A 72,089-nucleotide genomic window follows, 5' to 3' on the forward strand; every position below is an offset into this window, starting at 1 on the left:
GATAGATTGACATTCTGTTTAGTTTACCGGTAAAGCCTGAAAAGATGACTGCAAGTCTCCAACAAATCTAATGAGCTTCTGAAAATACTGTAATTCTGTCCTTTATAACAAATACTGTCATATGCATTTCAGTACCTAAGGCTTATACATTATCTAGTTATGTAAATATTCACTGCATTGCAACAACAAAAAGGCTTGGTCATTTTGTAACAGTATGCTTATTAAAGCTTACTTGCATCTTACAATCTCTGACAAGCTTACCTGATGGTCATTAAAACATTGCTACTTAAATGCAGAGCAACAGGGCACTGCGACAGCATGCATTTTCTGAATAAGAAGAAGTATAAATTAACAGTATAAAAATATGACAGAAAACCAGAACATTCTGCAAAATCAAGGACAGATGAAAAGCCACGGTCATACTTGTGTCTACCTTGGATGAGGGAATACTCTGCACACTTACACTGTATAACTGCACATTGCCTTGCTTGGACACATCCAGAGTCACTACATGAGGGAGTGGGGTGCGAAACGTATGTCACAATTTGATACGTCTCTGGCTGATGGTAATGGCTCTGACATTCATACCTCTCAACCTCAGAGCAAGAAATCTGGACAAAGCCATACATAGAAGTGGGACAAAGGCCCAAAAATAAGAACAATTGTTAAATATTGCTCTTATAAACCTAGAAAGATAATAGAATACTAGTAAGTCTTACATTAGTATGATTTTTTTGAAGGGTATGAAATCTGAAACTCAAATGTCTGTCATTATTTTCTAACGTCAATCTGTAATGATTTGCCACTAATTTGCCAGAAAAACACAATTTTATGAAAAACAGACCAAAAATGTAATGCAAAAATATAAAAGTGCCACACAAAACAGCTGGGAACCTGTCAAAGAAGGGATACCTTTTTAATATTAGCACTGTTAACTTGAGCAGCTGACAAAATAAGAGAATCTACATGCTTTTCTGAAATAAAAGTAATCTATAACTCTGATCATTACAGTTATTTATAATTGTAAACCCTCCACGTTTTCTTCCAAAATTGCCATTTTGCAGAGGGATTATTAGGGGGAGAGCAACATCTTGAGCCAACATTGGTGACAGTTGAGAGGTTTGAATATTCCTAAGTCTATAAAGCAATTTATTTGCATGCACCTCTCAACTCTTAATGCAGGAAATCTGGACAAGGCCAAATATATTGGGGAACATAGAAACAGTACTAAAAATTGCTCTTGTATAAACTTAGTTGATAGAATAACAGGTCTTGCTTTAGCATGCATTTTTCTGAAGGTTATGATGGCTGAAACTCAATGTCTGTCATTATTTAGTGACTTTATTCCTAAACGATTTGCCAGAAAAACACAAATTTTATGAGGAACAAACGAAAAATAAGCAAAATGTTCATAGGTTAGTACTAAGCTAATTGCCCTTGTGAGCCATTTTAAGCCTAGCCAGTTATCCCTTGTGAGACTCAAACCCTGTACCTTGTGTTTGTAAGGCAAACACCTTAACCATTAGGCCACCCACCCAACCCTTTATTCATTCTGCAAAAATCTGGACAGTTGAGAGGTATAGTTCAACTGGGGCTGTCTTTAAGTTTGTTGCCCTTACCCCCTCACAAAATCATGGTCAAATGGAGCCTCCCCCATGCAGCCATTCCAATGTCCCATTCCTTGGTCATTTCACCACATTTACCATAAACACTGTAATGTGCTTACTACTTTACTTCTGCGATTATTTGGATTTCATTTGAAAGTTTTGTTTTGTATTTTACAGCACAGACACTAATAGATATCTGCTAAACAAAGCAATACAGTCTCACAATAAAAATAGACTTAGCATTAAGACTTCTCTGCCCTTGAAACTCACCTTCATTGAAACAGCATTGAAACCCACATTCAAAGAAAATACATTTTGCCAGTGGCAGATAAAGATTAACTTCGGGCTGTTTTCAAATCACAGGCCCCTTGCAGACAAAACATACACATGCTCTTTGATAACTTTCCTGATTGTATTAAATTATATTCCTTGTACAATATAGTACAGTTTTAGAGGGCATTTTAAATGTATTGTTTTGAACATTTTCCAGTAAACAATGAAACAAAATGCATGCACCAATAATGACAAAACTGCCCAATTCAGAACATTTCCATCATAAAAGTCTACTCACACTTTTACTGTCCACCAGTATCAGTAAATATGCACAATCTCTGAAGAAGTAAAAATCATCTAAATAATTCTACATTAAAGAGATCTGTAACTAATGAAGAAGCTGCTGTTAGCAAACAACTTTATATTTTATTGTTTCATCTACAAATAAATTGCCTGTTGCCCTTGAGGAATAAATTGCCTATGTTACATTAAAAAAATGATAAGCTAGTAATATTGCAATAGGGAATGGATGGCAAACTGATAACAAGTTCATAGCTACTAGGTATCTTTGCCAAAAGGACTGCAGCATCCACCCCCTTTGCAACACAGTAGAGTATCAGCAATGCATCGACCTAGTGTGGGAGTAGAACCCACAGCCTTCTGCATCAAAAGGAAGTACACTACCTGTTGTGCTATTAACAATGCAATCAGACTCTGCATAAGCAGCACTAAACTTTTGTTCCACTGCAGCTCTCAGCTCCTTGTAAAATATACTCGACACTCAGCTATATCTCTGAACTTTGCAGCACAAGAAATCTTATTGGGGGGGACAAAAGCCCAAAATCCAGGGACATATTTTAAACATTGCTTGGATAATGTTGGAAAGTTTCTAGAATAAAATGCTGTTATTGCCATACATTTCATTGCCAAGTCTTGAACCCAGGACCCTGTGCAAACTGTCAGAGCAACACACCACTATGCCAAATCAGCTGTTTTGTCGAAGAGAGAAAGACTGAAACTTAAATGGTAACCATTTAGTGAATTCAATTCTCACCATAGCTGTCAACCTCTTAGTACAAAACACCTGAACAAAGCCAATAATGGGGGAAAACAGCCCCCAGACATTTTCAGTGAATTCAGTTCTCACCATAGCTGTCAACCTCTTAGCAAAAAACACTGGGCAAAGCCAGTAATGAGGGAATACATCCCCCAAACATATTCAGTGAATTCAGTCCTCACCATAGCTCTCAACCTTAGCACAAAAAACCTGAACAAAGCCAATAATGGGGGAATACAGTCCCAAAAATAGGGACAAATTTCAAATATCCATCTTATAAACTTAGAAAATTGCTAGAATAAAATGTTTTGTGTTACCATGTACTTTCTGAAAAATATGAAGTCTGAAATTCAAATGCCTGTCACTTTTCTTTATTTAACATTTGTTAACCAGAAAAGTCTGACTTGGAACAAAAGCCAATTTTCAGCAGAGGCTCAGGGAGAAACACTCCAGACACGTCTTTGTAAGATGGGAGGACACCAGAGCACCCAGAGGAAACCCACACAAATACAGGGAGGACATGCAGACTCCACACAGAAGGCACCCCAGCCAAGAATCAAACCAGAGAACCTGTAGCTGTCAGGCAACAATGCTACCACTGCACTGCTGACTGTGTAACAAAACAAAAATACAGAAACCACAGATTTTATGAGGAACAGAACAGAACAAATATGAGGCAAAAACCTACAATTTTTTTACAAATGGTGCCGGGTAGGGAATTCAGGCTCTTGCCATCTGGGCCCAAGGTACAGGGTTCAAGCCTGCAGTATTCTCTACCCACCACCATGTATCCTGAGTTCTCTAGCCACCAGTATATAGCAAGTGGGGCATTTCTCTCTCTCTCTCACACACACACACACACACACACACACACACACACACACACACACACACACACACACACACACAAAAGTACCTGGTCCAGAGTCCATCTGCAGCACCTGAATTTGGTGTTCTCAGTTCCTGAGTCCATCCGCAGCTGCACCGTATCCTCAGTCCCATCCCGTGCAAGCTAACTGTCATCCCAGCTGGTTTCCTCATGAGAGTAGGCTCCAGCCTGCAGATGATGCAGTCCAGAGTTGTTCTGTTCTATCCTCCTGGCTGGTTTCCCCACAAGAGTAGGCTCCAGCCTGCAGATGATGCGTTCCGTTCTATGTGGTCATCACCGCATAGACTTCTGGGCATCTGGAGGGCAGCGATACCTTTCCCCCTATCTGGACTGCTGACACAGCAGTCTGGAGTTCTTTGAGTTCAAGGAACTCCAAGCACGCATGTGCGGAGTTCCGGGACTCGCAATTGTTTTATTTTATTTTTCTTTTTTCCACAGCTGGGGGGCTGCAGTCCTGCAGTCCTATAGCATGAGCCACGCCTGTGAATCAAAGGCGTGTTATGACTATTCTTATGTATCTTAGGAAGTACTTGAAATATCAGAAACACAGGAAATTCTATATAACAAAACTTGTATATAATCCATAATTTCTCTCACCAAAACTTCTTCAAAGATGGTGTTTTGGACATTTCCTGCTGTTTCATCCTGTACTTCCACCCTCTGTAGTTGGAGCGACCTGTCTCTGCTTTCCTCTTGTCTCCTTGATTAGCAATACACAGGTTTTTTTGAACCTGCCATTACCTATAAGAGATAAGAGGACGGTCTTCTCTGAAGTAACATCCTCCCATTCACATCTAACATTCTGGTGAAAATGATGGATTAATTTGCAGCATTTCCACCAGAATTTTAGATGTGAATGAGACAATGTTACTTCAGAGAGGACTGTCATTTATTCCAGTGAGCAGCAGTGAACTTGGAGAAGTTTCTATGGACATCAGAATGTTTGCATGCCACGTTATGCTAAAGTTACTGTTTCTGGACCAAATAACTGTAAGTAATCTTAAAAAAACAAGTATATTTAATTGTGTTCTTAATTCTACACTAGAGGTTTCTTGCAATACATGTGAGAGTGAATTGAACAGGGTTTTGAATAAGAGTGTAGACAAGACTGGTAAAAAGGTTTTATAATTTAAATGAAGCCGAGATACAAGCACTGAAGAAATTACTTTCGGATAAAACTATCTCTATACGGCCCACTGATAAAGGGGATGGTGTAATAATAATGGACAATGAGTTATACAATAATACCATCCATGAACATTTAAAAGATGTTTATACTTATGAAGAAATAACTTTGGATGTTGTCAACGATATCATTAGAAATGTGCATATTATACTGTATGATTGTCTGCAGAGTGAAATTATACCTGTTGATATATACAAGATAATAAATTTGTGCATCCTATAACTGGTAAAGTATACAAATGTAATATTTTTGCTACCTGCAGAACCAAAAGTTTAGTATATTTAGCACATTGTGTAATATGCAGCATATTTTATGTAGGTAAAACCAATTGTTCATTGATGGAAATAATGAGAGAACACATTAGAGATGTAAGAACACAAAATAATAATAATTCCTTAGCTAAATATATAGCAGATATGAATCTAGATCATATTTTTAAGTTTAAAGTGATAGAAATTGTTAGGGAGAATAGCAGAATGGGTGATGTTCGTAATGATACTGAATATAGGGAATTGTTTTGGATTTGCACTTACAGGCAAACAAGGAAGGGGGTTTAAATGACAAGGTCTCTTTAAGACCTAAGGTAAAGAAAAGGAAGGTTCATTAAATCATGTGTTTTATATACTGCTATTCTATTGTTATATAATAAGTTTGTGTCACTGCATTTTTGTGGTCTGAGGAAGTACAGCATTCTTAGAAAGCACTTACCTATTGTTTTATTTTATTATTAAAGCTGGCCAACTGCCTTTTAGCACATTGTTTTTATTTTATTATTTTTTAATTGTTATATGCTGGTGGTTATTCGTTTGGTTTCTTATACTAGTTATTTATCTTTTACCAGACTACCAAGGCCATAGACTTGGAATTTGATTTTAACCCTGAGACTTCTCGATTACAGTGTAAGACTGATTGTCTAAACAAAGTATTATACACAGGAAGTAATCCTTTATTATTTATGAATTCCATGGAGAGAGAAGTTGGGACAGAAATTACAGGTATGCACTTGGAACAGTTAACACATTATATTAGAGAGACAGAAAACCAATTGTTTAAACTAAAATGTTACCAGTGGCAAAGACTGCATATGGAAGCTTGCTTACATTATAAAGTGATACCTCGGGGCTTACGCATTTTGGTAATGCCCACATATGGCACTTCTCATGCTGAGTTACTGAAGAACTGGCAAAAATTGAACCTAGACACTACTTTAGCTGATATTCAGCTACTTAAAGACTATTTTAAACCATAAAAAGCTTTTTTGATTGATTCTGTGCTGGAAATGCAGCGTTCTTTATTTGACAAGTTTCTAGCGATGTTGGTTAAAACACATTTGGAAGAGGTCACTACTAATGTTTCTGCATATTATTTTTGGTTAAAACAACAAAAAACTCCTAAATAAATAAAAGAGATACATTACTGACTTTAACACAGGGAATGTGTTTTCATGCCAAAAGGCAGGAATAAGGAATGTGAAATGTCAACTAATGTATTTCCAGATAAATCTGAAGCTCAAAAGTCTGCTGAACCATCTCCATCTGATAATCATATAGGCACACCTGTAATGAGTGCTAGTTCACTCTCTATGACCTCTGTTGCACCTGCTATGGACATACACCCAAAAGAGAAGAACACCTTGATTAACAATACACAGGTTTTTTTGAACCTACTGTTACCTATAAGAGACAAGAGGAAGGCGGAGAGAGGTCGCTCAAACAGCAGAGGACCCAAGTGCAGGATGGACCAACAGAAAATGTCCAAAACACCATCTTTCAAGAAGTTTTGGATGAGAGAAATGATGGATTCATTTTCAAAATTTTCACCAGAATGTTAGATGTGAATGAGAGAATGCTACTTCAGAGCCGAATGCTACTTCAGAGAGGAATGTCATTTTTTTCCAGCGAGCACCTCTGAACTTGGGGAAGTTTCTATGGATGACAAAAAGCGAACTAGAGACCAATAAGAGCGGTAGAAACCAGGTTTAATTTAGTGAAAAAAACACAAATAAAAGGCTTTCGTTGTTGGAAAGCTACAAAAATACTTTCAAATGGGTTAATAACAGTGTATTTCTTAGAATTCATAAAGTCTTTTAACCTACTTGTATACAAAAAATTGTATATTGTCATCTTCAAGAAATTAATGTTTATCCATTAAGCACACATAACATCTATTATTTTTCACCTATATCAAGAAATTCAATGTAATATATAAGTGGTATTTAAATTTCATATGTTACAAGTGTTAAATATATTGAATCCATAATGTACTTATAAAAAATAATGATAATAAAATTTAATAGAAGAAAATAAAAATTAAAAATTAAATAATTTAATAAATGATTAATAAATGTAAATTGTAGAAAGTAAATAAATATGTGTTTCTAAACCTATAAGAAATGTAGTTTGAATAACCCATTTGAAAGTCTTTTTGCAGCTTTCCGACAATGAGGTTATCAAAATTGTTATAACTTTTTCTTGCTGCTGGAATTTGTATAAATGGTTATTTAATAGTTTTGTGCTGTTGAAGATTTGTTTGTTTATTATATATATTTGAAAAGGAGACATCAATTTTTAAATATACATTTTTAACAACGTTTTTCATTACAAAATATTTTTGTTTTGTGAATGCTAAGTAATAGATACGCCTTCTTCGGAAGTGACGTCTCTGATTACTTTTTGGCGATACTTTTAAAAGATGTGTAATTCTTTATTTTGTATCTTGTTTTTGCATTCTGATGAAGGTGAAGCACAGTCTTTACCGAAAGCGTTTTATTTGTGTTTTTTATCGCTAAATTAAACCTGGTTTCTACTGCTCTTATTGGTCTCTAGTTCGCTTTTTGTCTTACAAAGTTTGTTCGTGACTATTTGAAGTTTCCATGGATATTAGAATATTCACATGCCACGTTATGCTAAATTTACTATTTCCAAACCAAACAACTGCAGGTTCATACATATGTACTAGGCTAATGGCCTAGAGCCTTTACAAGCCTAGCCCATAGGATTACCCTGGCATCGTGCTACCTGACCTTAGTTCCCAGTGCCTCTGTCGAGTAGAGCCACTGGAGTGATCCCCAGGGTGAATTTTCTATTCCTCATCCACTCATCAAGATTTCTCTTGAAGAGGGCCAGTGAGCTGCTCTGTTTGACATGTATGGGAAGTCTATTCCATAGCATGGGCAGTCTCTGGGTTATGAACCTGTCCCTTCAGCACATTATGTTAATTGTGGTAATGAGGTTGCGGTCTCTGGAACATGTGGTGCAGATGGATTGGGATATTTTAGATGTAGCATTTCTAACAGAGCTGGGTCAGAAATTACTTTGTAGGTCAAGCAGAGATCGCCTCTAAGTAGGCTAAATGAGACAGAGAATAGTTGGAGTTTTTTTAGTCTGTCCATATAAGACAAGTGTTTAAGGCCTAGGATCCTCTTTGTGAGGAACTTTTGTGGTTTCTCAAGTTGTTGCAGGTGTCTAGTGAGGTGCATGCCAAATGGGGCATTGTACTTGATGATTGGCCTAATGAGGGAAGAGTAGAGGGAGACAATGACCTCTTTCTTCATGGATGCAAAACCCTTAGTAATGAGATGTGCCACATAGAAGGACTTTCTGAGCACAGTGGCAATGTGGAGGTCAAAAAGGCGGTTGCTGTCAACTTGTGTTCCCAGATCTCTTATAACAACTTCTGTATTTAGTAGACTACCATTGATGTGGTAATTCATGGGAACCGGGGTTTTCCCAAAGGGGATAAAGACACATTTTTTGGCATTGACCTTAAGGCCATGGTTCTGACACCAGTCGTTGGTCTCACTGAGGCCTTTCTGTAGGATGTCAACATCACTTGGGGAGTTAATAATAGCTCCCAACTTGCAATCATCTGTGAAGTTTGTCAGCCAGAGTCCCTTCATGTTGGCCTGGACTTCAAAAAAGTAGATACCAAACAGGAGGGGGAACCCTGTGGGACTCCACCTATGACTTGTTGGCAGTCTAACTTGGATTCAGCTACTTTCACACTTTGGGTTCTATCTGTGAGTCAGTTTGCAACCCACCTAGTGATATAGGGGTTGATGCCTAGATGCCTACCTTAGTGAGGTTTTCTATGATTCCTGAGTGGGGAATTGCATCAAAGGCCTTGCCCAGATCAAGGTATGCTGTATGAACCACCTTGCCTTCAGCCACAGCTTTGGTGACTGACTCAAAGAAGTCCACCAAGTTGAGCAGGCATGATCTACCCTTCACAAAACCAAACTGTGTGGGAGCCAGAGTTTGGAGATTCCCTATATCCTTGTTTATTAGGTCCATGATGATGTGTTCCATAACTTTGCATATCAGACTTGTCAGGCTAATGGGGCGATAGCTCCCAGGGTCTGTAGTCACTCCTCCTTTGTGGAGAGGCATGACTATAGTAGTGCACCATTCGGTAGGGACAAAGCCTGAGGTGAGGCTGTGATTGAACAGGTCACACAGGTGAGGTGCCAATTCACTCTGTAGTTCATATAGAACACAGCCAGGGATATTGTCAGGTCCCATAGAAGCTGTATTCCTGGCCTTGGAGAGTGCTGTTTTAACCTGTGCAGCATTAATACTGGGTGCCTGGCAATCTACTGATATTGTGATTAGTCCTTGGGAGGACGGGGTAAAGTTGGCACTGAATCTGTTGGCCAGTATATTAGCAATATCTGTTGAAACGGTATAGGAGGTACTATTGTGCAGTAGCTCAGAACAAATCTGGATATTGCCATGGAGATTCTTTACATAACTATATAAGGCCTTGTGATTGTCTTTACTATCTGCTGCAATTCTGTTTTCATAGCTAGCTTTAGAGGATTTGATGAGGGATCTTAACTTTTTGTTGAGGCCGATAAGGGAGTTTTTCCAGTCTTGGGACTTCACCTTATTCTGCATCAGTTTCCTCCTTCTGTTGTAAAGTTTTGTTTATGGCAGGGGACCACCAGATTGGCTTTTTTGTAGGAGAGCGTCTTGGTTCTATTGGGTATGGTGAGAGCCATGCATTTGTGTACGTGTTCGTACAGTGCATTAGTTTATGATTCACCGGTCATGCAACTATTCTCCATTTGCATGGGTGCCATGAAGTTAGCCAGCTCTGTTTTTAGGAGCCCAAAGTTAGCTTAAGAGAAGTTTTTCATGGTGGTTACCTTTGTGTGTGTGTGTGGGGGGGGGGGTCAGAGGGATGTGAATTTCCAAGGTGATTACTTTGTGGTTGGATCTAACCAGGGAAGTAATTTTAAAAAAAAAGTATATTTAATCCTGTTCTTAATTCTACACTAGAAGTTTTTTGTAACACCTGTGAGAATTAATTGAACAGGTTTTTTAATAAGACTGTAGACAAGACTGGTAAAAGGTTTTATAATTTGAATGAGGCCGAGATATAGGCACTTAAAGATTAAGTTTGGATATATATATATATATATATATATATATGTATATATAGTATAGTAATAATGGACACTGAGTTTTACAATAATACCATCCATGAACATTTAAAAGATGTTTATACTTATGAAGAAATACTTTTGGATGTTGTTAATGATATCATTAGAAATGTGCATATGATATTGTATGAGTGTCTGCAGAGTGAAATTTTAGGGCCGTGGTGGTGCAGCGGTTAGCGTTGTTGCTTCACAGCAAGAGCTTCTCATGTTCAATTCTCGGCTGGAGCGCCTTCTGTGTGGAGTCTCCATGTCCTCTCCACAGTCAAGTGAAGTTTAAAGACATGCAGGTAGGTGTGTCTGTGAATGGGTGTGCCTTCTTTGAAGGTTGGGCATTGGGCTAGTAACTTGGCACCGTAAAAATTCACTGCCAATCATTAGCGGACCAGAGTTCCGCTGTGGCGACCCCTAACCGGGAAAAGCCAAAAGACATACTTTTTCTGCAGAGTGAAATTCTACCTGTTGATATATATATATATATATATATATATATATATATATATATATATATATATAAGTTTTGTTATGTAGAATTTCCTGTGGTTCTGATATTTGAAGCACTTCATAAGATACATTGGAATAGTTGTAACCCTCCTTTGAGGCCCATAGTTTCGGGCCAAGGATGGGTAACTGACATGATGTCCATTTATGTAGAGAAGTATTTAAAGGTTATACTGAATGAATATCAAATAATTTTAAGTAATTCAGAACAGTTCCTTACACATTTATATATGCATTTTAAAGGTATTGAAGAGCATGAAAATTATTTATTTGTCACTTTAGACATTTGTTCAATGTTTATGATAATACCAAATTATATTGGTTTAGAATACAAGTCATTTTTGATACATCATAGTTCTTATAGTATACAACAGATAGATGTTATATGTTTATTTAGTGAAACTATTCTTGAAAATAATGTGTTTATGTTTGCTAATCAATATTATAGACAAAATACAGGTATAGCAATGATTACCCGCTGTGCTAACAGTTATGCAAACATGGTGTTAGCACAGTGGGAGAAGCATGTATTTTCTCACATAATAAATTTCATGAGAAAGTTCTTTCGTAATGGAGATTTGTGGATGATGTATTTTTGCTGTGAAAAGGAGATGAGACTGAACTGCGAGGGTTTATAGATTATTTACATAGTACAACAAATTTTCTGAGATTCGCCAGTCAGGCATCCAGGACTGCTATTGATTATTTAGATATAAGATTAGAAAAGGATGAATTGAATAATAGCATTTTTACTAGCTGTCATAGGAAGCAATGTCTTAGAAATCATGTTCTACAGAGAAATAATTAACATCCACCGCACTTATTCAAGAACAGTATTAAAGGGCAAGCAATGCGGATTTCAGGATTAAACAATTCAGAGGATAGATTTGTATCTGAGATCAATATAATGAAGGATGAATTGTTAGATAGGGGATAGAATATCCATGAAGTAGAATCAGGTATTAGCGAAGATGTTACTTTAAGGGACAATTGTGCCTCACCATACTTTTCTGATACATATCAACAAATAACTATGACTGGAGATACACTGGGCATAAGAGCTCCTACCATAAATCTGACCTACTCTAGTGACATCAGAGCAATATGTGATGTTATAAAGAATAATTGGCACATCAGATAGGGAAGTTAATAATGTGATAGGGACTGTGCCTATGTTTACTTTCAGAAATAAAAAATCACTTAAAAGGTTACTATGTTATAGTGATTGCAGGGATATAAGCCATCCTAATGAATTGGGCTTCTTCCCATATGAGAATTGTAATTTTTGCTATTTAATAGACTCAGATAATAAATTTGTGTATCCTCTTACTGGCAAAGTATACACATTTAATATTTTTTCTGGGTCTGTATTATAACATCGACTGTTAAATACAGTGAACACCTTTACCTCTACACAGTTACTATCCGCAGTGGTGGTCCTGCGTTAGAGTTATGACTTCACAGTAAGATGCTGTCTGGTTCGACTCTCAGCTAGAGCGTCTTCTGCATGGAGACATGCATGAATGGGCGTTCCTTCGTTGAAGATTGTGCGTCAGGGCTGGCAACTTGGTACGTAAAAATCAACTGCCAATCATCAGTGGACCGGAGTTCCGCTGTGGCGACCCCTAACCGGAAAAAGCCGAAAGACACAACAACAACAACTAAATCTCAAGTGGCCAGAACAGCGAGTTTTTTTCCCAGGGAAAAAAGTATCTGGGCCATTATTGGAAATTTGCTGTTTCTTTCACTGTAGTACAATCTTGGAGTTTAAATATTTAAGTAGGGGGATGTAGGGGGCAAAGCCCCCCCCCACATGGGGGGTGTAGGGAATGAAGCCCCCCCCCCACATTATTTGTTTGTTGTTTTTTGTTTGTTTGTTTTTCTTTTTAGTTGGCCCAGCAATTTTTTTCCTGGGAAAAAAGTCACTGTTCTGGCCGTTCGAGATTTAGTGTTTCGAGTAAACTGTGTGGAGGTAAGGGACTTCACTATTTTCAACAGTTGATGTTATAATATAGACCATTTTTGCTACCTGCATAACCAAAAAATTTGTATATTTAGCACACTGTGTGATATGTAGTAAGTTTTATGTAGGCAAAAGCAATCGTTCACTGATGGAAAGAATGAGAGAACACATTAGAGACATAAGAACATAAAATAATAATAATTCCTTAGCTAAACATATATCAGATATGAATCTAGATCATATTTTTAAGTTTAAAGTGATAGATATTGTCTGAAAGAATGGTAGAATGGGTGATGTTTGCAATGAGACCAAATATAGGGAATCGTTTTGGATTTTGCACTTACAGGCAGACAAGGAAGGGGGGTTAAATGACAAGGTCTCTTTAAGACCTAAATTAAAGAAAAGGAAGGTTCATTAAATCACTTGTTTTTTATACTGCTATTCTATTGGACATTATGGTTTAAAATTATTACATAAGTTTGTGTCACTGCACTTTTATGGTCTGAGGAAATAGAGCATTCTATGAAAGCACTTGCCTATTGTTTTATTTGATTATTAAAGTTTGCCAACTACCTTTTAGCACATTGTTTTTATTTTATTTTTTTATTTTTTATTTGTATATGCTGGTGGTTCTTCATTTGTTTTTGTATACTAATTTATTTTTTAATGTTGTTCACATTTTTTAAATAATTAATATTTGAGAGGTGAGCAGCTTAGCGTAAATATAGTTTAATGAAGAAATACTTTAAAATGAATGAAAGCTGCTTTTATGATAAGGTCAGCATAAATTAGGGCTGTAAATGAACTGTGTGTGTAAGACACCTGGTAAACACGATAAAGCATACAGCAAATGGAACATATACATCATGGTTCAAGTCCCACATTCATCTTTTAATGCTAAAAACTAATAAGCACTTTTTGCAGTAATACTAAATATTGACTTTTGCCTGTCTTGTTTGCATATTGCTCAGCTCTGCAAAAACACAGCGTAATGCCACAGACAATAAGCAGACATTGTCAGCTTCAAAAAAGATACATTGTTACATATTTTGCCTTCCATCACTCAAATATACTAACCGGTGCTGCGCTGTGGTCAGCATGCATGCACAACACCTGCACTTCCCCAACACCTGCAGCCAATAAGTACACATTGTCAATTTCTAAAAGATATATTGTTACATTTTTTGATTTCCTTCTTGCAAAAATGCTAAATGGCTTTGCGTGGGGGTCAGCATGCATACACAACACCTGCAGACAATAAGCAGACACTGCCAATTTCTAAAATAATACATTGCAACATGTGTGGTCTTCCATCGTGCAAACACACTAAGCTGCTTTGAGCAGAGGTCAGCACTCATACACAGTAATGAGTGTAAAAATTGCATTTGCTGGCAAGCTCTACCTGTGGCAACAGATACAACTTAATGGCTGTGATACAGATAACCCAAGATTCTAATCCAGTAAACTCAAAGCTTTATTTTTGCTTGTCCACTGTAATTTAGATAAAAAATTAACAATAAAAAATAATTATAGATAAAAACAAATAAACTGTCATATGACCGTGTAGCCACAGTGTTAAAGACTTGTAAAAAAAAAACAAACCTAGCAGGTAGAGTGAGCATTCCCAAGATATATATATATATATATATATATATATATATATATATATATATATATATATATATATATATTTTTTTTTTTTATATATATATGTCTAACTGTGGATAGCAGTATAATTATAGTTATACAATTAAAAATTAATTTTCTGAATTCTTTCATATCACACATATACATGGTTAACCAATCAACTGTTCAATGTGTATGTATAACTAATGAGCACATCTGGCAAACAAGTCCTCAATGGAATTGAGCACTCTGGACAGTAATGATTATAAAAATACATCTGTTGCCCAGCCTTTCTATTGCCAAATGACAATGAATGGCTCTTTATGTCCTATGTCATAGTGTGCTTACCTCTGTGCAATGCTGCTTAAACTGACTGCACTCAAGAAACCCACAGTTACTGCAGAGAAAAGGCACTACTTTTAAAAAATTACTCTAGCATTGGTTTAGAAGGCTGAATGTATAAAATGCAAATCCATAAGTGTACTGTTGACATAAATCAATTGACTGATGTTCATTTTATACAGTGCTCCACTGTACTCATTGTTTCTCATATTTACAAAAATTATCACATTTAATTATGTAATGCCATCCTGACAACAGATGCAAAAAGTTAGACTGAGCTGTATTCAAACTCTGTGTCATGTTTCCTCAAAATATGAGTATCCTGCTCTTACACCTGCTGCCACAGGGAAAGCTAGGCAGCAGGCATTTTTCTTACAGTCAATACTGTCCAAAGTGCCGACTGCCACTCATCACTGCTTAACATGTTTGCACAAAAGAAGGTGAACCAATATTAAAATAACTTTTTTCCAAATTATGCAGGTACCCATGCTTGCTCATCACTTAACTCCTCACTAACAGTGAAGTCAATAGCAATAGTACTTAATGTTATAAAAGTTATGACACATTTCCGATATAAACTACAGTATAGACACCATATTATCTGTTAGCTATCTCTGTCATAGACTACATGCATAATTACTTCTCAATTCCAAGTTGTATTCATTAAATGTGAATCTAAAATGCACTTTGCCATCAGTTATGCAAACCAGTTGCTTGGCATTGCGCTATGGTAAGAGCTGATTGGCATGTATTAGCATGTTTAATGCCCAGTTGGTCTTCATTCTATTAAAATGTATGTAAAAACACAAACAGAGGGAAGGCACGTGTTAGAGATTGAACACATATTTACTCAGACTCATGTGTGCTCAGCACCCATGCACTTGAAAATTAATATTGTATTTATTTATTTGCAGTTTGTTAACCGGGAAATTCCATTGGGCCCCAAGATGAGCCCTTTTTCAATGGAGGCCCGGGGAGAAAAGTTCCATGTACATACATACAAAACAAAAATCAACAGGAATTAATACAGAATTAATACAAAATATTACAAAAGCAAAAATCAACAGAAGTTAATATAACATTTTAGACAACTTAAAAATTAATCAAAACAGCTTGATGTAGTGGTAGTAGTAGCAAAAAGATTTGTGCAGTAGTAGCTTCCAAATGTCAACTACACTACAAGAATATATAGCACGACTGCATTGTTACATCATCTAAAGCTTTAGAGTCACAACAGACATTGAGATTGTTTATATATGTCTTAATGTGGACATCAATCCATCACAAATATGAACAGACGTACATACACAGTTGCATCTATGCTGATCACAAAACATGTGTGTGTGTGTGTGTGTGTGTGTGTGTGTGTGTGTGTGTGTGTGTGTGTGTGTGTGTGTGTGTGTGTGTGAGACTGTAAGTGTGTAATGTACACAACGTATTGAGAAACAGGTTCATATGTCTCACTTATGCAGCATGCATTCCTGAAATCTTATTTCATCTAGTTTGAGAAGCTGTCTTTTAAAGTATACCTGCTCATTGGAACCACAATAGCAAATCCAAATTCCACACTTTACACACCACTCTCATAACAAGAAATGTTACCCATATCTTATAATGGTGATGTCATCATCTGTAAAGACCAGTATGACAAGGCAAAAGCATACTTCATGGATGGTGCAATTATAATGTGTTCTGCATATGGGAACAAAACAGTAAGATGTAGGTTAACCTACCACAACAGCCACATTATGTGTGTGTCTGTATGTATGTGTAGGTGTGTGTGCATAGTCAGAAGAGCATGAAACTGCATCCTACTGTCATCAATCCAGTCCCACACAGAACAAATATTTTGACAGTCATACAGGCCTACACAACCATTTCATACAGGCCTCTCAACATCTTCTCCCAAACATACAATGATGATGCCATCCACTATAAGTTGTCTAGCAGCAGTGTAAAAGTCAGACTTTTGCTGTGGTGCTTGCATTAATTATTGAGTTCTCTAGCTTGTGTAACTAGTTAGGTAGGGGGTTTAATCTCACTGCATCCAACTGCTTTGGTTGTGTGTAGTCAGAAGAGTATGAGTCAGTATCTTGCTATGATCATTCCAGTCCCATAGAGAACAAATATTTTAACCATCATACATGCCTACACAGCCAGTTTATACAGGCCTCCCACCATCTTTTCAAAAATATACACGGTTGATGTCATCAGCTATAAAGAGTTGTTTAACACTATGAAATCCAGGCTTATGCTATGACACTTGCATTAATTGCTGCATTCTGTTGATAGTTAGTAGTTCTAGTCTCACTGCAGTCAACTGGTGATGGTGTATGTTTTTGTTAAGTTAATTCACATTCTAGAGACCATTTCAGAACAGCATGTGAGGTACTCCTGCTACCATCTTCTTTGCACCAGACACTGCTGATGTCATCAATTATAAAGTGCTGTCTGAGCTATGAAAGCCAGACTTGTGCAGTGGTGCTTGTGTTAATTACTGTCTTTTGTAGTTAGTTAGGTAGGGGTTCTTGTCTCGCTGTGGTCAACTAGTAGCAGTGTGTGTGTTTGTGTTTGGTTAGTTCACATTCTAAAGACCATTTTTAAACAGCATGTGAGGTCTTTTTCTTACCAGCCACTGCTGAAGTCATCATCTATAACATGCTGTTTAACATTATGAGATCCATACTTGTGCTGTGGCACTTGAGTTAAATACTGTGATCTGTAGATAGTTATTTAGGGGTTCTAATCTCATTGCAGTTATCTGGTGTGTGCATGCATTCAACAATTAGTATTGTAATACTTTTCAAATGGCATTTGTATCAACAGTGATGTCAGACACTCCTCCAGACATCTTCTTGTAACATACACTGATGATGTCATCCTGTATAAAGTGCACTCTGACAATACTCAAGTCAAATTTGTGACAATGTGGCAATAACAGTAAGTACTGTGCTTCCCAGCTTCTGTAGCTAGATATTTAGCAGTTCTAATCTGACAGTAGGCAACTTAAGTGTGTATACATTCAACTACTACTTGTGAGACAATTTTACACTGAGATGTGACTCCACATCCATGTCAGACACTTCTCCCAACATGTTAGTCTCAGCATACAATGATGCTATCATACTCCATCAAGTGAAATGTAACAATGTTAAAGTCAGACCTGTGTGGTTGTGCTAGTGTTACATTGTATGGAATTCAGCTTCTATACCTACACAGGTGTTATATTCAAAGTTGACCCAGTCTATGTGTGTGTGTGTGTGTGTGTGTGTGTGTGTGTGTGTGTGTGTGTGTGTGTGTGTGTGTGTGTGTGTGTGTGTGGTTAGTGGTACAGTACGGTCATTGTATGATCTTTTGAATCACTTTTCATTTCACTAACACTTAGGAGAACCTTTAACCTAGTCCTACACATCAGGTATCCCCTTTTTCCCTCTGGCCACAAGATATCCTTCCTGCCAAAGAGTGGAGAATGTTCTCATGTCAAAGATGCATGCACTCATCATGAAGCAGAATCTTTCCATGAGCCTCTGCAAGCCATCTCCAGACCACTGGATGTGTGATTGCTAATTCTGTCATGGGGTGCTGCATGTTAAATATGGACAGAGGCAATATGTAATGCATTCAAACACATACACATATGCATACAGTCTTAATATCCTTCATCATATAGATATAGGGAGTTGTGTTTAAATGATAAAATAATGGCTAGGATTTTATGTGATATTGGCCATTAGCTTAGCAATATCCTATGACCCTATGGACATTTCATATGTCAGTACTGCTGTTGACATGTGCTATGTTGAGGTGTAGATCTACAGTAGGCCTAAAAGAGGGTATTACAAACTGTGATGTGAGGTAATGTACTGATTGATGCTGCTGCCATTTGATGACATGTTCCTTCCATAACAGCCATAGTAATATGTCTCCTGAGAACTGTTGACATCGGATGATGCTATCCATATTGTTGCATTGGTAAGGCATATGTTTTTGTAATGGAGCAGATCAACATTCTACCCAGTTCTCATTCAAGCATCACAGTGGCACCTGCAGTATGACACATGTGCATGTATATACCTGCCATCATTAAATGCTCTATGACATACATCAATATAAATTCATACTGATTACACAAGCACATAAGTCTTGTTTCATTCATATGTTTTAATGCTGTGATATACAGAAAAATATCACATGTTTTGATTGAGTTGCAACCTTGTGGAATTCATAGTATGCACAATTGTGTTGCTATTTCCAAGGATTATTGAGGTCACTAGTACCATTGTGTGACTATCAGCATTTCTGTCAGTAACTGTTATGCATGAGCCACAGCCAACTCATTTGTGTGTATATATATATATATATATATATATATATATATATATATATATATTTATAGTATTGTCTCAAGTGGGCATTAAAACCTATGTCACCAAGTGGGTGCACAACTGGATCACAGACAGAACACATAATGACAAAATGTGTGAAGTCACCTCTAACTAGAGTCCAATCACCAGGTCTGTACTTTAGGGTTCTGTAGTAGACCCTATCCTGTTCATTATTTAAGTCAAGAAAAACTTACACATCCTTTGTCTAAAGAGCTTTGTGAATGACTGCAAATTGTGGACAATTGATGAATCAAAGAACGCTATTGATATACTGCAGAAAGTGCTAACACACACAAATGATTGTTCCCAGAGTCATAGAGGCACACTAGATGAATCAGAAGCATGATTAGTTCCTTTGTGAAAGCAACTACACAAACTAATTACAATATAGACAGCACACCCCTATGAGCAGACCAAGTGGCACATGGCCTACGTACTCAGGTAGATAGTAAGTGAAACTTCCACCAGCATATGACCACAGTGATGACAAATCCCTTGTATGTAGCACAACTCCTGAGTATGGGCAAGCAATCCACAACAAAGTACATTACAATCCCATTGTTCTCAGCCCTCATCACACAAATAATAGAGTACAATGCTCCCTTTAGCATATACCTCACCACACATCTTCCAGAGATGATTTACTGAAGTGTATCACTTTTTCCACAGTGAGCTTCCACACATCTTTGTTGTTAATACATAAGTATTCTTTGTGGTGTATAACCATTAGGAGTTGACAGTGCAGAGTTCCCTACAAGGTGTTATACAAGATGCATGTTTGATGCATCTTACTGTGATGCACCCAGTAAATACATAGCTCATTGACAACATTGATTGCATGGGTTACATTCATGCAAGTGTGGATTGTGGCACGCATGTGTCATGCAAACCTCTCAACTAGCAAGGATTGCTTGCAATTTAAACTACAGGTGTAACAGTGTCCCTCTTAACATCTCCCAAAAGTGGTCATTTTTGACAAGGTGTGCTTGCTTCACCTTGCAGATTACTGACAAATCTTTACACATGTAGAAGTGTGTTCATGCAGAACATATGTTATAACTCACAATCACATATTTTATGTCAATGACACAGATTAATAGTTGTATTATTCTGATATTGTCCATGATTGTGCATGCTTCTGTCTACTGTTGTCCATTAGCCTGTTGCTATGCATCCCAATTGGTTGAGACCTATGCTGACATTACATTCATATTCAAGCAACTCATTTTGTCCATTTCACAATATGCACATACCCCTATTATATATACTGTCTTTGATAAATGTCCTCTCCAATGATCATGTCAGGGTGCTTATATCATAACCAATGGTCTCCATTGATATGTAACCTTGTGTGACAGTCACATAATATACAATAACTGTGTGATGCTATGACTATACCTACACAGGAGATGTAAACAGCAGTATGTACTCTATTATATACATGTGTGATTACTGTTCTTGCGACAGCTGTCTTGTCTTTGGGGTTTACGTACACTGACATGCCCTTATCTAGTGTACATTACCATGTTTCACTCATCTTCTTCCCCTTTCTTCAATCCACCATTAGTATCTGTGGCCCTTTTCAATAACACACACTTCACCAAACTAGTGTATTTATAATGCAGTCTATATACCCTTGATGATGACCACCAAACCTTTATTTCAGTATGCCAAAAGCATGTTTTACTGTACTTTGCACTGACTACACTTTTCTATAATGTGCTAGTACTGCAGTCATTTTGCCTTTGTTTTAGCCCTGGTAGTCATTGTGGTTGTCCATGCAATCTGACAGAACAAGTCTACCTGTAGGTAAACTTGTCTGCATGTGTGAATGTGTTCATAGTGCTTTACACAGTTTTCTTGCTGGCAACAATGTTGCTGTTCACAAAACCTTGCTTGTATACATGCAAGCAGGATGCGTGGCATACATATGCAATTAACACTGCTGCTCATCATGCAAAAACATGCACCCTATGTAGGTTTTGTGCTAAGCCTACATGGAATTTATTAAATTCCTGTGTAAATGTACACATACACACCTTGTGGTTAACTTAATAAATTAAGCCTTGAGTCTTTCACAAAAATTCTTCAATTCTTCCAAACTGTCTCATGTATATTTTTGCCATATAAATCTATTTTATAATGAAAAATAAAATGCTGATGTTCAAGATTTATTTCCAAGCACTCTTTTATTAATTTGTATAGCAGAAAGTATTCAACTAATATAATCATTTGTTTATGATATATTTAAATTATTTCTGTCCTGTAAATGTATTTTGCAGGCTTTTGATTAAACCAGCCTTATAATGCCATTAGATGAATTTTTACTTATAGAATTTGCTTGTCTAAGCTTCATGGTAAATTATATAACATTCTCTGAGTTTTAAATTTCAACCTATAAAACACTTTAATTTAATGGTATATTCATATATACTACCTAAATATTTGGCTTATTTGATTTCTTAGGAATGCAAACCATGTAATAACAGTGGGAGAAGAAGACTGTACATGACATGTAGAAAGTTATCAGCTTGTAATGACATGTGACAAATTCAAGATCTAATAGGTTGGCACACTAGTCCCAACAACATGGAATCTAATCTGTTAATTTTATTAATGAAACATTAATATGTTTGGCAGTTGGTGCAAATGGATACGATTGTGAGTTACAGTTCCTGTGGTATTGGGTTTGATACCCCCTCAGTCTTCATTTGCCTACTGTGTGACATTGAGCATGTCGCTTACCAAGATATCGCTCCTAGGTGGTGCCCCTGAAAAGAGATGGTGTGTTTAGTGGGTCTACTTATTTATCAGGATGGTATTATTAATAGGTAAACTACAGGGAAAATCCTTTCTAACCAATCCTGTGTATATAATCATGAAATAAATATTCACTTGTTATACAGACAAAAATTAAATCACTAGTATATCTCATATAAAGCAAAGTATTGTTCTTAAAGATGTCCATCTGGTTCATATAAAGGCTTTCAAAAGATTCATGGTTAAAGGAGGTGTTTTCTGTCAAAACTGGATCATTCTCAAATAATATTTTATGTGTTAAAGAAAATGAGAATTACATTTTGTGTAATTTCATGAAACAAAAGAAGCAGTAAAGCCATATTTTGGCTTTCACTTTTTTATTTTATTAATATAGCTGCACAGCATCCTTATTTAAGCTTTTCATCCAATGAAATTCAATGGTCTGAAAATGATTTTAAGATGCAGTTTACTATAAGGGTTGTATATATTCTCTTTCACATTGTGCAGCTGTATCATTCTCTTTGCAGCTAAAAGCATAACTCTGGTCAGCTTATAATATAATATAATATAATATAATATAATATAATATAATATAATATAATATAATATAATATAATATAATATAATATAATATAATATTGCCCAAAATGTAATTAGAAACTGTTTCAGAGATGCAGATTTATTTTGTTAAAGAATTCCAACAGACATTTATGGATATCAATATGTGTAAGGTGACAAAAAGCATTGTGTTCTTTTTCTGCTTGGGATGGCATAGGAAGTATTTTCACTAAAATGAATATAGTACAGGCTCAAAATATACTTGAAAAGAGTTTGCATTACATCTGTAAAAATCAGATATATTTCACCATATGCCACTGCCAAAAATACCAGCACTGACCTGGGTATGATGACTGAGCCATCTTAAACACTGAGACACAAGCAAGCCCGTTAAACCAGAGCAGCATTTTCTAACTCTATATACACTTGAGCATCAATGTATAACTCTGTGTAAGTTTTAATAAACACCATCAAAGGACAACTGACATTATGCCTAATACATCTATGTATCAAATGTTGATTTGCACAAACATTTCACCATCACTGAAAGCTACATTGCATTTTCATTTGGTTTGTAATATGGCTTGTATGATTTCTCTTCAGGATACAATACTCAGCTAAAATATGGCACTACCAAAACTGCCTTACGGAACAAACAAACGTCTTCATTCAGGTGCTTCTTACACTTCTTTAAAGGTAGAATGACAACCTCATCAGCACAATTCAGAAGTAATCAAAGAGTGGAAAGAAGAGTGTACATCAGGAAAACTCCATAGAAAACTAAAATGAACTGTTATGTCACTTACAAGCTCTTTGAACGCTCAGGCCTTGATCAATGTATATGACCATAACACTAAAAAAAATACTTCAGCTAAGACTCAATTCAGCCTCCCTTTCACATTGATCTGGCTGCTCAACCACTAAGCAAATTAATTTGAGTTTAGTTGAAGTATGCTCTTCTTTAGCCAACAAAACATCAATTCCTTATACATCAAATGTACTAATATATATATATATATATATATATATATATATATATATATATATATATATATATATATAATATGCAGGGTACTACAGCTACAGCCCTCAGGACAACAACATTTTATTTTATTTATTTATTTATTTTATTTTACATTTGTTTACTGGGTTAGTCCAACTGGATACATATCCATTTTCAGCAGAGACCCGGGGAGAAAAGCTCCACAGTCAAAACAAGACTTTAAGTTACATACAAGTGATTACATGATAACATGGTAGGAAAAAAACACAACTTGAACATGTCCATTTTCATAATAGATCCGAGGAGAAATGATGTGATGCTCTATCAAAAACATTGTATATACTGACTCTAAAATCACACAACAGAGCAGGTAAGGAAAAACTACTTTGAACATACATAACACTGTTGCCATCTCCAAAAGTACATCACCTACAAAACATCAAAAACCCAACACAGAAGTTGATGAAAATAGCTTTCTGAAATATTGTATTCTTTTCAGCCTTTCATGTCTATCTACTTTTCCCTCATTGAAAACCACAAAATAGAAAAATCATTGTTTTCCCATTGATTTTAATGTAAAAAAATATCATAATAAAAGATTCTTACATAATACATCTCAACTAGTAAAAGTTATTTTTAAAGCTAAGTGATGCTATATCATTAGATGATATTATATATTTAAGACCTGTTTTAAAACAGAGAGTTTAGAAACATTTATTCAATACATGTCTATTAAATACTACTGAATGCTTACATATGCACTGTAGCTTTTAAGATATATTTTCAGATTTTGTTTCTATGATCTCATTGGTCACATGATTGAATTTTGAAATTTTAAAAAGGATTGCATTACTAGTTTTCTATAAATCTGAAGACAATGTTATGAAAATGCATTTGTTTATTTCATTAAAAGTGTGATTGGATTTCTACATAGTGCTCTATCAAGCTTATTTAAGTTTATGCTATTGCAAGGTAACTGCCTGTCATAAAAGGGTAAAACTTAACTTTAAAGCACAGCTGTACAGTTGCATAGCATTCAAGAGTGTTGCAAATCTGCATCAAGTAAAGCTTAGTTGTGTATTACAGATTCTTCTGAGTTTTCTCTCTTTTCTTGGAGGAGAATGATGTGTTAATAAAAATGTCTACAGCTTTTTACAGGTATACACGCTAATCATGTAATTTATTACCATGTCTTTAAAAGATAAAGAATTCCATAATACATTGAGTCTGGTGTGCAAGGGGGAATAGACTTGGAAATATGACATGAAACTGCCTTTCTGTTATGCTGCCATTTTGTAAATTATTGAAGTTGCCCTTTTGCTATAGAAGCTGATATTTACTGGCATTCTTAACATCACTGAACATGTGAACAGCATGACTGGATATCCATACGCATCACAGCAGCTTGCATGACACATGTTGCCTCATAACCTCTCTCTCTTTCTCTCCCTCCCTTCCTTTAAGAACGCTGCTGTAGTCTATTACAGATGCAATCAATATTTGGCATTGACAAATATTTGTTCTTAGCTTATCATATGCAAGCTCCTTATGCCATTTTCTACTCTGACACCCAGATAAGTGTATTATTTTTATTAATTTTCCTAAAGTCTCATAAAACATGTCATGGTGTTCCTGCTAAATATCAGACATGATATCCTCTCCTTTCTCTAGGCATATGTTCCTGTGTTCTCATTCTGATGAATATAGATTCCCAAAATACAGTACTCTTGTTTTCAGCCTTTCATGTCTATCTACTGTTCCCTCATTGAAATCCACAAAAAATTAAAATCATTGTTTTCCCATCAATTTCAGTGTTCAAAAATCCCATAATACAAGAAACGGGTTAGATACTACATTCTTATATAACACATTGTTCACAAAATGTAGAAGTCTGTGATCCCCAATGCAGCTATAGAGTTGTTCAGAATCTGTGTTCACGGTCCAATGAAAATAATGTGTAGAACCCTTATAGTTACAGGAAAAGGTGGTTTCTGACAGTATAAACACAAATAAACACTGATTAATATGAAAGCTTGTTTTCTTTTAACTTGAATAAATCTTTCAGAATCTGAATCACAAAATTCTAATTCAATATTTGCTGTAAATGTTGCTTTCTTAGGATAAGTCAGCATTACTCACCAATCACTATACTGATTTATCCTTCTTAGTATATCAATAAACATATGTGCAAAGCAATAAGTCTAGGCATGCCACTGAGATTGATTCTGAATTGTTGTTAATCAGACAATTTGTCAATAGTGTCCTTCTACCTGAGCTTGCAACAACATCCATTTAATCTGTCTGTCAATGGCAACACAGTTGTGTAAAAGAAAGCATGTCAGAGAACACAGTGTAGCCCTACTGAGAATTATTCTGCTTGATGCAGAACTGGGTAATTAGAAACAGTATCTTGTGCAATTCTGACATATCATGCCATGTTATTTTCTGAAAGCTGTGTCCACCCCAGTTTTGGAAGTTGTAATTTTTACAGTGGATGCCTACGTTTCCGATCTTGAGTCAATGCCCATATCAACAGAAGTAAAATACTATCTCATCTAATCTTATGTCTGTGCTAAATAACCTGAAACTACTCTAACTACAACAAAGCTGCATAAGCAAGGTATGTGAGAATGACAACAGTTGAGTGCATGTTCTGCTACATTTCATATGTAAATGAGAATCCTTAATGAAGATGATTGAGAAAATATCAGATTGATAAAGGTTAGAGGAAACAATCGATTAATTTACAGACTATGTGAAGATAGGAAAAACTGTAAAGTGGGTCAGAGAAATAAATAAAAGGATGTAACTATGCAGCTATCAGTTAACAATAAATCGAATACAACATATACATCAAATAGCACCAGTTATTTTGGAAAACAAATGAAGCAATTACATGATAATTGGTTTACAGCCCAGGTTTGTGGAGATTAAAGGAATAAACCAAGCCATCAGAATGACTGGAACAAAGCTGGAAAAAAACAACAAATAAAAGAATGTCAAATGAACCAAGGTGAATTTTTCTTTCAACGAGGATATTCGGCCATTAAACTAACTGTGACACCAGCAGGCAAACAGGGTTTGTAATTAGGGCAAATGTATCTCAGATTTAGCCAGGAAAGTTCACAGCCAGAATTTAACATTTAAGGATGACTTTAATTAAAGACGTCTAAATAAACTCAGTGCATGTTTAGAAGTGCACAGTCATTCATGCAAAGACCAGAGTGAATCACTGACACAGTTAAGGTTATTCACAGACATTTGTATTCAGCTGCATACAGATTCAAAATATTTCAAACATGCTGCTGCAGAAATTTTCTTTTTATTGGTCTAACAATGTGATTTCAAATGTATAAAAAAAAAAAAAAAAAAAAAAAACTGCCTGAGGTACTGCTTTCTGTAGAAGTATAGTACCATATGTTTGGGCAGGCCTTTGGTTAACTAAGAAGGGGAAATGCTTGGGATGGCAGCAAGGTGGAGGTAGGACCTATATTAGCAATTTCATGGCCCACCAAAAACCTTTAGCTTAGGTCCACCAACAAAACTTTTGCCACTTCCATTTTACCTGAATCAGACCTTTATTTTGCATGCTGCATTCAGATCCATTTGGTGTACACATAGCTCTATGCACAAGCAGCATTCTAAATGAGAAATGGCAGATACCCAGACTGGCTCTTAACTGTAATATGTAACACTGTGCCAAACCTCTGTGCTACTTTAACTTGGCCCAGCACACCAGAGGGCTGCCCATAACCTGATACAACCAGCAGCTGAGGCAAAAAGACAAGTCATATATCTTCAAGAATTGTCATAGACCTCAAACAAAAACATTTTAAGAACAATAATTTTGCAATCTTCAAAAATAAAATGAAAACATCTGCAATTTAAATAATTGTAGCAAATTAGACATAATGTAAAAACATTTAAGAATTGATACAAGGTACATGACAATTGTTTAATATTTAGAGAAATATTAGGCAGTTTGTAGAGAAATTAAAGGTAAGTTAGCCTAATACAAATAAGAACTATAACATGTGGTGAGGAAAAATAGACTTATAGTATATTTAGAGAGGAAGTCAGGGAAGGGAATTAGATAGCAGTAAGGAAATAAGCAAAGAAGGGAGAGTACGGAAGTATAAGGAATGAAAAAGTGCTTGTTCACACTTAGGGGTATAGTTTATCCTGGTTTTGAGCAAGAACAGAGCCAGATTTTAACTAAGAAGACTTTTAGAGTGGTTTTGAAAGATGGGAGAGAGAGGGTATAGACATTATGCATACTGATAAAGAGTTCCAGGCTTTAGCAACCTTGTATGGTACAGACAATGCCCAGCAGATTTGCTAGGTTTGTAGACAGACAGTAGGTTTTTGGTCACTGGATCACAATGACTGACTGAGAACATAGTTGTGTAGAATGCTTTTTGGTGCTGGACAGGCAGATGAATGCTGGATAATTTTATAGGTGATAAGAAGTTGTATATATGTTAGTTGATGTGACAGTTCTAACCAATATAAGCTTTTCAGTGCTATACAGTGGTGGTTTCTGAAAGGGGTATGTGCTGCAAATTTAGCAACTTTGTTATAGCATCGTTCATGTTTTAATTTCTGTGAAGCCTGGAGGTTAGTAAGGATGGGAGTGCTGTAAAGAAGAGTGAGGAGGAGATAAGTAGTGGTTATTGTAGTTTTAGTTGCATCGGATGGTGAGAAAGTTTTTGGCTCTGTAAAGCATCCCTAGTTTTTGATGAGTTTTTCTTATGCAATTTTGTATATGCAGGTCGAATGTAAGATTATCATCTACTATCACCCCTAATAGTTTTTTTTTTTTTTTTTTGTGAAGCGACTTCAATGGTTGTATTATCAAGAGGGAGGACTTTAAAGGTAGGAAAAATAGTAGTAGTTTGGTCTTTTTTTTAAGTTGAACATGAGTTGTGAGTTAAGAAGCCATGTTTCAGTGGCTGTTAAATCTTCCTGAGTAATTTTTTTGATGTGTACCATGTTGTCAGATTTGCATATGACAGCAGAATTATTTGTGTATTGTATTAGGATGGCCTGTTGTGTGGAAGTATAGAGGGTGTTGATGAAATTGTTAAAGAGGAGGGGACCAAAGATAGACCTTGTGGTACACCGGTGGTGACTGAGAGGTAAGGAGAGAGCATGGAGTGCCATTTTACTGACTGACCTATTGTACAGGTAGCTTTTGAACCAAGAAGGGCAGGCTGAGAAAGACCCAGTGAGGATATCCAAAGTAGAAGTTTGCTGTGATAAACGATGTCAAAGGCTTTAGACAAGTCTAGATATAAGGAAAAGACTAGTTTGCTATTATCTCTAGCTTTATTGATAGTATCTATATAGGTTAGAAGGGCAGTGCTAGTGCTATGGGAAGGATGGAAGCCATATTGTTCATAGGTTCATAGGTTCATACTAGGCTATCTGCCCTAGGGCATTTATAAGCCTAGCCAGAGTGTGTTTGGCTTTCGCCACCCATTTTAAATTAACTTTGCTGTGCCCTTTTTCGAGGTTAGTATACTGTGCCTCTATCTAACAGTGACACAGAAGTGATACCCGGGGTAAACCTACGATCTCCCATCCACTCATCAAGATTCCTCTTGAAGAGAGTCAATGAGGGACTCTGCCTAACCTGGACTGGGATTTTATTCCAGAGTGAAGGGGGCCTCTGGGTTATGAATCTGTCCCTCCAGCATGTCCTATTTATTTCAGTGCTGAGGTTCAAGTCTCTCGAGCGCGTAGCTCGATGGGATTGGATTTTCTGAGGTGCAGCATGTCCATTAATTCCGGGTTGGACATGGCTTTATATGTCAGGCACAGATCGCCTCTGAGCAGGCGGTATGCCACTGAGTAGAGCTGGAGTTTCTTTAACCGGGCAGCATAAGGCATCTGTTTGAGCCCTTTGATCCTCTTGGCGAGGTACTTTTGGGGTCTTTCCAGTTGCTGCAGGTGTCTGGTAAGGTACATCCCAAAAGGGGCATTGTACTCAATTATGGGCCTGATGAGGGATGAGTAAAGAGGCACGATGACTTCCCCTGATCTAGATGTGAATCCCTTCATGATTAGGTGGGCTATATAAAATGTTTTTCTAACCACTTTGGCCACGTGGTTGTCAAATGAGAGATTGCCATCAACTTGGGTCCCCAGGTCCCTAATTACTTCTTCTGTACTTAATGGATTACCACCTATGTGGTAATTTGTGGGCACTTTGTTTTTGCCAAAGGGCATGACTATACACTTTTTGGTGTTTAGCTTGAGGCCATGGCTCTGGCACCAGTTGTCTGTTTCTATGAGGCCTTTTTGGAGGATGCTTGTGTCAGCTGGAGAGTCAATTATGGTACCCAGTTTGCAGTCATCTGCAAACTTGGTCAGCCACAGTCCTTCCGTGTTGGCCTGTACCTCCAAGAAATATATACTGAACAAGAGAGGTCACAGGACTGAGCCTTGTAGGATGCCACTTGTAACTGGTTTGGAGTTTGACATGGCTCCAGCAATTCTAACCATGTGGGTTCTGTCCTTGAGCCAGTTTGCAACCCATCTAGTGACATAGGGGTTTATATTTAAACTGGTGAGCTTATCTATAATGCCCGAGTGGGGTATTGTATCGAAGGCTTTTGCGAGGTCCAAGTAGGCTGTGTGGACCACCTTCCCCTCGTCAATGGCCTTGGTGACTGTTTCAAAGAAATCAACCAGGTTTAAGAGCCCTCAACAAAGCCGAACTGGGTAGGATCCAGTGTCTGTAGGTCCCCAATATCTTTATTTATGAGGTCCATGATGATCCTTTCCATAGCTTTGCAGACCAAGCTAGTCAGGCTTATGGGGCTATAGTTTCCAGGATCCATTGAGGCACCACCTTTGTGGAGAGAGACCACTGTTGCTGTACGCCACTCTTTGAGTACATATCCTGTAGTAAGGCTGAGATTGAACAGTAGTTTTATGTTTGGGTTTAGCTCTTCTTGGAGTTCATGTAGGACGCAGCCCGGGACACGGTCTGGTCCCATTGATGCTGTGTTTTTTGCTTTGGAGAGGGCAGCTCTTACCTGAGCATTTGAGATGTCAAGGGGCAGTACTCTGCTGGGATAGATATTTGCCCTTTTGGTGGGGAGGGGGGGAGAAGTTTGCGCTGAACCTGTCAGCTAGGATGTTGGCAATGTCTGTAGGTTCGGTGTATTTTTTGTCATATTGGACTAATTCTGAGCATATCTGTGAATTCCCACCCAGGTTCCTAACATAACTAAAGACAGTCTTGTGATTATCCTTAGTGTCCTGTGCAATTTTTCTCTCGAAGCTGGCCTTAGACAATTTTATGAGTGCCCGTAGTTTTTTGCTAATACTGATCAGAGATGCCTTCCCTTTTTGGGATTTTGTTCTATCATGTAGTAGCTTCCTCCTTCTATTGTATAGTTTGTTTATGGCTGGGGTCCACCAGACAGGACGTCTGCCTTTGGAGGATTGGGTCTTGGTTTTATTTGGGATTACATGATCCATGCATTCCTGAAGGTGTTCATAGAATGCGTTTATAAAGGATTCTGCGGTCTGGGCCGTATTTTCCACAGGCCCGAGGGCTTTGAAGGATTCCACCTCAGTTTTGAGGAGTGTGAAATTTGCTTTAGAGAAGTTTTTCACTGTGGTTTTCAGGGCAGGGGGTGGAGTCAGGATGTGAATATCCAGTGAGATTAGTTTATGGTCTGAGCTTACCAGTGAGGGATACACTTCTGGTCTGGAGCATAGAGTCCCCATGTTGGTGATGATCAGGTCCAGTATGTTTTCCCCTCTTGTGGGAGTGGTAACAAGTTGTTCCATAGCATTTGAGTTTATAAATTCTAGGAACCTTTGGACTAGGGTGTTGGAGCTAGAGTAATGTTCCCAGTTTATGTTTGGGTAGTTGAAGTCGCCCAATATAATGGTGTTTGGAGAGACCTTCATATTTTCCAGTGTTCTCAGGAAAGCCGAGTGGGGTTCCTGGGTTTGGGAGGGTGGTCTGTAGCAGGCTATAAACTGGAAGGCAGTTTTACCCACTGTTAGTTGCACATGGATAGTCTCTGATGCTTCGTGCTGTGCCACCAACCTGGAGGTGTGGGTATCTTTGACGAATATTGATATTCCCCCTCCTTTTGTGGTTCGGCCCAAGTTTTGGGGCGGAAAAGCATGGTATGATGTATAACCTGGTAGTGCTGGGGTGCTCTTGGGAGCCTTGAACCAGGTTTCTGTTATTTCACAGACATCAATGTTCTCCATGCTAAGGAGAGTTTTGAGTGTGTGCATCTTGAGGTTTAGACTTCTGGCATTGAGTAGCATTACTCTTAGTTTCTTATCCCTTGTGATACCTATGGAGGTGGGTTTGTCTTTTGAGCCTTGCCTAGAAAAGGCAGTATGGGGGTAGCAAGAGCCTTTGCCAATATCCGAAAGCCCAGGGGTGACAGGTGCAAGCCGTCCCTAGCGAAGCATCGTGGCTTGTCGAGCATGTCATCCCAGGCTGACAGGCATTGGATCCCCTTTAAATGACACCAATACTTAAGCCAATTGTTGAAATTGATCATCTTGTCTTCATATTGTGGCATCATTCTTGGTGAGGGTAAGATGCTACTCAAGGTCAGGGTCATACCAGCCTGGGCTACATGCTCAGAGAGCTCCTCTATGTCTCTTTTCATGTAGTCCAGAGAGGTACATCTCAGGTCATTCACACCAGTATGGACAATGACTGAGTCATATTTGTACTTGCCTTGGAGTGACCTGAGTGCTTGTGTTATGTGGCGGATCCTAGCACCCGACAGGCAGCTCACCGTGACCTTCCCTTGTTCAGCCTGGTGAGCAGGACGTCAGTGTGCCTGATGATAGAGTCACCTATTACAAGTGTATCAGGTGTGTTGTTTAGCCTTAAGGGCTGTGACTGTTCAGCACACTGGCTTGGTGAGCTATGTTTTGCACGTGTTTTGTTTTGGGGTAGCGGTTGCTTGGGTGTCTGCTTTGGAGGTCTCTGCTGCTTAGGCAGATTTTTATTTAGAGCCTCCGAGTATGTTTTTATGTGTTTATGTGTTTGGTTTGCTGTCGTGGTAGGTCTATGTGAGACTGGAATTGTAGTGAGTGTGGTTTCCTTCTCCTCCTGACTGGTTTCACCAGTACTGAGTTGAGAGAGCTTAGCCTCCAGTATGGCTATATGGTTGCATCTCTCACATGTGTTGGAATTTGTTGGGAAGAGGAGAGGGTTGTCTGTGTGCATAAGGCAGTTGTAACATTGCCTCAAGATTCCCAGATTCACCAGCTGGACCGGAGAGGAGATTGACAACTGACCTTTGGACATGCTAGAATAGTATTGGGAATTCCTTTATAATTAAAAAAAGGGCCAATGGGGAACGAGGTACTCAAGGGAAGTTTGTGAGGGTGTAGTGCTTTTAATATTTTAGTGCTGACTTATATAATTGCTTTAGTAAGCAAGTGCCAGGTAACTTAAATGCAATGTGTTACAGGTAACTTAAATGCAAAAATGACAAACAGTAACTTTCTTTCAAGTGAAACAAGGAAATAAGTACAGTAAGCAATGCAGATATCACTAGGGATCCACAGAAGTGCTGAAAAGCCACGTTTTAGGTGGAATTGGCATTTCAGGGAAATAACAAGCAAACAAACAACAAGCATACAAATAAAGCTAGATTCAACAGGCCTAGATCTAGTCTATGCTACAGCAAACAAGGTGTACCAATTTCAGTAAGAAACAGTTCAAATATGCAGGCACTATAAGCTTTTAACCAGAAATTCCCAGTTCAGAAGGGTAGAGTCCAGCCTCTCCTCCCACAAGAGTGCAGACCACGAACCCTTTTAATGTAAAATAACTGGCCTGAAGCCCAAGTGCTTAAACCAGAATTAATACACTTTTAGAATAACAGACACTGAGCCCTCAATCAGCAGTTCCCAACTTAGAAGGATGTAAGCTACCTGTTCTGCCACTACAGTGCAGACCACAAACCTTCTTAATGTAAAAGAACTGGCCTGAAGCCCAAGTGCTTAAACCAGAATTAATACACTTTTAGAATAACAGACACTGAGCCCTCAATCAGCAGTTCCCAACTTAGAAGGATGTAAGCTACCTGTCCTGCCACCACAGTGCAGGTCACAAACCTTCCTAATGTAAAACAACTGGTCTGAAGCCCAAGTGCTTAATCCAAAAGACTTAGAATGATAGCTACACTTTAATCAAGTTACTACCAAGCAGTAATAAATACAATTGAATACTTTAAAGAATGCCTGGATTAGTGCTCAAGTTATACAATCAAAGCTATATTCAGCAGGCCTGGATCTAGTCTATGCTACAGCAAACAAGGTGTACCAATTTCAGTAAGAAGCAGTTTAAATATGCAGGCACTATAAGCCTTTATAACAAAAACACAGCAAACCAAACATCAAATCTTCAGAAATACACCAAAATGAAGCAGTCAGAGCATGAGGCAAAGAGAAGCAACTTTAATCCATCTGTCCTGGTACCTCGGCAGTTCGCCTTCAATGGAACAAATTTACAGACAAATACATTCTCTTTTATATATTCATCAATTAAATAATTCATCAATTAAATAATTAGTCAATCAATTCATCAGATATTTTAACCCTATCAACGCTATAACATATGCAAACTTTTAAATACTTTTCTTTATCAAAATAGTGAATACTAAATATGATTCCTAATATTACACAATGTAATATAACATAATATAACATAATATAAATGATTCATGTCATTTTAATTTTCACAATTTTTACATATAACATTAATACTAATATGCACACTCAAAAAATATAATTTGATTGAAATACATTCAAATTGCAATGAGATTCAAAATTTGCAAAACACTAGTGAATTGCACGACACTAATAAATTGCACCCACTATCCAAATTCATCCCAACAAGAGATAATATATAATACTCTAAAATCATCCTTTGCTCTAACCTATTCAGTGAAGCTTTGAAATTGCTTATGTGAAAGTGGGGTCTGACAAATACACTAAGTGCAAAACACAAAAACACTCACTATTGCCATTAAACATATTGACAAAGTGAGTAACTACTAGACTCATCATATAACCCCTCCTACTGTCACTCAAAAACTTCAAAAAGTTACAAAAAGTTACAAAACCCTAATGAATTTCACTAACAAATTTCACCCACTATCCAAATTTATCCCAACGGGAAATAATGTATGATACCCCAAAATCATCCTCTGCTCTAACCTATTCAGTGCAGTTTTGAAATTGCTTGTATAAAAATGGGGTCTGGCAAGTACACTAAATACAAAACCCTCACTATTACCATTATGCATGTTAACAAAATGAGTAGCTACTGGGCTCTCCATATTACCCCTCCTAATATCACTCAAGTGCTCCAAGATATGCACCTTAACCTTCCTACTTGTTTGACCAATATACCAAACAGGCGTGCTACAATCACACCCCAAAATATATACTACACCAGATGACAAACAGTCAAACCTTTCAAATGCCAAATATTTCCTTCCATTTATTTTTACTCCATGCATATTCTTGATTTTATCACAAACTGAGCAGTGGCCACAACAATACATCCCAACATTGGTAATGGCTGAAGGTTCCAATTTCCTATTTAATATTTCTTTTAGGTTTGAATACCTTTTGTAGGAAGAGGTAATATGCTTAGGAAAAAGAGAACCAATCACAGAGTCTTTACACACAACATGCCATAATCCTCTGATAATCTTTTCCAAAGTATCAGAAAAAGTAGAATACCTAGATATAAAAAATATCCTGTCCATAGTAGATGTACTCACAGATTGATTACTACCCTGGTATCTATTCCTCCTAATCATGTTGGTCCTGCACAGTCTCTGTTTTATATCTAACAGTTGACTGCGTTCATATCCTCTGGACAAAAGTCTATCCATAGTTTCATCACAGACCTTTTCCCACAAACTTTTATCTGAGGTATTTCTCAAAATCCTTTTAACTTCCCCTTCAGGTAAAGCTCTAATTAAATGAGGAGGATGCATGCTGCTTGCGTGCAAAAAATTGTTAACCGCTGTTGGCTTCCTGAATGGTTTGTATTGAACCAAACCATCTGCCCCTACATAAAATTCCACAGCCAAGAAGGTAATATTGGATGATGACCTATGTGAAACAAATTTTAATCCATGATGATTTTGATTTAAATCCTCCATGAACTGTGTAAACAAAGACACCTCACCCCTACATATAAAAATTAAATCATCAATATAACGTTTGTAAAACATAACATTATTCACAAAGAAAGAAGTTTGAAACATGAATTCTTTCTCAAACTCTCCCATATATATCACTGCATAAGTGGGTGCAAAAGCTGCACCCATTGCAGTTCCTTTTACCTGCAAAAAGAAATCTTTCTTCCACATAAAATAATTATGCGTCAAACTAAACTCTAACAAACTTAGCAAAAACACAGTTCGTGGCCCTTCTCCCATCATCTTCTGCATAGCCTCTAGACCCCATCTAGTATTGATATTAGTATATAATGATGTAACATCAATTGTTACCCAATAATAATCTTCCTTCCATTCTAACCCTCTCAGGGCTGAACACACATCTTGAGTGTTCCTCACATGGGAACAAACTTTTGGAAGAAATTTTTTAAAATGGGAATCCAGAAATACATTAACCCTTTCCACATAGGAGCCAATGCCTGAGATGATGGGTCTACCTGGTGGATCAACGACACTTTTGTGAATCTTTGGAATAATATAGATATATGGATGGCGGGGTTCCCTCACTGATAGTTTTTTCACATCCTTTCCAGTAAAGAAGCCCAGCCTTTCTCCTCTTTCCAATAATTCATTTAATTCTTCAGAAAATAATTGCAAGGGGCTATTATTCAGTTTCACATAGGTATCTTCCACTAACAAACCACTCACAATATTCTCATATTTTTCTGTGTCCATCACAACCCAATTACCCTCTTTATCAGCTGGTCTAATGGTGACTTTATCCAGTTTGGTTCTTAACAATTTCAGGGCCAACCACTCATCTTTACTCAAATTAAAAGCCTTATCCTTCATACAGAAAATCTTGTATGCCTGCTCAAGTTTGGAAAACAAAACATGCTCAAAAGCATTTATAGCCTGTGATTTCTTAGGAGGGATAAAGTTGCTATCACCTGGAAAACAGGGCACATCAATATGCCCATAACCTTCCCCATAAATTTTCTCAATATTACTATGATCTTCTGTAGATGATCCAGTAGCATAAGGACCTTCATCTACATCTGATATTAATCCATCATAGTCATATATACTCAAATTCAGCAAAACATCATCTAACGATGTTTGACTTTCACTGACAAGACATTTTTCTTGCTCAGAAAAATGGACCCTTAAATTTAGTTTGTGAACAAAACTTTTAACATCCATCATTAAGTCTGCCAATGAGGGTAACCTGGTGGGTATAAACTTTGTACCCTTTGACAAAACCTTCAGCATGTTATCAGATATAGATAAATTGGAGAGGTTGAGCACATTCAAACCCATGTCCCCTAGAAAACCATCAGTGTTAACAAAACTTTCAATATTTTGAGTGTCTTCACCAACATTCCCAATAACATGCTCCAAACAAAGTTCAGAACCTGTGTTAACATCAAACATTAACATGGCATCATTATCATTGCTCATATAAACTGCACTGTCAGGTTCCAAAGCGAGGACAATATTTGGAATATATTCAAAAACAATGCCAGTAGCATTTTCAGAACAACCAAGACTGACATTACTGTTGTGCATGGAATTAACATCATTAACATCATTAAAAAAACTTTTTGTAACAGTCCCCATTCCTAAATCAACATCAATACTGTGCTTCACATGATTAAATGAACAAACAGTATTATTTTCAAGAAGAACAGTTCCATCATGTTTTTCCAAAACTGCTCCACAATCAACGCTAAAAGAAACACAAAACTCATCATCTGGTGGCGTCTTGTCTTTCACAACGCCCTGACAGTCTGATTTTAGTTTTTTAAATGACTTAAAGCTGATGCATGACTTGTCTTACCCTGATTCTTTGCAGACCTCGTTTGCACACTAGGAACATTTTTCCGATGGCTCTGCTCACCTCTTCGGTTCTCCGTATTTCCATCTGGACCTTCAGTGGCAATATTTTCAAAAGAAATGCTTTTGTGACTCCCTCCAGTCTCAAGTGAAGAGCATGAAGACACATCCTCACTTCCGGTTGCATGTCTTTTAGCGTTTTGACGAAAACGGCGCCCCCTATGGGGCCAATTATAGATTTCATTCTTATCATAATCCTGGATGTCTCTATTTAACTTAGATTTTTTCCTCGCCATGACATCACTCTGTACTTTTTTCAGTTTATCGTTGATGTTCTTAAAATTTAACTGAAAGACAGCAGTAGAAGCCCTATTGGTGAGATCATGCTGCAAATCATTTATTTTTTTATGTAAACTCTCTATAGTCCTCTGATTTCTTTTGATGAGTATTTTTAACCAATTTAAACAGCAGTCCTGTGCTGCTTGCCTCCACTCAGTTAACAAGTCACTCTCATCATCTCTAAAACCACCAGCTGGCAATTTATCTATGCGCAACCCTCTAGAGGTGATGTTAAGTGTTACATATTTCTCAAGCAACTTTGAATCATAAAAAACAGTCGTTTCCTTGGACATTAATCGTTCTAAGTGTGCAAAACCTTCTGAACATGAATCATTGATGTCCATAGTCCATAAATCAGAGACAGCACATTTGCGCTCTCTCTCCTTCAATAATTCAGCAAAAGAAAGCATCTCACCACTCTGAGCTCCTCCTATAAGCCTTTAACCAGAAATTCTCAGCTAGAAGGGCAGAGTCCAGCCTCTCCTCCCACAAGAGTGCAGTTGTGTAGGGATCAGAGTTCTTCCTGCAAGAGATAGTCTAGCAATTGTTTTTGAATACATTTTTCAAGTATTTTGGTAAGGGGAGATAAGATTGCTATAGGTATAAAGTTATTAATGTCTGTTGAATTTCCTCCTTAGTGCAGAGGGGTAATGTGTGACTTTAAAGAAAGTAAATGTGATGGCTGTGGTGCTTGCAGTCAGCGTAATCATGAGTATCTGTGAGTTAAATCTGTGGTTGGAGTGGAGCTCAGGCTGACATTGTATTTACTCCGTGTATTCTTTTTGTAAGGAACCTTTGTAGACATTCCAATTGCTGTATGTATCTGGTTAGGTATATACTAAAGGGGACATTATGGTGGGTCTGATGAGGGCCAAGCACAGTGGTATGATGACCTCTCAGGACCAAGATGCCATGCCCTTGCTTATAAGTTGAGCAACATAGAAATATGTTCCTACTACCTTTGGACACATTGGCCGAAGGCTAGGTTACTATCTACACGAGTTCCCAGATCCCTGACTAGTGAGTCAAGTTTTAAGGGTGTTTTATTGATGACATAGTTACCCTTGGTGGTAGACTTCCTAAAAGCTACTGTAATGCACTTCTTGGTATTGAGTTTTAAGCCATAGCTTTGGCACCAATCATTTGTCTTTATTAGATTCTCCTGAAGAGTGTTCTTATCTTGGGGGAATTCAATGACTGCTCCCAGTTTGCAGTCATCTGCAAAATTGGTCAGCCAATGACCTTTGACATTCGCTATGACATCCAAGAAGTAGATGCCAAAGACAAGTAGGCCTTGCACAGACCCCTAGGGAATCCACCAGTGACTGACGTTTATGTTGAGGTGGCCTCACCAATTCTAACTTCCTGGGTCCTATCACTGAGCCAGCTAGTTATGCAGCATGTTTTAAAGAGGTGATACATAGCTCCATAGGTTTATTTGGCAATGCCCTAGTGGGGTACTGTGTCAAATGCTTTAGCCAGTTTTAGGTAGGTAGTATGTAGAGTTTACCCCTCATCTATTGCCTTAGTGAACTTTTCAAAGAAGTCCACCAGCTTTACTAAGCATGACCTTCCTTTGACAAAGCCATGCTGGGATGGATCCAGTGTCTGGAGGTCTCCTATGTCTTTGTTGAGAATTTCCATGATAATTCTTTCAATGGCTTTGCAAATAAGACTAGTAAGACTAGTGGGCCTGTAGTTTCCAGGATCTGTTGAAGGTCCTCCCTTATGAAGGGGAATGACTGTTACAGTCTTATAATCATGTGACACAAAGCTGTTTTAAGACTATAGTCAATTAAAGACTCCAGGAGTCCTGATAAGTCATATTTTAAACTGTTTATGAGGCATCCTGGGATGTTACAGGGCCCATTGATGCCATGTTCTTGGGTTTAGTGAATGCAGCCAGTACATGATCCCTAGTTATCGTTGCAGAGGTTATGTTTGAAAGTATTTTTCAAGGAATGGTTGGGGGTGAGAGGGAGGTAAAGTTGGAACTGAATTTGTCTGCTAAGATGTTTATTATGTCACCAGGCTCAGTGAATGTGGCACCAGTAACCACCAGTTCAGCACATTGCTGTGTTCTGCTCTTGAGGTTTCTGACATAGTTGTAGAAGGCATTACGGTTATCTTTCACATGGGAGGCTATCTTAACCTCAGAGTTGGCTTGCTTGACCTAATTAGCCCTCTTACTTGCCTATTTATTTTGATGAAATCTATCTTTATGGGAATTGCCCTTCATGGTTTTTGCCATATTTGTTTTATCCTTTGTTGTATATCCTGTTTAATTTGGGATACCACCAGGGTGGTTTGTTTCTAGGGCTTGTCCTGGGCTTGGACTTACTTCTGGTAGATACAGCAGCCTCGATACAAGCATTGACATTGTTTTACAGAGTTCCTGAAAGCAATTCAGCATAGCCTGCGGTGTCCTCTGGGTTTGCAGTGGCATTGAATTTTGACAATCCATCACTTAATAAATGGTAATTTGCCTTGAAATAGTTCCTAACTGTTACTGGTTTTAATGGGATTACAGAGCTGATTTTGATTTTGAAGAAGGCAACTTTATGGTTGGACCTTTCCAGGGAAAATGAGACATTGGTGGGGGTGCAGAGTTTTCCCATATTTGTAAGCAAGAGGTCCAGTATGTTGGAGCCTGTAGTGAACATATTTACTATTTGGTTAAGGATCTTTATATTTACAAAGTCCAGGAATCTCTGTGCCTGTAGATTTGATGCTGTGTAGGATTTTTTGTCTATAGAGGGGTAATTAAAGACTTCCATAATTATGGTGTTAGGATGGATAGTAAGTGTCTCTAGTAGGTTCAAGTATGCATTGTGAGCTTCTTGGGACATGGAAGGTGGTCTATAGCTGGCTAGGATATGGTACAGGATTTTGTCTGTTATGATCTGCATGTGGAGGAACTACAGTGAGTCATAGTGTTTGACCACCCTGGAGGTATGCTTGTTGTTGATGTATATTGAGACACCTCCACTTTCAGCCCTTGTCTGTGCAGCAACTGGTCTAAACGTGTGGCAGGCATTGAAATCTTGCACTGACAGATAATATCTGCTGTTTTAAACCATGTCCTAATAAGTGCATGGGTGTCTATATTCTTGAGTGTGAAGAGGGCTTGGAGAAAGTGTTGTTTTTTGTTCAGACAACTGACATTGAGCAGTAACATCTTGAAGTTCACTTGAGTTGATTTTGCTATGTCAGTAGGTTTGTCATTTTAGTATTGTCTAAACAAGGCACTAAAGGAGTGGACAAAGTTTAGCTTGTATTCGAAGGCCTTCAGGGGACAGATGCAGATCATCCTTGGCAAAGCAATGGTGTCTGTTACTCATGTCATCCCAAGCTGACAAATATTGGATCTCCTTAGAGTGACACCAGAAAGACATAAATCATTTTTTGTTCATATTGTGGCATCATCCTCAGTCATTGTAATACGCTTCTCAGTGCAAGGCTTGTACCAGCTTGAAACACATAGTTTAAAAGCTCCATCATATCTCTCTTCATACAGTCCAAGGAGGTACATCTCAGGTCACTTACACCTACACGTTCTGTGATGGAATCATACTGGTACGTATGGCATAATGACTTGAATGCATTATCTTCTTCTTGTTCAGTGTGACTAGAGGTACATCAGTATATCTTACAATGGAGTCCCCTGTGATGAGAGTCCTCGGATGTGTGTTTGCTTGCCTTAGGGGATTAGTATTCGTGGCTTCATTGAGAGTAACAGTATGTGTGGTGTTAGTTCTTGTTGTTTTCTGAGTGCCTTTGGGCTTGCTGAGGAATAGCTTTGACAATGGGTGGTCTAAGTGATCTTTGTTGTTTAGGTAGATTATTTTAAGTGCCTCAGCATACATTGGTCTATGTGTGTTGCTTACCATATGAGATGGGTGTTGTGTGTGTGGTTTCAACAACCTGATGTGCACTTGAATGACAACCTGATGTGTACTTGTATACAAGAGTTTAGCCTCTAGTTTCATTGTGCAAGTACACCTGTTGCATGCTGTGTCTGCTTCACTGAGGATTAAGTGGCTGTCAGTAAATGTGAGGCAATTGCTACATTGTCTCAAGATGCACATATCCAACAAGCTGGCTGCAGAGATGTTAGGAAATTGCATAGTCATACTGTCCAGTACTTTGATTTGTGAGCTGCAAGGGCATTAGAAGGCTATTAAGGGGGATTTATTGGAACAGCTTATGCTAAATGGTACTAAATTCTACTAACTTTAATGTTTACACACTACTGAATTCAACTAAATCAGTTGGTTTTGCCACTTGACTCTCAACTTGTTGCTCCAAGCTTGTGATGTAAAAGCTTAGAGCAGCTAGTTGGGAGTCACGTTGCTGCTTTAAGCTTGTCAGAGTACAAGGTATTTGTGCTATAGTTTTGCTTTACAGGGTACAGTTTTCTGAATGGTTCTTTCTAGGTGTTTGTACTGAAAAGGGCACTGCTAAGCAACATTTATAGCAACACAGAAAAAAAACAGAAAACTAGCTAATGAGTCCTATGGCCAATAAAATGACTACACTATGGACTCCTTTGTGTATTTCCCAACTCATGTACCAAACACCTCCTGTCACATGATGAGTAAACCCAGTTCTCCTAATGTAAAAACACAGAGACTCCCACAAGTGTGATGCTACCACAAACCACTTAACTAGCTGAAAATACATTGCTGACAGCAAGAGGAAGAGCTATTGTTTTACAAAAAATATGTAACATGCTTACATAAAAACAGGAAACAGTAGTGATTACTCAAAATAATTTGTGTGATTTAGCAATCAACGTTACTTAACTTTGCCTGGATGGCACTGGATACAAGTCAATCACTTCTGAAATGCAAGCTAGGACTCCAGGCTTTCCTGAACTCCTGGAAAATGAGCAGGAGATAATATGTAATAAAGGATGTTTACTCAAGAGCAATTCTGGTTTGCCGGCTAAGCACTCAGTATCATGGATCCATGGAAAACAATGAGTGGGAAGAGAACATAAATAGCTTATACAACATAGAATAGTAATGAAAGAGGGGAGGGAGGGACTTTGGAGATCAGATTACCATAAGAGGTGGAGGCCAGGGACACAGCCTTCTTATAAAATAACAACAGCAAAAGGTTGGGAGCATTGGAGCTAGAGAGGCATACAATCAAATAAAGACAGTAGTGAAACTCTTTCAGAAACTTTAGTTTACTGTGCTAGTGGGATATGAGCAGACACAGAATGCAACTTTAAGCAGGTAAAAGATAACAAAAATATAAAAGCAATTAAGCACAATCTGGAGCAGAGACAATTCTCTCACTATTGACCATTTGCTACAGTGTAAGGCACCAGATTATGCAGAAATGTACTAGTAACACTGTTTATGGAAATATACATTAATAAATTATTAAGGCTCAAAATCTCACAGGAGCACACATCTCTGCCAAAACTGTGAATTAATCTACAAGACTATGGGCCAGCAGGATTTAAAATACAAATGGCTATCTTTTACAAGTAATTCTACTCTTAAGTGCAGAGTAACACAGAGACACAGTCTTCCCACAACTGCTAATAAAAATACAAGGCTAAGGTCCCCAAACTAACTTAAAAATGCAAACAGATAGACAAGAGCACAAAAGTATAAAGTAGTGTTACCACATAGGTCACTAAATTCAACCCAAATATTTAAGCATAAGTGAAATAATTAAAATAATTTAATTCTCTTTCCTTTTTTATTTTTGAAAAAAAAATAGTTCCTCTCAGTTCCTCTCCAAGTCTTGGATAAAAGAGGAGTAGATATTGTTTTGCAGTACTAACTTGAAAAGAAAGTGAATACTTTCCTGTGACTGGCTACTCTGAATGAAACAGTATATAAATAAATTATTGGCAGCATTATTTTTATTATAATCTGACATCAGAAAGGTACACAGTCAATAGAGTATCTATAATTTCTGAAAGGAAAACATGGGGTGCTATATTGGGATGAAAATGGCTGAGCCTGATGCTGTTAACAGTTTGTGTTGGTATTGCAACCCAAATATGTACTTGTGGGGAGTAAGTTGAAATATTTTAGTGTAGCTGTTGCTTGTGTGAAACATATTTGCAATACATTATTATGGTCATTATTTTCATAGCAGTTAGACATTGAGGTGTACACAATCAAAAACGTGGCTATAACTGCTTTCAGGGGACTATTTGTGGATTAAAACAAACTAACCCTTTTGTTATTCGCTTAGTTTAAACTGTCATTAGTTTGGATTTGTAGGACTAGTCTGCATTTGTGTTAAGTGAGTTGGAATACTAGTGTGTATGTAAAACAAACAAATTATATTACTATGGTCACATTTATTTTTTCTATAGTCAGATATCAAGCAGTTGTTGAGTAAGTAGATGGTCTCTGGGTTACAACAACTGACTCTACTTGATATAATGATAAAGTTAATAAGTTATTAATCTGGCCTTGCACAGCTGGTATGCATTTGTATACTGATTGTTGGAATATTTCACTGTGGCCATTTTCATGACAGTCAGACATATGAGGTACAAGTAGTTTGTAATGTGCTTGTAACTGCTGGGTACAGAAGCATTCTGTGGATTAAAGTAACTTATCCCTACTGATATTTGTTCACTGTTAAATAGTCATTGATCTGACATGGAAGGAGCAGTGTCACATGTCGTATTGTGTTTGCTGAAAGTTGAGTAAAATAGTCACTGATGTGTCTTATGCTTGTATGTGTGTGTGTGTGTGTGTGTGTGTGTGTGTGTGAGGGGGGGTTGCACTGTCTTTAATAGTAACAAGTTGCCATAATTTCATTCACTTTCTGTCACAGTCAAACATAACTTTGTACAGAATAAGTTGTTATCTTTGGTGGTCTATGCAGGATCTGTGTGAAAGTGACTGATTATTAGCACACTGGATCAGTTAGCAGCATTGCCATCTCACAATGTTTGGCTGTACATTAAGATGTTAGCCATGACTCCTTCTATATGCAGCCTTCTTTTTCTCTGTATCTCTATGTATGTTTGATCAAGATGCTCTGATTTCGAAGACCCCATCTAGTCTAAAACAGCCCACTCAAAGGCTCCTCAACGTCTATAATAACATAACCAAATTCTTCAAGAACAATGAAAGGCGGATGTTAAAAAAGTCCAGACCTAGATTAGCTACAAAGTGGTTTGCCACTGTTTCATGATCACTGTAATATAGTTGATCAATGTAGAGTATTGTTGCACTTTATTGTTGTACTGAGGATTTATGTGAAGGAATACTCAGGCATTCCCATGATTTGACTGCTTTTTTCCATTTATTAGATACACTGAAATGCTTTATAACTGTCTTTTTTAATTTCTCCAAGACTTTCGGGTTTCTAATATCATGCCAGGAATGGACCCCATGCCTAGTTCAAAGAGTCCTTCTGCAAATTATACAGAGTTACCGGTATCAGTAACATTTCTAAATATGACTGTAAATTCTTTTTTATGAGACCCATTGCTCCTATTACTATTGGAACTATCTGGGTGTCCTTCTTCCAGATTGCCCTCATTTCTGACTGCAAATCCTAGTGTTTTAGTTGTGTATCTCTGTACGTAAGACACTGCAGTCACTGGGTGTAGCAATTTCAATGATCAATGGTACTTTTGTTTTCTTCTCCTCAACTACTATATCTGTTTTTCTCCCATCTATTTTTTTGAACTGTTGATAATGGTATTTCCCGTGTGATATAAATTTCATAATTTTCTATAATGCTTTGTGGCCCATTTTTGCAATGCTTCTCAGCTACTTCAATATTATAATGTTTGCACAGTCCTCAACGCAACAGTCTTGCTACATTATTATGCCTTTCAGTGTAGAGGCCTTCTGACATTAGGCTATCACACCCAGCAACAAGATGTGCAACTGTTCCCAATTCTGCTTTTCAAAACCAGCAATTGGCAGTTTCTCTGACATGTTCAATGGACTTTGTAAATTAACATGTATGCAGTCCACTGTCTTGGGCTGCCAATATTAACCTTTCATCTTTTGGTTTAAATTCACCTCTCCTTAACAATTCCTGCATTAAATCCTGATTGACATGAGGTTGTTCCAGGAGTTTTCTGTACTTGCAACTATATTTATGTATTTTCCACATTTCTTCTGTTCTCATCTGACCCATCACCTTATATTCTTTGGGGGGGGGGGGGTTGGCACATTCAGTTGCTGCCTGATTTTTATCTACTTCTGGTTTGATTTTCATTCCCACTTAACACAGACATACTTCTGCTAAATTAAGCTGGGAAGACATCTTAGACTTTTTTCCTCATGTTTTAAAGCTATCTCTATGTTTAGACCTTGTGAGGTCAGCAAATCTGTATGCAGATGTACAATTGCAGATCTATAAATGTAATAAATTCCAATGATAGCCTTACCTCCTTCAGAACAGGCAATATATAATCTTGGTAAACACTTATTTTTTTATAAATCATTTGATAAGCAAGAAGCATTTTTCTTGCTTTCCTGTCCAACTGATCCAATACCTTTTGGGGCCAGTCAGTCACCCCAAAACTGTAAGTTAGAACAGGAAGACCAAATTGGTATATAAGCTTGGACTTTATTTTAAGATGTCAGAGCCATTTTTAGTACTAATTTTAGTCTTCTAACATATTCCTTACTAAGGTTTGTTCGCATTTATTGATGTTTTATTGCCAATCCTTCATCAATTCCAAAATATTTATATACTCCCTCTTGCTCAAGTTCTTTTATATCACATTCCAGTCCCACACTGATATCCTCTTGGTGCTACAGCTTTCCTGCTTTAATGGTTGCTTTTGCATATTTATCAAGACCAAATGACATTCTTATGTCATCTGAGAAAGTTTTGACCACTTGCAGCTGTGCTTTCAGTTCCTCATCTGATGAGCTACAGTTTTAAATCATCCATAAAACGAAGATGAGAAGTATTTACATTTTGCTGTTTTCTGGGAGCCAAATTGTAGCCATGATCTAATCTATTAAGTAGACAGCTTAATGGGTTAAGGGCAATACAAAAGAGAAACCATGGCAAAGAGTCACCCTGGAATGGATCTAGGACTGTAGAATGAAAATTCAACAGTCCGAATCAACTATCACTGAACACACTTTAACAAAAGCACTTTCACCGAAAAAGTGCTTTCGTTAAAGTGTGTTCAAAAAAAAAAAAACATTACATTTATATTTTTGCAGGGGGCAAGCCCCCCTGCACCCCCACACCCCCTACTTTTATATTCTCACTCCAAGTTTGCACTACAGTGGGGGAAAAGGGAATTTTTCCCTTGTCCCCATTGTAGTGCGATCTCCGCAACAGGCATACTTATGCGAAAGTGCTTCTTCGGTGAAAAGCACTTTCACGTAAGTATGCCCTGCCGTTTCACATTCGGTGAAATGGTTGCTCAAGCATTAGTCGTGGACCCCCTGGAATATCCCCCTCTGAATTTTTATCCCTGGGATAATAATCTGTCCTTTATCATGGCTTAGCTGCAAAGCGGTTGGCATCTGTTTGGGGTGCACATATAAATAGTTATTACTCATGGCTAAATCTTCATGTAAAGATGAAATACTTAGCCAAAAGTTAGGTACGGCATCTCAGTGGGAGATTTTCCAATTAGGAGCTTTTCTTAATTGTGTTTCAATTTTTTTGGCCATTACTTCTTTTCATTTCATATCCTCTACATTTGAACCTTTTACTTGTATCCATTCAGCATCTTTGTTATGTTCCACAGTCTTTTTCTTCTTTTTTGTGGTGTTTCTATTCCTTTTGCCTTGCTTCCATTTCTCTATTAAACTTTTTGGGTCATCAATAAATTGCTTATTTTGTACTTTTCCTTTATATTTATCTGCATATCTTCTAAGTTTTTCTGCCTGTGCTGATATCTTTTGTTTATTATTTGCAATAGTGTACGATAGATCCTGATCTTTTCTGATATTGCACATTGTTTTTATCAGTTTACTATCATAATTCCGACGTGCATCTTGTCGACACCACTGCAGCGAATGGCAGGGGGTCAAATGGTGACAATGTCGAACCTGACATTGTTGAAGTACAAATCTCGCCCCTATCTTGACCCATGTTAAAGCCTGTTTGGAGGTCGAATTTGAGATGTACTTTCAGCAATGTCGGAATTAGACATTGTCACTTTTGAGCTTGGGAGTCGAAGATACCGGCATTCGATTGGATTATGATAGTAAACTGTTTTTATCATGTGTATCTTTTGGAGTATTTTTGTTGATATGTTCCCTCTTCTGTACTCTACTAACAGTAACACTTCTTGTCTTAATTGCTTTATAGTTTTCTCTATTTACTACTTCTGTGATGGCATTTAATTTCTCCCCTTCCTTTCCCTTACTGCCCTTGTGCTTTTGTGGTAAGACTTTATATGTTATTAATTTAGCCGCACAGTAATATATCCTATTTACTTCTGTTATAGCACATACATTTCTATGAATAGTCTTGATTAGTGTATTAATCTGTTTTATCAGACTTCTAACGTTTGTGTCTTATTGAATTTCTGTAGTCTATTTCTTTCATTGATCAAACTATGTCTATCCATCTCTATTAAATCAAGCAATTCTTCCCTTAGATAATTTTCTTCTAAACTAAGGGCACATTATTTGTTCTCTGTTTCCTGCAGGCATTGTACAGAAAGTTCCAGAAAATCTCCCTGTGCCATATTCTCTTCGACTTCACCCCATGTCATCCATTGGTCTTTCATATGGGAACTCACTGGACTATCACTCCACAATGTTGACTGTCTATGTGAGTAAGTGAGTGTATTCAAAGTGTTTTATCACACTTGAAGTGCTTACTGTTTGCACCATAAACTGCCAACTTACATTTTCACCCAAGCAGTGAAAACTTTCAGTCTCCTCTTCATGCAGTAGTAACATTTGTGAAACTGTTTTATCTACACTGATGTCACTGAAAGTTAAGGTAAGCTTGAATGTCAGTGACATCAACCAAAGGAAAATGGGAGCTGCTTCTACAGACTATAATGGACGCAAGCAACCATTAAAGTGCATGGAAGATACCTAAGGTGGCATCACTGAAGGAAACACAATATTCATTTGGACCATGGTTTCAATACAGAAAAAACATATCCCAAAGTTAGTTTTCTCATATACTATTACCTACAATACAGGAATGACAACTGTTTGATTTAAAAATGATTCAGCTCCGTTGTTTGGATTATTATAGTGCGCTGATCTTGAGTTTGCATGTTCTCCATGTGTCTCTGTGGGGATCCTCCCGCCTTCCAAAAACATATTGAATGTTTCCATCTCCAACTCACCCAAAAGAAGAGTTGTGGGCATCAGCATAGACTTTAGGTGGTTTCCTACAGGGGGAAGAGTTGTATAGATCAACTGCTTTGGGCATCTACTGTAGTGTGCAGTATCCTCTAGATATGGAGGATACTGCAGAGTATTCTCAAAATAGGAGTAAACAGATCATGAATGCACTCCATGGCAGGGCTAGCAACTCAGCATTGTAAAATATGGCTCTAGGTGATTTGGTCTTGTTGACTAATGTCACCAAATGAGCATGGGTATTTTCCGATGATAAATGGGTTAAGGACAAGGCCTACTCTGACCTATGCTAGGGACCCATGCTAATGGTGTAAAGGGTGTACATGCCCCTATTGGCTATTGTGTGCATGCTATACAGCCAAGCAGCCCAGGATAAGTAAGGTACTGACTGGCCAGTGTCCAATTACCCAGCTAGGGTTACCTGGGATAGCTCTGTTAATTGAAAGCTGGACGTAAAAAAATCAACCTGCCAAACATGAAGTAAGAATTGCTACACTCAGTGTAGGTTCACTGCAGGACACAGCTTGGAAGTGGATGACATGATGGTAAGAAAGAGGCTGGACATCCTATGTATCCACAAGACAAGATGGAATGGCAGTGCAGTAAAGCCACTTGGCTTGGGATTCAGAGTCTACTACTCAGGTAGTGGAGGACAGACTAAAAATGGTGTAGGAACTGTGGTGAGGGAGACACTTTGAAAGATAGTGAGAGATGTCTTCAGAATTAATGATAGACTCAGGGCAGTCAGACTCCAGTGTAATGACAGGCAGTATTCATCATCTCAACCTATGCCCCACAGCAGGGTTGTGATAGTGAGGAAAAGAGATCACTCAAACAGCTGTTGCAGGACCTACTAAATACAGTAGGACAAAGTGAATCAGTGTTGATAATGGATGACCTGAATGCACCTATTGGGACAGAAAGAACAGGATATAAGGATTGCTTGGGTTCACATGGGTGGGGCAACAAGAATCAAGAAGGAGAGACCATTCTAGACTTCTCTTGTAAATGGCTTGATGGTGGCAAACACATGGTTCAGCAAGAGACGTAATCACAAGATCACATGCAAGAATGGCCAACATGCAACTCAGGTAGACTTCCTCCTAGTAAGAAAAGGTCAGGGGGTTTGAATCAGTGATTATGAAGTCATCCCCAGTGAAACAATTGGCTGACAGCATAAAACACTGGTTGCCACAATCAGCTGCATGCAGTGGTCAGAGAAGTTTCTAAGGTCAACAGAGATGAGGCTGAAGATCTGGAAGTTGACTGAATAAAAAGCATAACAGTTCAAGGCATTACTCAGGGGCTCCTCAAGCAGCGCCTCAAGAAGAATAGGAAATAGGTGGATCTGGTGAGGATGATTTGGGGAAGACAAGAAGAAGGTACGAGGAAATGAGGGCAACCAGTAAAGAGGTAGATGGATTGTGGAAGGGAAGACCTGAAACACTCAGACAGTTGGAGAGTGACAATGAATCAATGAATATTGACACCCCAGAACTATGTAGAAAATGGGAAAAACGGTATTGATGACGTTGATGATAATGATGATGATGATGAATGGATACCAGCGAAATATTGTTCAGCATCCAGAAACATTTCATTGTTTTTTTTTCTCCTTGATTTCCTACTACAAATCATGAATGAATGCCTCACCATTTTATTCCCATTCAAATTTCACATTATTTCAAGAATCTGTCTCACTCTGTATCACATAAGTTACATGGCACAGATTCTGTGATTTTCACATTGGTCACTGTTGTCAGTTTCATGTCAATACTGTGTCCTGTTGAGGTCAATATATTCTTATAAAGCACAAGGATGAGTTATGCAAGCAAAACTGTCTGCCATAGTAGGCATTATATTATAAGAAAATAAAAACAAACCAAGTGTAACAGGAACAAAACTTTATTGACTGGCACCAGTCAATAAAGTTTTCAACCATGTTACACTTGGTTTGTTTTTATTTTTATTTTTCCATTGTGTGGCCATTGCCATCTATGTTTTATTTCATCACTATTATAGGGAAATGACACACCTACCAGGGGTGTTGTGAGATTTGATGCCATATGTACAGATACCACAAATGCTCAATGTCATCCAGACGCATGTACACACGATCACAGAGGCATGCACGATGGAATCAACTAAGTTTTCTGCTTCTTGACATAGAATATTTATGCTATATCCATTGTTTAAAATTAACTTGTCATCTTACACACTAATAAATTGTCGATTGTTATTGTTTAATGTCCCATATAGAACCTGTCGTAACTCTTATGCTGGAGTGTAATACTTGATATATAACCAGTGCATTTGTCTGTAAGTGGGGATAAGCAGTTTCAACACTTGTTTGTCCCCTTTGTCCCCTTTCCAGACTTATTGATCTAGGTTACAACCAAGCTAAAAATTAAAGCAGTTCACATGTACCCTGTTTAATTTTGTATGAAAATAGAATTTATTAGCATATTAAAAAATGCATTATTAACTTACTTTCAAGCAGGCATCATTTAACAAAAATGAACTTACTACAGTATTAAAGTCAGAAAAACATCAGATTACCCACATCAAATCTTGGCATTGTGGTAAGGCATGCAAAATATAAAGTAGTCATTGGTCAGTCAAACAAGAGTTTAGAGTCCACAAGTGCTTTATGAGCAGTCTTTCCTTGTTAAAGAGTCCTCTGGCCCTTGATAGGCACTGTGAAATAATCCTGCATTCTCTATCCATTCTCTCTTTGGTAGATCCACAAACCTGAGGATACTTTTCTTGCTCTTGGATGCTGGCTCCTCTTGTAGGCTAAAGTCCGTTCAGTTGCAGGGAGTCCTAGTTAAATGCCCTGTCTGGTAACACTCCATTTTGTCTCACTAAGAATAGATCTGGCTTTTGGATTTACCAGTCTCAGAATTGGCAAGATGCAATATCACAGTATATGGTTCCTTTTCCAGAGTGTAGAGCACTATAGCAGTCCTTCAGCAAAGCTTTTTTCAGAAACTATCTGCTTTTTAGCAGGCAGCCAGCAGCAGTCCAAGTATGACTTGATCAAGAAGCATGGATGTGTATACTGAAAGCCTGACCTAACTGCGTCAGTTTCCCTGCAGTATGTATCTTTTTCATATCTCCACACTGCATTATTTCTTTAATTAAGACCATAACCGAGAAGATAAGGGGCTGAAGCCATTAATTACTTCCATGTCCTTTCTGACCTCTTGACACCTTAATGACTGAGAAGCAGAATGGTGTATAGTTTTATGTACCTAGCTCTGAGGTTTTACATGTGATGGCACCTATACAGATGGACCTATTGAACATCAGCAAGTCAAATGGCATCAGAAATACTCAGTCCAGGTATCAAAACTGAATGTTGTGGAGAGATGGATATATATCACAGAGGCTACCACTGTTACGGAACAGACTATCCATTTTTTTGCTCTGTATGAAGATAGACATTCATTGCAGATGTATGTTCAAGCATATATTTTAGTAGATAAGGCCCAGTGTTTCACTCTCTTGTTGCATGAGGCATCTTTACTAGGAAAACAAACCTCATTTGCATGCCTTTTACTGGGAGTGGGACACAAATATTTTAAATAATAAGGCTTCATGCCCTCTATTTTCAGTATTTTTTAAATACCATTACCTAATATGCCAGGAAAACAGCAAGATTAATTCACAGAAATACATGAAGGCAGAATTAATAAATGCAATCAAGACACAGTAGCAAAGGGACTGTGCATGCAATACTCAGTAGCATCAAAAACAATAACAGATATAACAATAACACTTATGATAACCATGGCTAACAATATCATTAATACATACATTTATTTTCATTTTCAATCAAATTGGGTCTCTTTCATAAAAACCTAAACTTGAGATTGTTAATGCTTGCTCGCATTTTATTGGTTAATACTGCTAGCTGGAATTCTCTTTCAACAAGCGCTCCAACTGTTTCTTTTTTCTTTAATAGATAAAGGCTGCTCCTCCCTTTCTCATTTTTAGTCCAATCTCTAATAATTCCTCATACAAATTAATTTTATCCTGTGTTACGCTCTTTTTTAAAAGACAATCTTTGAGCCATTAGACCCCTATATCATGTGGGATTACTGTGTATGTCTTTTACATCCACTGTTATAAAAATGTATTCACCATTATATTCCAGAATGTCATTTTTACTCAAAAAATCCCAAGAGTCTTTGCAGACATGCTGCTCCTGCTGAACCTAGTACCTTTTTAACTTCTCATCCAAAAATTTAGCACAAGCATATGTAATAGAATAATGGGCATCTACTATTGGGCACATGGGGGATTACATAGGTTTTTATGAATTTTTGGCACACCAAAGATGATCAGTACTATGGGGGTTACTATATTCAAATAATTAAACTCTTCAATACTTATTTGTTGTTCAATAAACATATCATTCAGTTGAGCTCTAATCTTGCTATATGCAATAGTGAATTCATTCTTAGTAACCTGCCTATAAGTGTTTTCATGCAAAATCAGAAACATCCTTTCCAAATAATTAGAGCTTTTCATCATAAGCAGCCTGCCCCCCTTATTCGGCTTTGTTATTCTGATGTTATTAGATTTACTTAATTCCAACATATTCCATTCACTTTTTGTAGTATTATATTTATAATTAGCCTTATTATTATTAAGAATGTTTCTTAAATCTAATTCACACACTTTTTCAAAAAATTGTAGTATGAGGTGTAGTGAGGGGTTGAATGTGCTGGATATCCTCGAGGCCAACACTGCCGTAGACAAATCATTAAACATAATGTTAAAGGTTAATTTTCGTCCTCAAACAAGGAAGCACACAGACAAAGAGCATGCCTTTCATGCCTTTAAACCTCTTTAAGTACTGGAAAAGGATTGCAGCTAGCTCCTGTGTTTCACAAACCCCTGAGTGAAACAGGAAAGGCTTGCAAAGACTGGTGAATGTGCCATATGTTTTAGACATTTTAAGTTGTATTTCAGTCCATTCACTCTTCATTTGAGGAAGTCTCTGCTTACAAAAATGCTACATTAACTGCATTTTTTCTCTTCTCCCAGTAACAAACTGCAGTGTTTCATGAAATCTTTTTAAATTATTAAATATATTTGTGAATATACCCTATCATTTAACCTTGCAGCCTATATTTAAGTGCATCCACTTAAGGTGTGAAGTGGCCTCCAGTTATAAATAAAGCATTGATAGTCTTTGGATATTTGACCTGGAAAACAAAATTCTAAAAAAAAAAAGCTACAAAGTGCATGAATCAGCATATTTGAAGAAGCTTTAAACGATTGTGAAAGGAGAATAACTGAAGGTCAATCTTAGACTGAATCTCTTTCAAAACAAATTAATTGACTTGTCGCTTGCCAGGTCAGGAAGAAACAGGCAAACATTGTGGGTTGTTGTTCATGCAGCTTTATTATATACAAATGCATGATAAACAAAGCTAAGTAACTTTAACTTACAAACAAACTAATGCTTCTTAAAGGTACAGCACACCTATTATTCTACATCCTCCATCTTTGAGAAATAAGTCAAGCATTGTCACTGGTATTAATAAATATGCAATTTACACAGGAATAATTTTCATCATGCAATTATACAAAGCTAGGTACATATATACAACTACATCCAAGTTGCTGTGTATTTCACACTAAGCTTTGAAATGCGACCATATTGTGTGACATAAAATTTGGGATCTGGTTTAGCAACTGGGATTGTCTCTGCGCACTGTTCAATCTTAGGAACCTTGGGACAATCTGCCTGAATAGTATCAGGAGTCAAGACATGTTCTGGTTCAGGAATATCATCTGGATTGCTCTGAGAGTTGAGTCTTTATCATAGGAACAATGCTGCAATATTGGTTCTGATACAGGAAGATGTCTGCAGTTTCTCCTGTACTCCACACCCTTGGATTGAACAAAATAGAATCTCGACTCTGCACATATACTTGTTACTTGACCAATCTGGTCAAAACATTTAGCTGTTTGTATCCTCACTGTCTCTCCTTCTTTCAGTGTAGAAAGAAATCTGCTCGATTTGTCATTGCTGGACTTTTGAAAAGAACACTTTTTAAATAACTGGGCTCTAATGGATTTTCTGTGTTTAGCTTTTAGCCTCAATAAACTAGAACTGGTAGGCAATGTTGCTCTGGTTTGGCTAGATAGACGTTTCTTGTCACGGGGTATGTTTCTGAGATTGAGTAAATTAAAAAAAATGTTGGTATTATCACACTTTGTCTTCTCAAGTAATTGCTTTGCACTCTGTACTGCATGTTCAGCAAGTCCATTTGATTGCAAATACTCTAGACCACTAGTAACATGTACAAAGTCTGACTCTTTTGCAAATGTCTGAAACAATTGACTGGTAAATTGGGTACCATTGTAAGATATTAATTTATGCGGACTGCTATGGACTGAGATATGGCATTTCAACTTAGTAATGTCTGTAACAGAAGTTAGATTAGGCAGCAGATCGATCTCAAACCAATTCAAATAACAGTCTACCAGTACTATTGATTGTTCCACTTGAATATGTCAGTGGCTGTTATTGACCAAGGTAGTTGAGGGATTTGACTTAGCTGAAGTGGCTCTTTTTGCAAATGTGGTTTAGTACCATTATATACTGAACAGGAAGAAAGTACTCTATCAATGTCTTTCACTAGAGAAGTCCAAAACACAAGTCCTCATGGCCTTCTCTTAGTAGATTCAGAACCTGGGTGACCACGATGCAAAATCTGGATATACTTTTGCTGTAAGGAAGCAGGAACAACAATTTTAGGACCTCTGAAAATAATGTCATCTTCCATCAACAACTCATCTCTGTAAGGAAAGTAAGGTTGGACATCGGGTGATACACTACATTGCTTTGATGGCCATCCAACACTGATATAGTGATTGAGCTTTTGCAAAACTGGATCAGACATTTTATGTTCTCATAGTTAATCAAGTCTTATGGTAGAAAAAATATGCTCTTTCATGACATCAGAGTCAAAATTCTCTGCATCAAGTTGTTCCGTTATATTTCTGGGTGATCTGGATAAGGTAGCTGCTAGATAAAGAAGTTTGCTTTTCATATAGACCATTTTGAAATACTGTTTGTAATTTAAGGATTGTTCTTTGTAATCTCACTGGACCTGAATGCATAGGCTTCTTTAAAATAGTAACCAAAGGTTGATAATCAGTTTAAATCTGGATATCTTGACCACAGATATAATCATGAAACTTGGAACATGCAAACACAATTGCCAAAAGCTCCTTCTCAATTTGAGCATATTACATCTCAGTCTGGATAAGTGTTCTATATGTGTAGGCTACTGGCCTGCCTTCTTGAAGAATAACTGCACCTAAACCAAATTTTGAAGCATCACAGGAAAGAGTTACTGGTTTGTTAACATCATAGTACCTTAATGTTGGTGGGGGTAGCAATTTTCTTCTTAAGACATTCAAATGCTTTCTGGTGGGTTATTGCCATGATCATGCAACATTTTTAAACGTGAGCTCTCTCAAGGATGCTGTCAATTCACTGTAGTCTGGTATAAACTTGCCTAAATAGTTGACCATACCAAGAAAACATTGTAGAGCTTGCACATTATCAGGTACTGGCATTTAAAGAATGGCTGCTTGCTTGGACAGGTCTGGTCTCAAGCCAATACTTGTAAATAAATGATCTACATATGTAACTTCTGGTAGTCTGAATTTGCATTTCAGAGGATTGAGCTTTAAGCTCAATTGACATGCTCTGTCTAGAACTCTCTAAAGATTTCTGTCATGCTTTGCTTCACCATTGCCTCTGACCAATAAATCATCTACTATTATGACACAAGGATAACCTGAAAAAATTTTCTCCATTACAAGCTGAAAGACTTCACTTGTAGAATGCATTCCAAATGACATCCTGAGGAATCTATATCTTATAAATGGAGTACTGAATTTAGTCAGTAGTGAAGATTTGCAATCAATCATCACTTAGCAAAATGAACTCTTTGCATCCAAGACAGAAAAAACAGTGGCATTCAGTATCAGGGCTGCAACTTCTTCAACTGTACGCATATGATGATGTGGTCTCTTCAATGCTTTGTTCATATCTCTTGGGTTAATGCATATTCTGATTTCAATTGAGCTTTTTTTTATGAGCTGCTACCATGGGTGACACTAATTCAGTAGGTTCTGTAATAGGACAAATTACACCTTGTTGGACCATTTTATCCAGCTGAGCTTTGACTTTATGCTGCATAGCTATCAGAACTCTTCTTGCTGGTCTGACCACTGGACTGATCTCTGGGTCTAGTTTCATAGAATATACCACCGGATTTTGCCTAACTTGTCATTGAAAATAACAGCATACTCTGAAAAAATAGAGTTAGTGAAGCTGGAACTGGAACACGTGCTTATTTTATGAACTTCTTAGGTAAAAGAAAACAGATTCATTCTCAAGCTATCCCTGAGACCCACTAATAACTGCACAGGTCTTCACACTACATAGAACAATAGGCTATAACAGTTCTTGGCTACATAACATGAAAGCACTACTGAGCCTTCAGTTTGAATTTCTTCACCTCCATAAACAACAAGTTTTGCACAACTAGTCATATTTAGTTGTTCACCAGCTCTGATCTTTGCAAAAGTATCTGCAGACATAACATTATACTTTGAACCAGTGTCTACTTTCAGCTTGATGCATTGATCATTGATCTGAACAGTATAAAACACTTCATTTCTTGACAATAAATCTACTGCATCAATCTTTTCACCAATCACTGACGCACCATCTACATAAAAAGCAGACTGTTGCAGGTTTACTTGGTTAACTTGCTTTTTTGAGTGACCCTCCTTTGTAACTGCGTTAGGTCTTCTTGATTTACAAAATCTTTGAAAATAGTTTCATTTCTTACATTTGTGGCATTGCTGACAAAATGCTATGCACTTTTCTCTTCTGGACTCATGGTCAGCATCACAATTGCGACAGTTAACAATAAAGCTTGATTTGGGTTTTGCTGATTCACCCTTATACTGTACTGAGCCATTTCTGTTCTGCACTGGATAACCTTGGTTCTGCAATGAGCATGGTCTTTAACTGAACTGGTCTTGGAATTTACTAGACGACTACGGGTTTTACCTGGAAGTCCTGCAGGGGCTGCTGCTGCCATGTGCTTAGGCCTGCTTTTGCCTGCCACATGCTGTCTACATTAGCTCTGGATCCTGTTGAAACCATGCTCATATCACTAGCAAGCATACTTGTGTGCCTTTCTGTAACTTCATGGATCTGACAAATCTCAATGGCTTTGCTCAGCATCAAATCACTGTCACGAAGCAAAATCTTTCTCACAGCAACATTATTAATACCATACATGAGTCTGTCCTTTATTAACTCATCTTTTAAATCACCAAACTTACATGTTTTAGCTTTGTTTCTTAGGTCAGTAATGTAAGCTGCAAAGGTTTCCCCTTACTTCTGATCTCTTATGTAAAACAAATGCCTGTCTAATGTAACATTAGTCTGGGGGTTACATATTTCTCTGAATTTGCGCTTCAAACACTCAGGGTCTTCCCTTGATTCAGCCTGCGCAACAGTACAACGAGTTTCTCCTTCAACCTTCATACACCGCTGGTGCATATACAAAGGAACACTCCCTTTCAATGGCCTCTGACTCTGTTAGGTTTATCAAAATGAATGCCCTGGTGAATAAGCTGCTTGTATAAATATATCATACTCTTGCTCAAATATTCTCCAGTTCTCTGAAATATTCTGATCAAATACAAGTGGTTGTGGCTTGTAAAATCCACCTTCTATATTAACATATCTTAGTGAAAACTTTTGCAAATATGCAGGAACACACACAATTATGCATACACATATACATGTGCTTGAAATGTATGCCAGTACTTGCAATAGCGCAATAAGCCTTTGTATAACTGAACTTTATAAAAAAAATTCTCCTGGGCACTGTAATACTCTGAAATCACTGTACTGTAAAACCAAGGAAGGCACTGTAGAGGCACCAAAACAGACTACCAAAAAGTCTAATGTCCACAGCAGTCCAGAACTTTAATGAATAGAAACAAGGAAAAGCAAAAATACACTCTAATATACAACTTAAACGCTTATCATCGGGTTTTTGTCTCCCTGACCCTGAGATCTGTAGAGTAACATCGCAATAATTAATTTTGGATTTTTCAAATTTATATGTAAACTTTAAAAAAATCTGTAGTTTGCCCTATATATTATATAAATTCTATCAAATTTTGTTCAGTACTAGTCAAAAATATACAGATATCCAAAAATCTTTAGTATGCATTTTATTTGTAATATTAAGTTTTGGTCTCTAGAGGGTATTATTGTCATTGAATTAGTGGGTAGCTGTGAATGGGGTAGATTGTGATTATTTGTACATCTCTCATTTTAGGTTTAATAGAATTTTGAGCCTCCATTTATAGTCTGGGATGAATTTTAAGAGAATGAACTGTATTAATTGTATCACTTGCACTTTTACAAATGTTTTACTATATTTTAATCATATATAGGCATTAATTATTTCAAATTTTACAATGACCCCCTCCCATTAATATTCACAAACGTGCACACTGATTGGTCAGCTTGCACGTTGTAAATCAGTTATAGTAATGGAAAAAAGGTCCGGTCGCCCGAACTTTTTCCATTACTATAACTCTTTTTTTAAGCAACGGAGAACGCAAGATCTCCATTGCTTCATACTGACTCGCTATGTTAAATGAGTTTAACATAGCGAAACAGCTTTAAAAAAGCAATGGAGATTCTCCGTTGCTTGTTTTAAAGCTGTCTCGTTATGTCAAACTCCTTTAACATAGTGAGACAGTTTGTAAAAAGCAACAAAGATCTTGCTTTCTCCGTTGCTTTTTTCAAAACTGTCTCGCTATGTTAAATGGATTCAACATAGCGAGACAACTTTAAAAAAGCAACGGAGATTCTCCATTGCTTTTTTAAAAGCTGTTTCACTACATTAAACCCATTTAACATAGCGACACAATTTGTTAAAAGCAATGGAGATCTTGCTTTCTCCGTTGCTTTTTTCAAAACTGTCTTGCTATGTTAAACCCATTTAACATAGCGAAACAGTTTATAAAAAGCAATGGAGATCTTGCTTTCTCCATTGCTTTTGCCCACAGCTCTGATGTACTGCGTAGGCATACACATGCCCAGTACATCAGAACTGCCACAGAATACCAGACAGCTGCGGAAGGGCAGCAAGGAGGCATTATACAATGCCATTATTTAAGAAAAGTAATTATTTTTTTTCTTAAATAATGTCATTAGATATAATAACCCACTTCTGGGTGTGGGTAATGCTGGATTTGCCCATGGTTGGCTTTGCTTGGCCACTCAGGCTTCGCCCTCGTGACCAAACCACACCAACTGTGGGTAAATCAAGCATTACCCACACCCAGGCGTGGGCTATTGCTATATTGTTTCATTACTAATTCAATCATTACTTATTATGAATTAATTTATGTCAGCTAGATTTGTGTATAAGGTGGGAATACAGATGTTCAGGGTTATTTCTGAAGAAAACGCGATGATACTGTTAAACCTTTTAAGTCGTACATTAGAGTATATTTTCACTTTTCCTTGTTTCTATTCATTAAAGTTCTGGACTGCTGTGGACATTGGACTTTTTGGTGGTCTGTTTTGGTGCCTCTACAGTGCCTTCTTGGTTTTATTGAGTTGGTTGGCACTATTGTGCTCTCGACACTGTATTTTCCTTTCTTTTTGATTATTTAATTTACTGTAAAACTCACTTGTCTTGAAATTATCTTACTGTATGAGCCATTTATTTTGAAATTATTTGACTGTAAAAGTAATTTATCACCATTTTAAGAAACATTTTGAATAACTGCACAGTGCGAATAAACTGGGCAATAGAAGCTGAGGACAAGAAACATTTTGAAGCAACTGTACTTTACGAATAAACCATTTCAAAGTAATTGCAATTTGCAAATAAACTGTTTTGAAGTAATTATACTTTGCAAATGAACTGGAAGCTCAGAGTGAGGAAACACTTCAAAATAACTGCATTTGTGAATAACAGTACACAGCACACTGAAATCTCCCAAAATGGCTGCACTTTGTCAAATACTCTGTACAGTGCAAGAAACACTCTGTAATGGCAGCACTCTGTGAATAGACACACCCATGCACAATAAACTTTTTGAAATGGCTATATGTGACCACACTTCACAAAATAGTTGCACTTTGCACACAATAAACTCTTCGGAATAAATGCATGGTAATGAACACAGGCTGTAAGCACTGTTACACACTTTGGGATATTTTGAATAACTCTAGTTATGCTATTCAAGGCTTCAGTCAATGAGAAGTAGTAACATGCCAAAACACAGTAATTTGCTAAAACACATGCAGTCGCCTTGCTTTATTTATGGTCAATGGGCCCTTTTCTGCCCCTTCTGTTATATTCATTTTGCTCATTTAATCTCTTTTCATCCCCATTATACTTTCTTGTACTCATTTTAGCTATAGGCAAGCTCATTTTACTTTAAGTATACTCATTTTACAATTCTGGGGTAATTCTAAACCCCTTATGTACTCTTCTGATACTCATTTTATCAAATAATCTTGTTTCAAACATTTAGTTTGATTAATGAGCTTTTTTATGCTTCTCTTGTGCTTAATAAATGTTTCTGTGCTATTAGTTTGCTTAGTAATATGTTTTGTGCCCTTGTAATGCCTTTTTTAATAAATAAAATGTTCATGCATATTTTTTTTACCTTTATCTTGCTTCTGGTCCTTTTTGCCCTCCATCCACTTAGTTTGCCTTCATCGTTATCTCTGCACCTTGTGGCTCTGAAGATTAGTCTTCACCATCCTGGTTTTGACACCATGTCACTCATCAGGTGAGGAAGAAACAGGAGAACCTTGTGGGTTCTTGTTCAAGCAGCTTTATTATATACAAACACATGATAAACAAAGCTAAGTAACTTTAATGTATAAACAAACTGGCTATCATGCACATAGATGTTAACACTCTGGCTGCACCTTCAAAATGGCACTGAAACTAACACATGCTTTGTATTTATATGCACATGCAGACCTTGGAAATCCTTCTTAAAGGTACAGCACACGTGCTATTCTACATGGCTCATAGAAAAAGTTAATGATTCAGAAAATAGACTGAGACAAAAATAACATTAGAATTTAAATTATATACCTGAAAAGTTTGAAGGAGACAATATAATAAACTTCTTAACAACTTGGGTACATAAAACATTATATCCACCTGAAACTTTATCTTTTTGGAACTGAAAGGACACATAGATTCCTGAGAGAACCTTCAAAGAAGGGAAAATCACCACCACATTCAATTATAGTTAAGTTTATGTCTAGTTTAGAAAAATATCAAATATTAAAAACAGAATGATTCATCCTACCTATTAAAATAGGTGAAAATATAATCAGATTTGATCATGATTATTCCAGCAAAGTAATGAGTAAAAGAAAATCATGTTTATCGCTGATCAAGGAACTTAAAAAGAACAATATTAAAGCTATTTTGGTGTTTCCTGCAAAGATCAAAGTATTTCTTTCTGGAAAAAAAATATTTATCATGCTAGAGGAGGCATCCACATTTGTTAACAGCAATAAAATCCTTAATAGTACTGAAGAAATGGAGTGGTTCAATATAACCCTCAAAAGTGAGCTGAATTCCCGGAAAACTGCTTCTAAAATTAAATAGCTTAAAAGACTTTTATTCTCTGTTTTGAAGCTTAAAGTCTAGTACAAACCTTTTTTCTTAAAGGGCAAATCCATTGTTTCAGAAAATGAAACTCCTGCAATCAGGATGGCTTAGATTAGAGCAGCAGTTCACAATGACAAAAAGCAAACATTCAAATTAAACACGAAGGAATTCTTTTATATATAGTCAAGATTGCTTGTAATACTAGAATTAATAAGAAGAATAAACATCATATGAATAATATTCAAATGCACAAGGAATAAAATATCTAATATGTAGGAGTAGAGAAGAGCAGTATCAGTAAGTTAAGAATATATACAGACATGTAGTTTTTTAATAGAGAGCCAATAATTAAATAGCTCTCTTGTGGGAGATTTTAGAAATACATGATATATAGAATATGGTAGAATATTAATGGGAAAATAAGACAGAATATATATTTAAATAAACTGCTCATAGTAAAGATGTGTATTACATATACCTGCATATGGCAGAAATGTGAATTTATAAAATTGTGTATAATTTACATAGAAAATCATATAAGAATATTTAAAAATAATCTGACAGCTGGAATTTGATAGTTGGTCATATGAACTTTGAAGCTTTTTACATGTTGCATATTATTAGTTTCACTAATACTGCCTAAAATAACTCATTTCATAAGTCAATGTTGGAATTTCACTGTTATATTGCTGAATCAGTATATCCATTTTGATAGAAAGTAAAGTAGATCTTTCAATGTGTTTGGACCTGGAAAGGGAAATGGAATTTAAAATAAGCACATTTTAACTTTTGAATACGATATAGACTGCAAATATTTTTTTTACTGAATAGAAATATTAAGACCTTCTCTTCAGCCTCAGTAATGTACATATTATTATGAAAAAGTTTAATAAGCTAAAGAATTTTAAAAATGTTGGTATTTGTCATGCTAAGAGCGTTACACAATTTTGAGATATAGACACTTATACTTTAAAAATTAATTCAGAGCTTTTCTTAGATCTTTAAATTCTGTGTGAATCCTGTGCATTGATTTCCCTTTTATATTATAGTTTAGTATGATAAGATTACTTGTCACCTGTAAGTTTACAGATGTCTTTATCTCTTCAGGTACCACTCTGTTCTGCTTATTTATTTAGAGATTTATTAATGTTAAATCACTGAATGCTTTAAGAATATTTAATGGATAATTTATACTATTACATAAATAGGTATATAGTACATTATGTAGTGGATTACTTAATATTTGTGATTAATAGACGAGGACTATTACAATTGTATGTAGCAATGCATGGCTAGATATTGCATTTAATAGCTTTTATACCCGACAAAAAAAAAATTTAAAGAAAATGGAAAAAATGCTAACTTCATTGTAATAATAGAATACTAAAAAGCGAAAACTGCTTATATATCATATAAGATTATGGGAGTATGGGAATATTAGCTTTCCAGATGTAGAATCCTATTCTGTTGCTGCAAATTTTAACTATATTATACTCTAGGTAGACTCAACTTATAGTAGACAATGGAAAACCATCCGGGAGCAGATAAATTAAATTCTTATACATTTATTGAATATGCTGAATAAGAAATATTTAACAATCCTTTCATCTAGTTACCAAAATTTACCTTAGAGGGGAATTAATTTTAATCTTTAGACTCTGCATATATTAAATCAATTCGTAAAACAGTTACAAAATATGTTTTTAAAACTCTATTAATATCAAAATGATTTTTTTCTGCTTTCCCATTGCACACACCTCTAGATTTAAGGAAACTCAGAACAATGTTAAAATTAATTTATTAAAAAGAAATGCATTAGTATTATGATCTGATTGCCTTGAAAAAGGAAAAGTTAACTCACCAGAATATTTAATGAAAGAATATAAGTTGGTTTAATCTGCTAACCAGTTAACATTATCTATCAGTAAGAAATTAAATGAATTTATAGATAATATGAGTGAAGAGGAATGGAACACTATTCCCCCATTAAATGAATATATGAATATTATCATCTACAGTAGCTTGACCTACAAAGGAAACTTGTCCAAGTTATATAAGATAATTATAAATAATAATAATGTTGATGCAAAACTCTGGAACATTTTAGATAGTAGTGGATTGAGTGACTCAATAGATGGTAAGAATAAAATGTTGTTACTTAAATCAGTTCATCAAATTACTTCAAGTTTATACTGGAGAGTTTGTATGTGGAAATATATGCATAGAATTTTGCTACTCACTATACAATCTTTAAGTTTAGTAAAATTACTTATTCAGTTTGTTGGAGATGTAGTAAAGATGTAAAAGCTGATTGGACATACATGATTATTGATTGTAAAAAAATAAATGTATATTGATAAGAGATGAATAAATAAGTATGTTTTAGGGGGTTATGGTCTGATAATTGTTCCTTAAATAGATCAGTAATGATCCACTTCCTGTATCTGTAAAACCCAAACAGCAGAAAATGTTTTGCGCTCTCTTGGCAGTTGCTAGAAAAGTTATTACAAAAAAATTGGAAATTGAACTGTATTCCTATATTCAAATACTTTGGAAATTTAACAGTAATGATATGTAAAACTGAAAAAGAAGTGATTCGAATAAGATCTATAAATCATAGATCATACTAAGAATTTTAGTGGTTGGGTTAACCTTGAACTTTTGCTATTGAAATACCAAGACTCTTAATGTGTTAATTGTATAAGATTACCTTAATGATTCATTGTATTCCCATCATTGTATAACAATATGTGACATTGAATTTCTTCCATTCTGTGTTTATATTGTAAATATGTTAAATTAATGATAATTTTCTTATTAAAAAAAACATTCTCATAAATTAAAATGCTTCTGCAATGTCTTAGATGGTCACTTTCCAGTAAGTGCATCAGTCACATGTGAAGCCTCCAAACTGCTACAAAAATCAGCAAGTCCAGGAATTTTCTCAGAACTCTTATATGAACTTGAAAGTTTGGATTAGCACTCCATATATCAAGACACAAAATCTTCATCAGCTTTAACAACTTCAGTTCCTCCTATAAAAAGTAATAGACAAACTATCTCTGGCTACCTCAAAAAAGTATTTAGGGAAATAATTGACGTTGGGTAAATACTAACCCTATGACACTTCTTATTGACCTTGGGTAAATACTAACCCTATGGCACTTCTTATTGACCTTGGGTAAATACTAACCCTATGGCACTTCTTAAGCAAAGAGAAAGGCCTGGTAAAAATAGAAGATAATAAATCTCCCTACTGATCACCAAACATTCATTATCCTACAGAGGTAATACAGACTACAGTGTGGGAAGCCAAATCAAAATATATTATATATCAAGCAAGAATTAATTATATCTAATCCCAAATATTTTTCTGACTGGTCAGCAGGAATGTATCATATTGTGATACCGATGCAAAGAAAATACTCCAGCCCATAGACTTAACTAGCCCATTGAAAGCTTTCAAAACATCATAGCAGTATTTAGCCCACCAAGTCCCACAGGGAGGGATGCAGATAATTCCTCTGAAGGAAGCAGTTTCACTGACATACTTCTTAGCCCAACTTTTTACTTTAAATCAGTCTCAGAGAAGAAAAGCTAGACAAAACAATCTAACCCTAATCTCAGATAATGCACACACCCTGCCTTCACATGGATGCAACCAGTATTGCCAAACTTCTTGTCTATATTTCTAATCATTCTTATTAGTTCATACACTTCTATGATGGGATTTGAGTGATCATTAACTGCCCAAAATGTGCCTAAAGCCACCAACTTAACAGATACTGCCAGAAAGTAAACCCTTTATAACACTGTCAGCAAGGAGACTCCCATATCAGCCATAGATCACCAAGAAAGCAGTGTTGCAAAACCTTGTAAGGCAATACTCGGAAAAATAAGGTGATTACTAATTGTCCTAACTTTGTCTGAAGCCACCAACCTAACAAGTATTTCAATAAAGTCCCCAGGCATCGTCGGCGTGAAGGTTCTCATACTAATCATAAATTGCTGATAAACCAGTATTTGCCTGAAGCCACTAACTTAACAGATATTGCAAGCAAGCAGCCCGCAGCATCTTAAGCAAGGTGGTTCTATTATCAGTCTTAAATCACTGAGAAAGCAGTATTGTCAAACCTTCTAAAGCAAGGCTAGAAACAATAAGGCATGTAGAGTTCTCACTCTGTGTTATACTGGTACTGTAACACAGCAGCAGCAGCCTTGTCCCATTACTTACTCATCCCAATTGCTCCTTCATAAAAAGGTATGGTAAACAGTATTGCCACACTATGGCTTTGTCTTCTGCTTCCTCCTGCAGTCCCTCAGTAGACTCACCAAGGGAGTTCTATCAGAGCAAACCTCCATGAACAATATTATTGAAGGAAGAAAGACTGCCCTCACTTGGGTGTCACAACTTAATGACACATTTACAGTAGTGTGGGACATTCGGTTTTGTTCTTGCTTACCTGATGAAAGAAAAAGAAAACCAAGAAAGAAAGAAAGAAAGAAAGAAGTTTAATCTTTCTTCTGTGTTCCACTCATGTGGGATTCACTCTGCACCTATGCATATTTAGTGGCTGCTGTGAAAGCTGTGACCCATTTCACTCCTTTCCCACCCCAGTTCCCAGTCATTCTGAGGACATTGTTTATTTTATTTATTTATTTGTTTATTTATTGAAATTTGATTACCAGGAAAGTCCAACTGGGTAAAAGCACATTTTCAGCTGAGGCCTGGGAAGAAAAGTTTCAAATTATTACAAAACATTTCAAGAACAATAATTTTACAATCTTCAAAAATAAAGCAAAACAAAAAAGCCCAAGCACTGACTGCACAATAAATCCAAGAAAATCCAGACTCCAGCAGTCAGTTCCAACACAAGGGCTCCAAAATTCCACTTTTATTTTGAAAATCTTTGTAAAACTTGCCAAAAAATAAACTATTCAACATAACACTGAATAGTTGAGCACTTTTGTCTTAATGAATTGACATAATCAGAACCATCAAAGTCATGCAGACCTTTAAATAACATGTTTCACTCACACAGCCGTTAAAAACAGCCAATGGTAGCTGTCGTATGCAAAAAAGATAAACCTACCAATACTCATTCATTAATTGTAAGCATAAAGTTATAAAAAAATGAGCTAAAATTGAAAAAATACTTTAACCATCATTAGGGAATTGAAACCTGGTCTCCTACCTGACAAGCAGGAATAATTACCACTGTACTACCTTTGAAACACACTCAAGCACTAAGAATGGTGAAAGGTAGTAGAGTGGTGATTATTCCTGCTTTTTCAGTTTTAGCTCTTTTTTTATAAATTTATGCTCACAATTAATGAAGGAGTATTTAAAGACACACACTCCCCATATCAAGCAATAATACTTCCATTGCTGACTGCATACATATTAGATGTCTGACTACAGTAAAAATGATTAATACTTATGGACACCTTATACAAGTGTGTTTCACCCAAACACATAACAGCTTCAAGTATAAGAGAGCAAACAAGAAGGTAAAATCTACTTTCATCTCCAGACAGCCCTCCTCCACCCAATAATTTATTTATTTTATTTATTTAACATTTGTTTACTGGAAAGGTGTGACAGGTACAGAGCCCATTTTCAGCACAGGCCTGGGGAGAAATGTTCCATAGGTTCATAGGTAGGTACTAGGCTATCTGCCCGAGGTCATTTATAAGCCTAGCCAGAGTGTGTCAGCTTTCCCCGCCCCATTGATTAATTAACTGAGCCTCTGTCAAGAAGAGCCAATGAAGTGATCCCAGGGGTGTATTTTCTGTTACCCATCCACTCGTCAAGGTTTCTCTTAAAGAGTGTTAGTGAGGGGCTCTGCCTAATGTAGTTAGGAATTTTGTTCCAAAGCATGGAGAGTCTCTGTGACAGAAATCTATCCCTCCAGCATGTTCTATTTATTGTTGTGGCAAGGTTTAGCTCACTAGAGTGAGTGGCTCGCAGTGACTTGGATTTCTTTAGGTGGAGCATGTCCATCAATTCTGCGTTGGACATGGCTTTGTAAGTCAGGCTGAGATCACCTCTAAGTAAGCGATATGCCACTGAGTACAGCCGGAGTTTATCCAGTCGGTCTGCATAGGACATATGTTTGAGGCCAGTAATCCTCTTGGTGAGGTACTTTTGTGGTCTTTTCAGCTGTTGGAAGTGTTTTGTGAGGTACATCCCAAATGGGGCATTGTACTCTATGATGGGTTTGATGAGTGACGAGTAGAGGGGCACTATAACCTCTTATTTCTAGATGCAAACCCTTTAGTAAGTAGATGGGCTACATAGAAGGATTTCCTAACTACTTTGGCAATATGATTGTCAAAGGAAAAATTACTATCTACCTGGGTCCCCAGATCTCTTATTACCTCTTCTGTTTTAAGGGGGCTGCCACCTATGTGGTAATTCATGGGTGTTTTGTTTTTCCCAAATGGGATGACTATGCATTTTTTGGCATTTAGCTTGAGACCATGACTTTGACACCAGGTGTCCGTCTCAGTAAGGCCCTTTTGGAGAATGTCCATGTCAGCCGGAGAGTCAATTATGGCTCCCAGTTTGCAGTCATCTGCAAACTTGGTTAGCCATAATCCTCCTGTGTTTGCCTGTACTTCTGAGAAGTATATGCCGAACAGTAGGGGTCCCAGGACTAAGCCTTGTGGGACATCACTTGTGACTGGTTTAGAGTTGGACCTGGAGCCCGTTATTCTTACCGTGTGAGTTCTGTCTGTAAGCCAGTTGGCAACCCATCTCATGACATAGGGGTTTATGTTCAGGCTGGTGAGTTTTTCTATAATTCCCGAGTGGGGAATGGTGTTGAAAGCCTTGGTGAGGTCAAGGTAGGCTGTGTGAAGCACCTTCCCCTCATCTGTGGCCTTGGTGACTGTCTCGAAGAAGTCGACCAGGTTTAGTAGGCATGATCTGCCCTTAACAAAGCTGAACTGGGTAGGGTCAAGTGTTTGGAGGTTCCCAATGTCTTTGTTAATGAGTTCCATGATGATGCGCTCCATAGCCTTGCAGACCAGGCTAGTCAGGCTTATAGGGTGATAGTTACCAGGGTCAGTTGTGGCCCCTCCTTTGTGGAGTGAAATAATCATTGCTGTGTGTCATTCTATGGGCACGTAGCCTGTGGAGAGGCTGAGGTTGAACAGTGTGTTTAGGTGGGGGGTTAGTTTATTCTGTAGTTCATGCAAGACGCAGCCTGGGACACCATCTGGCCCCACTGATGCTGTGCTTTTGGCTTTTGAAAGGGCTGTTTTCACCTGTGCTTCTGTGATTTCCGGGACACTACACTTTTCCAGTTTTGTTGTGGGGCCTTTTGGGGGTGAGAGGGGGGTGAAGTTTGCACTGAATCTATCTGCCAGGATGTTGGCAATATCAGTAGGTTCAGTATATTTTGTGCTATTTTGCACTAGCTCAGAGCATATCTGTGAGTTGCCACTTAGATTCTTGACATAGCTAAAGAAGGCTTTGTGGTTATCTTTCGAATCCTTGGCTATATTTCTTTCAAAGTTAGCCTTGGATGATTTTATGAGGGACCTTAGTTTCTTACTGATACTGATCAGGGATGTCTTTCCTTCTTGGGATTTGCTTTTTTTCTGAACTAGTTTCCTCCTTCTGTTGTATAGCCTGTTTATGGCAGGGGTCCACCAGACTGGTTTCCTTCTCTTAGGGAGTGAGTCTTGGTTTTGCTAGGGATGGCACGATCCATGCATCCTTGTAGGTGCTCATAGAGTGCATTTGTAAAGGTTCCTGCATCTTGGACACTGTTATCCTTTAGCGAGGGGGCTATGAAACTTACCACCTCTGTCTTAAGTAAGGTGAAGTTTGCTATAGAAAAGTTTTCCTCTGTGGTTTCCTTAGTTGGAGGTGGTGGTCTGGTGTGGACATCCAGAGTGATTAGTTTATGGTCTGATCTAACCAGTGACGGGTTGACCTCTGGTGTGGAACACCTGTCGCCCATGTTGGTGATGACCAGGTCCAATATGTTTTCACCTCTGGTAGGGGAGTTTACCAGATGATCCATGGCATTTGAGTTGATAAATTCCAGGAAGCGCTGGACCTGGGAGTTTGTACTTGAGTAGCTTTCCCAGTTAATAGTAGGGTAATTGAAACTGCCCAATATCAGGATGTTCGGTAGGACCTTCATGTTTTCCAGTGTCTCAAGAAAGGCGGAGTGGTGGTTCTGGGTCATGGAGGGTGATCTGTAGCAGACCACAATTTGCATTGCAGATTTGCGCTTTCATCCCCAGACTGCCCTCTTCCACCCAGTAATGTAATCATAGCCACTTTGCTGTGCGCACCTTATTTGATTGTGATAAGAAATTCCTTTCAAAACCTTACCACAACAATCAGAGACAAAGTTTAAAAATGAGGTACAAAGGCCCAAAATCATGGACCCATTTGACATCTTGCTTTTATAGTCTCAGAAAGTTGCTAGAATAACAGATTTTGCAACAGCATGCATTTTCTGAAGGATATGAGGTGTGGAAACAATTTGTTTGGCATTATTTACTGACTGCAATCCTCAACAAATTCGCTAGGAAACCATTCATTTTATTAGAAAAATGCAATATCAGAGACAATATGCAAACTAAAGGACAGCTAAGAGCTACATAATTTCAACTTTCTTTCACACAAACAGCAGCCACATATTTTCTAACTTATTTCTCACAAATTCACATTAGTCTATTGATAATTGATGGTTAACCAAGCAATTACAGGTAGGTAAATTATTTTCTTCAACAGACATCCACTCCCCAACAGTTAAAGTCATTTTGCCAGCTGTGCATACCTCAGCCATGTGATAAAATTAAGTATCACAATGTATTTCACAAAACAGTATCCCCTCAAAAAGTATTCTTTTCCAGCTTGCTTCACTCAAAACAAATTAGCCTTTCAAAAGTCAGCATAAATGATCAAATGACAGCAGTCAGTCATTTTTCAACTATAGACAGTCCTCCTCCCAGGCCAGCAATTACAGCTACTTTGTTGTCAGTGAACACCTCTCTGATATCTGGCTGAAACATAGATCACAGGATTTTACAAAATACAAGGTAATTGAGTCACGTGACCATTTATGCC

This window comes from Protopterus annectens, chromosome 12.part0 (genome assembly GCF_019279795.1).
Source record: "Protopterus annectens isolate FY-2018-M chromosome 12.part0, PAN1.0, whole genome shotgun sequence".
NCBI classification, from domain to species: Eukaryota; Metazoa; Chordata; order Ceratodontiformes; family Protopteridae; genus Protopterus; species Protopterus annectens.